At 37.6% G+C, this 72,089-nt stretch overlaps 2 protein-coding genes across 2 annotated transcripts in view; both read right to left on the bottom strand.

Moving 5' to 3' along the window:
• Nucleotides 1–18,912: 18,912 nt before the first annotated feature.
• Nucleotides 18,913–54,028, bottom strand: smad3a (SMAD family member 3a). The gene is made up of 9 exons (XM_079605271.1): nucleotides 53,585–54,028; nucleotides 31,727–31,920; nucleotides 31,215–31,349; nucleotides 29,199–29,273; nucleotides 28,794–28,844; nucleotides 26,779–26,991; nucleotides 26,527–26,664; nucleotides 26,233–26,377; nucleotides 18,913–21,432 (listed from the first exon to the last, which is right to left on the bottom strand). Exons 1-9 carry the CDS (start codon nucleotides 53,785–53,787, stop codon nucleotides 21,309–21,311), a joined length of 1,278 nt encoding a protein of 425 aa, XP_079461397.1. The 5' UTR covers nucleotides 53,788–54,028; the 3' UTR covers nucleotides 18,913–21,308.
• Nucleotides 54,029–69,538: 15,510 nt separating this feature from the next.
• The window catches only part of smad6a (SMAD family member 6a), an 8,883-nt gene continuing 6,332 nt past the window's right edge, over nucleotides 69,539–72,089 (bottom strand). Inside the window, exon 4 of the mRNA XM_079604763.1 lies at nucleotides 69,539–70,402. Within this exon, the coding sequence (XP_079460889.1) occupies nucleotides 69,861–70,402 (542 nt within the window). The 3' untranslated portion in view covers nucleotides 69,539–69,860. The remainder of the gene's footprint in view (nucleotides 70,403–72,089) is intronic.

The following is a 72,089-nucleotide window of genomic DNA, read 5'->3' as shown; positions in this document are numbered from 1 at the left end:
TCGCAGTTTCCCCTATTAAAACCAGTCATGCTGCAGGATGTTTTGCCACTCAGTCCGACTAAGGCAAGGCAAGGCAAGGCAAGTTTATTTATATAGCACATTTCATTCACAGTGGTAATTCAAAGTGCTTTACAAATAAATTTCAAAGAAATTAAAATAATTACATAGATAATAAAAGAAATAAGAATAATTAAAACAGTTTAGAAAATAAAATACAGTGCAAACAGTCGGACGAACAGTTGCACAGTGCTCATTCAGTAAATGCAAAGCTAAACAGTGGTAATTCAAAGTGCTTTACATAGAAGAAATTAAAATAATCAAAAGAAATAAGAATAATTAAAACCCTATCTGAGATGGAAGTGATTGAGCAGGTTTGCGGTGCCACTGGACCCAATCCAGGGACGTCCTCTGCTGGGGTGGTGTCTCACACCAGTATTGCCCAATGGGGCCCCCATAGAGCACGTTTCACTTTTGCTGTTTTAAACAAACAGCGAACCTCTATACTCTCCATAGTATAGATAATCTTCACTCGCCTCAATCAAGGGACGTCCTCTACTGGGGTGGTGTCTTACACCAGTATTGCCCAATGGGCCCCCACAGAGCACGTTTCACTTTTGCTGTTTTAAACAAACAGCGAACCTCTATACTCTCCATAGTATAGCTAATCTTCACTCGCCTCGTCGGAGTGAAGCTCTCCCGTTCCCCTTCAAAATCTCTTCCAATCAGACAGCCCTAAAAATTAATAAAATCTTCCTGAATCACAGTTTGGAAAATAAAATAATAAAATACAGTGCAAACAGTCGGACGTATTTTAAATCAACCGGTAGCTATTATAGATCTTTCTTTTAAGAGGATCTTCTTACGATTTACATGTATCAACTTTCTTTTCTCTTTCAATCCTCTTACGACTTACATGTATCAACTTTCTTTTCTCTTTCAATCTTCTAACCATCTATCAACTTTCTTTTCTCTTTCAAGGGTGTGTGTCCTTGCGTCAAAGTGACGTCAGTGCATACCCTCTATAAAAATGTAAGGCAAGGCTTAATTTTGTCCATCGGGAATTAAATGGATTGTTTTCCTTTTCTGTTGCTGTGATTGTCACAAACCGCAAAGCACAGACACAAAGGAATTGTCAACACTGGACTTTAGTGAAGAATCGTCAGGAGGACGCAAAAAGAAGTAAGAGATTCAATTGGTAACTTCTCATTTGCAGGACAGGAGATGGATACAGCATGACTGGCAGTAGATCCAAGAAGGCGAGAAAGGTGAAGATGATGATTGCCACAGGGAAAGGGTAAGCGAGTCAGGTAAGTCAGACACTTGTTCCAGGGACTGGGAACGAGTGGGAGGAGCTGAGGAATCTGGTGCTGGCATAGAGGATGAGTTTGTGATAGTGATCTCATGTGAGTGACAGATTGCGGGAGGGGAGAGGTTAATGTCCCACATAATATGATGATAATGATGTGCACAGACAAATCATTTAAAATATAAACACGGCAATGTTCCATAAATACATGATTTGTCCACTTTGATTACGTGATGAGTTTAATTCCTTAGGCCCAGGCAAGGTTTGGGGGACTTATGAGAACTGTAATATATTGTTGTTGGTAAATTACAAAATGACTCAATGTAAAGCATTTTAAAGGGATAGTTCACTTTAATTTTAAAGTTTAAAATTTTAAAAACCTTGTTTTCTCCTCTAAGCTTGCCATTTGAGTGACTGCCCCCTAACATCTGTGGCAATAACTGATAACAGTTCGACCTGTTTTTCATAAGCTCTACACACCTTCCAGCTCTCCACGGAGACGTGATTAGTTACTTCACCAGAATGCACCATCAGCAGTATTATTCTCTCATAGATTCAAGTCAACACAAATGAACAGCCATTTTTCAAGACAGAGGCCAATTGCACGTAATCCAGCGACAATCCTAGTATAAATATAATGTCAATATTCACAATCAAACACCACAGCACAAACTACAGCCTGTTAAACAACTACATTTCGGGTAATGCTGTTCTGTCCTATGGAATGCATCTATACCCGATGGAAAAGGCACATTACACAAGACCATACCCTTGTGAAAAAAAAGTGCACTTTAGTGTACTTTTATAAAGTGTACTTATTACACAAATAATATACTTTAAAAGTATACACTTAAGTGTGAATTAAATGCAATCTTTTGGGCGCACTTAATGCACATTAAGTATAATTAATTTCAAATTTATTACATATTAAGTTGAAATAAAATGCAATAAGTTGCCATTAAGAGTGATTTTTTGGAACAACTTAAGTGGGACTTTAATACAACTTTATATCTACTTTCATAATTGCTTCTAGTGTCTTTAAAATATACTTAAAGTGCACTACACAATATACTGACACGCAATTAATGTGAACTAAAATATACTTTAATGTCAGTTAAAAATACACTTAAGTGTGAATTAAATGTATTGTTTTGGGCGCACTCAATACACATTAAGTATAATTAATTTCAAATGTATCACATATTAAGTTGAAATAAAATGCAATAAGTTGCCATTAAGAGTGATTTTTTGGAACAACTTAAGTGGGACTTTAATACAACTTTATATCTACTTTCATTACAGCTTCTAGTGTCTTTAAAATATACTTTAAGTGCACTACACAATATACTGACACGCAATTAATGTGAACTAAAATATACTTTAATGTCAATTAAAAATACACTTAAGTGTGAATTAAATGTATTGTTTTGGGCGCACTCAATGCACATTAAGTGTAATTAATTTCAAATGTATCACATATTAAGTTGAAATAAAATGCAATAAGTTGCCATTAAGAGTGATTTTTTGGAACAACTTAAGTGGGACTTTAATACAACTTTATATCTACTTTCATTACAGCTTCTAGTGTCTTTAAAATATACTTTAAGTGCACTACACAATATACTGACACGCAATTAATGTGAACTAAAATATACTTTAATGTAATATCCATGTACATCGTTCGTTATATAATTAAATACATTTATAATTAAAACATTTTATAATAAAGTTGTAATTTAGTACATTTCAAATTTTAATAAAAAAAAAAATCTCTTAATAACCTAGTTACAATCAAAAGAAACACTATACATAAACACAAACAGTTACAACACTTTAACTCCTTTAGAAAGAGTCTGGAGGACAATGAAGCTTATATGCACAATCATTTTCTTCCTCAAATACAAAGGTACCTAAACATCACAGAAAACATTATGCATTTTTACATTTTCAGAAAACATTCTGTATGATATATAAAATTGTTTTTGTTTCCATGTAATTTACTGGTACTACTACTTTTGGGGTAATTTGGAATTTGGTCCCCATAAAAAAACATACACACACACACACACGCACGCACACACACCTAATATTAACAAAGATGAATAAATACAGTAAATAAATTGTTCATTGTTAGTTCATTTTGGCTAATGTATAAACTAATGTTAGCAAATGAGACTTAATATTAAAGTAAAAATATTAAAGCTCTTAAACCTTTACTAGCACCAACAGGACCAAATGGTTTCTTCTAAAATCTTACTCAATTACAGTGAATGTAAGTTTGTCTAAAAACAAAAAACAAAACAAAATCTGAAGAACTCCAACGGCATAAAAACAAGAAAACCAAAATCGTTTGTCACCAAATGTTTTGAAGTTGTTGGAAAGTGCTGTTTATGTCTATGTCCCAGAAGCTCTCCAGAGTATATGTGAATGGAAATGTTCCAGAGAAGCAGGAAAGTCAGAAAAAATACCTTGAAGAAAGAAAACAAAAACAGAAGGAAAACAATTGTTTATAAAAACAGATCCAGTCCATTATTATATTTGGCTCAATTGAATGAAAGTGATAGATATACAGTTGCGCTTTAAAGTTATACACCTTGCAGTATCTGCAAAATGTTAATAATTATAGTAATAAGAGGGATAACAAAAAATTGTGTTCTCTTTTTATTTAGTACTGCCCTGATGAAGCAGTTTATTCATTGACCCAATCAAATCTGTCAATACATTTTCGTCATAGTTGTCGTCATTTAAAACTGGTTTTTATTTAGTTATCGTCTCGTTTTCGTCTGTGAAAAAATGTCGGTGACGAAAATAATGATACAAATTATTCGTCATTAGTAACATTGCAAGATGGCTGTGGATGAACACCAGTTGTTTGAAACAGCTTTGGCCGCTACAATGAACGAGTTAGACTTTTATCTAAAAGAGGAACCGAAGACGGTGCTCGAAACGTTCCTTTGTAAGAAGGATGTTTTTACTGTTTTGCCGGCAAGAGTAATCTACCAGTTAGCTCCGCTGGTAGCTAGGCGTATGGGGCTTAGTTGTGATTGGTCGCACTAGTATTATCCAATTGCGTGCAGTGAGATTTTCAAATACATGCTTGGTGCCGCCCCTCGAATTGGGTGATTTATATTACTCAATGCCAGACCCTTAATCTTTTGGATTTGGGTCTGGATTTCCAGGCTAGCAGTTCCTGGATGTTAAAGTTGAATTTGCTGTCCAATTCGAACCACTGAATTTGCGAAGCGGAAACATTTTTTTGACCGAAAATCACCTGTTAAATATTATAGGTTGTATTTTTAAACAATTTGAATATTTTTGAAGTAAAATATTAAAGGTGAATATGGATTATTGGATTTTTAATAATGAAAATGGGTTTGAAATGTTTTTAATCAAAATATTCACAGCTTAAATTTCAACCCAATGCAAGCCCTAAAAATACAATGCATTAAAATGCAAGCATAGTTAATGCAATGCATTTTTTTTTTTCAAATAGTGCAATTCAACAGGCTTTTTTGTTTCAAAAACATTTGCCATTATTTTACTTCCATACCCAAGACCCATGCAAACGTTTCCTCATCTTGGCTTGTAAGTTTCAGCTTACTGCGCAAATCTTCATGAAGGATGTTCCTGTATTTACTGGTACCACGGTTGACACAGCAATTCTGCGGCCCTCTTCCTTTGGTTTGATACCTGTAAAATATATGATGATTATAGGGGCATCTGTAAATGCACAGGTGGGAATTTATTACTTACAAATGGAGAAGATTTAAAGTATTTAAAAGCTATAGGGATAGTAAGTGACGTGATAGCAATGTTTCAGCTTGATCAGGGTGTGCTGTCTGTGCAACAATTCATGACAAATTATGTAATGTTAACATCACCTCATCAATAAAGGCCTGTGATTCCACACCGCTTGCACTGTATCTCCAATCACAAATTAACTGATCCTGCAAAATGAACGTGTAACTCAAGATAAGCACAAAAAAATAACATATTCCAAAACAAATAGTAACTGAACAACTCACTCTTCAAATGCAAAAATAAAAAAATAATGCTACATTACAAGCATTATTTCTAGAGTGATATATTAAATATTTATGGTGGTTATAACATTGATTATATGTATTAAATGTATATAAATGTCTTCGAGTGTTACAATATTGGATCTGTATTTAGCAAATTTGTCATTTAGTAATGTTTAAATGATTTAAAAAGTCGGTTTAATTAAATTATATATTTTTTCAGCAGCCAAATTCGTCGAACACACCCACACGCGAACATATTATGATGTAAGAAATTATTAGAATGCAATCATAGATAAATTATTGAAAACCTGATTAATTTACCTCCCGAGTCTATTGCGTCTGTCTGCGATGAAAATAATGTAATGTGTTACACTCTTAATCGCAATAACAACTGCCATGTTACGCTGAAAATGTAAAAATAAAGAAAGCATCAAGATATACTTACTTGACTCATTATTGCAGTATAACGTCTCATCTGTAATCAAACGTGGCGTTCTCTTCCTGATTGCGCAGCTTCAGTTTCCTTTCCTCACGAATCGCGATTACAGAAACATAACAGTGCATTTTTCAAACTCTAGTGAAGTAGTGCGTCATCGTGACGTAGTATTTCTAGCGCATGCGCATTAAATAAAGTTAATATATTTCATGCATGGTTATATTTCAGCTTTTTAATTTCTGTTCAAACTCATTGTGTTGTAGACTCTGTAAGTTCACAAAACTTGATTCATTCACCTAACTAAAAGTCAATCATTTTTATAGTGTAGTGTAGTCTAATTTAAATTAAATGTATTTTAACTGAATTTAAATGCAATTTAATTTTGTTTAGATTTGTTTAACTTTGCTCACAACTAAATGTGTTTAATTTACTTAGATCAACATAATGATATTAAAAGTGTTCTCTACACAGATGTAAAGTACAATACATTAATATTACATTAAGAACTCCTCTCATAAATTACATTTTATTGTCAAATATTATGTAGAAAACTGACACTTTTAATTGAGTTCATAGAGCAGAAGCTGGTGATAAAAATGTCAACAATAAGTTGTACTGGAGTATACTGTATAAACAAATGTATTGCAGTTTAGAGGAAAAATACATTTCAAGTGCATTAATGCACACAATATATTATAGACTAAACACATTTAAAATACATCAACAAAATAATGTTGGACAACACACTTGAGTTGAAATTAAAAACAATTATTTTCCATATTTTCCATTAAAATTATTCTTTTATTTAGTATATTAGTCAATACATCAAAATAACTGTTTAAGTAAAACTTAATTAGACATTATTACAAAGTGCCTTTTTAAAACATGCACTTAAGTGTGTTTATAAATATTGTGATGAAAGTGTACTTACTTTAAGTTAAACTTAATTAGACATTATAACAAAGTGCATTTGTAAAAAGTGCACTTAAGTGTGTTTATAAATATTGTGATGAAAGTGTACTTACTTTAAGTTAAACTTAATTAGACATTATTACAAAGTGCATTTGTAAAAAATGCACTTAAGTGTGTTAAGAAATATTGTGATGAAAGTGTACTTACTTTAAGTTAAACTTAATTAGACATTATAACAAAGTGCATTTGTAAAAAGTGCACTTAAGTGTGTTTATAAATATTGTGATGAAAGTGTACTTACTTTAAGTTAAACTTAATTATACATTATTACAAAGTGCATTTGTAAAAAGTGCACTTAAGTGTGTTAAGAAATATTGTGATGAAAGTGTACTTACTTTAAGTTACACTCAATTAGACATTATTACAAAGTGCATTTGTAAAAAGTGCACTTAAGTGTGTTTATAAATATTGTGATGAAAGTGTACTTAATTTAAGTTAAACTTAATTAGACATTATTACAAAGTGCATTTGTAAAAAGTGCACTTAAGTGTGTTAAGAAATATTGTGATGAAAGTGTACTTACTTTAAGTTAAACTTAATTAGACATTATTACAAAGTGCATTTGTAAAAAGTGCACTTAAGTGTGTTAAGAAATATTGCGATTAAAGTGTACTTACTTTAAGTTAAACTTAATTAGACATTATTACAAAGTGCATTTGTAAAAAGTGCACTTAAGTGTGTTAAGAAATATTGTCATTAAAGTGCATTCCCTTTAAGTACACTTAAGTGGTATTTAATTTGAACTATATTATATTATCTGCAAGTGCACTTTTCAAAAAGTATACTTTTATGATATTAAGCACAAAAAAAGTACGCTTTCAATACAATTAAGCACACTTATTTTTCACAAGGGTATGCTGCCAAAGTTCCAACAGGGGCCGCATTACCATCTAATTCTGCATCGCAGGAAATGAAGGAATCATTGCTGGCATTGAGTCTGATTAACTCTGCACGACTCCATCAATACCCCAGTGAGCTGGTCTGCTTCTCTCTCCACAGGTGAGCGCTGTGTTCCCATTCCCAACAACAACACACAGACAGGCATAAGTGTCCATCTATCTCCAGAGGTGAGGAGGAATTGTACGATCTGCAAACGATCTTACAAGATGATCTCCTGCATGAATAATAAAAATAATTGCATTTAGAGGAGAGAGAGAGAGAGGAAGCTACTGCTGCTACTGAAATACAAATATGCCATTTTTGTTATGCCAATAAAGCAGATTGAGCAACAATCGAGAATGCTTGGATTTAAAGGAATAAATGTAATCAAATTATCAAATTAGCACTAATTAACATTAGGGTGCTGAGTCTAACTATTAAAGCTCACAAAAGACCACAAAAAAAAAAAAAACAGCTCAAGTCAACTTCTTAATTATTCTTGTGCATGCAGCATTTCCAAGACTCGTGCGCCCTAAGTGCAGATAAAGACACCATCTGCTGGTAATTAGAGCTAAATAATATCAGACATTATAGCTAATCATTTTGACTGCAAATTTGATTAAAACCTGTTTATAAATCTGGATGGTTTTTGTTTTTCTACACAAAGGGTCCGTGTGTTGTGAAACCATAGTCGGGGAAAAAGCAACACATTAAAACAGACTGATTATTCTTTTCCATAAACCTTGGGAAACATATAAACATAAAAGGAATAACACGCCCAGTCCTAATCTTTTATAGCTCATTTGCGTTAAATGAGAAGGAATTACTGTGTATCACTACGGCCTGCTGCAACAGCAAGGCATTGGCCTTAATGGCTTTTTATTAGCTTAATCTCCAAATTAAATGGTGTTTGAAGCTGAAGACGCTCTCTTTTCCACACTGTTATTACCCCCATCATCATGAACCCATTTTCCTGCCGAGACCAATTTGAATAAGACGAGAAGGCTGCCTCAAATCTGTGATGGCTGTGTGTGTGTTTGTGTGATGGACCTGCAGGCGAGAGAGAAAAAGAGAGAGATCCATAATGAGGGATGCTGGGGAATTGCCCTCCTGGAAGACCTGATGTGTTTCCAGTTGGATGCCAGCTGCCAGAAATCAAGACAAACACTGATCATTGACAGGAGGATTAACACAGCTACGCACAGACATACACACCTCAACACGCCGGCGCACCGAGATCTTATAACGGGCAATGCTTAAAGCAAAATCTGCATTAATTAAATCAGTTACAGGCTTTCAAACATCTTCAACTCATATATTCAATTAGTCAGCAACATGGTGTAGCTAGCAGGGAGACATTATGGGTGTAATTAACAACGTATTAATGTGTAAATGAGACAAAGCTCTCACTCCCCCTTTTATCGTAAGAAATTCACATATACTGTATAAGAGTAAATAAATACATATTTGACTACAAATATGTTTGCACCATATACTTGTATTATATTGGGTTTCCTCAACTATAGGCACTTTTTGCTCTGTGAACTTAAACTTTTTAGACTCTCTCTACAGTTTATTTAGTTTGTCTATTAACAGTGGCAATACCTGTACCAGGAGAATTCTGTAATTGTTGTCATTCTGCCAGAGTGTCATTCCCAACTTATCTCAAAATATTTATTTAGTTTGATAACATTCTGTGATGGAAATTACATTTTCAATATATATGTATAGCTCAACAGAACCTGCTTGACACACGAGAACAAACCTCATTGGGTCTTACGGAAGCTCAAACTTGCTGCGTAACACACAAAAATGAACCTCATTGTTTCCCTCGCATCAAGCAAGCTTCCATTTACCACAACTGATGTGTGAGTTGATGAATGTTTATATGTAAATTAAAGCCTAATTTAAATCTATTCATCGTATAAAGCGATGGTGTGTCTTCGGAAATGTTGGACTAAACCGCTCATGGATTAGTTTTACAATCTCTTTATGAATTTCCAAAGCGTCAAAGTGTCAGTAGAAAGGTCTCAGATTTCATCAAAAAGATCTTAATTTGTGTTTCAAAGATGAACGAAAGACTTACGGGTTTGGAACGACATGAGGGCGAGTAATTATCGACTAACCCTTTAAGTTGACAGATAACAGATAACCTAGCGTTGTGAGCCCGTTGAAACTGATCTAAACCAGGTTGGATGGTTTTGTCAGCTCTAAAAACTTTGAAAGATTGTTCAATGGCTTTATGCAACAGGCCTTAGAACTAAGAACCACAACGAAACATCCAACAAAGGACAACACCATGCGGCCTGCTTACAGAGTAGGTTTAGAGTTGACAAATCCATATAAAAATATAAATATTTGTATGTACGGCCTTCCATACTAATGTGTCATGTGCAGCGAACAGCCAATCACACAGAACAAAGATGGAGAGCGTTAGTTTAATTCACTTCTCGCGAGAGAGACAGCGCACTTTACTTCTTTGTTGGAGATAAAGAGATCGTTTCGAAAAAATTCATGAATTTAAATGCCTTTTCCAAGGGAGGGATTAACACTGCTGCTGCAGCGAGAGATTGGGAAGGCAGCTCAACTGAATTTAAATAGGTCCACAAAGAGTTCATAAGAACCCTCGTAAGCTTGGTCAGTTTAAAAGCTTTATAGTGGTCCAGTTTTGCAATCTCTAACCCTGAATAAAACCTGCTCCGGAGCATGTTAGTCATGAAGTGTAAATTACCGCGGTGAATGGCGATGACCACCACTAAAAACATCTCTGTTTACTCCTCATCAAAGTAGATTTTTTTTTCCCTTTTGCGTTCCGGTGAACATCAAGATGACTTTGAAAGAGATGGCTTTGAGACCTATTGAGCTACTGATGGACATGACTCGTGTGTACTTTGCCTGGGTCGTGACCATGCGGAAACAGCGATGGAAGGGTCTGATTCCACCTACTGTGAAGAGATAAACATTAGGACCCTTCACCTCTGTATTGCCATTGAAAGGGCCTTTAGAGAGAGAGGATTGGTCACAGAGTCCAGTCCCAGAACCGATGGCATCCCATAGCAAGGCAAACAAGTGCCAGCCGCCGGGGACAACAAACTGCTGCGCATTTTCACTTAGCGAAGGAAGAGTTGTTCTCCTCCTGCCGAGCCAACTGGACGAGTGGTTAAGCCAAGTTTCCCCCCATTGAAGAAGCGGTAGCGGCACTCCTTCTTAAACCTAAAAAAATTTGCTCAAACTTACCTAGGTAGCAACTGAAACCGGCTTCATGCAACAGGCCTCTGACATTAAACAGAAGAAACACTGGGGATTAATGCTACATTTTAGACAGCCCCGAATTTGGATTTTGTAATTTTTGGGGGGAACTTGTACTTGGAAATAACGTCTGGAACACCACTGAAAGTCGGACATTCATATCTATAAAAAATAACCTTATAAAATTCATACACTACACGGATGAGTATGGTGAATAAGTACATTGTGTATAGTGCGTCATTTGCAACTATTTGCAATATTTGGGATGCAACTAAACACACAAAGGGTTAAACAGGGACATGTGTACGCCATACTATGTATACATAGATTCCACTTTCGACCACTCCAGATACGTTAACATGCCCACCAAAAGCAAAATGCAAAGCTCAGTGTGTTGTCACAACTTCTGAAATTTAAATTCCTGAAAAAATGTGATAACCTTTCACAGGTGAGAATGTGTTAGTTTGTGTTTTTATATGTTTTTATATGTATTAATATATTATAAACTGTGGTAACTTTTTAATGTCGTGTTACTGTAGCTGACACCTTCGTCTTGTTGTATTGTGTTAGTTTAGAAAAATCATCTGATGAACTCTATTTCATATATGCATCTAACTATGGTTACAGACACTCAGTCAACTTGCTCTCAAATGTTCACAGACCGGCTTTGACCGTTTCAATATGGCGGACGGCTTATCTATAACCTCAAATAAAAGCAACTAAAGAAACTTTGTGCATTCTCATCGATGCCCCACAGTGATATTTAACCAGTTCTTAAGAAACTTCAAAACAGGCCCATTGAAATGGCTGCTACTGATGTATCTATGGGTGTAGGCAGGCAATGAGTAGTCATGGTAACAAACGAGGGTAACTGTGGAAGATAAAAAGGCACAAAGCAAACAGGAACTAAGTACATGAAGTGAACACAGAAACAATGGGAACAGAAAAAAACTTTCATAAAACATAAAAGTCCTTAAACACAAGACAGGGAAACACACATACATAATCATGACACTGGTCTGGGATGGGGTAAAAATATAAAATATACACATAAAAGGCATTTGACAAATAGAAAATAAATAAATAAAAAGTTTAAGCCAGTTTTAATGTTTTAATAATAATAAAACAAAATAAAAGTTTGAGACAGTTTTAATGTTTTAGAGAGAGAGAGAGAGAGAGAGAGAGAGAGAGAGAGAGAGAGAGAGAGAGAGAGAGAGAGAGAATAAGATGAAAGCAGAGTTGCAATTAAATCTGATTTATTTCTCATCAATGGCACTCCATCCAAAACCCAAGAAACTATTTTACTTCACGTTAAAACGTTTCTCTAAAATCCAGAGATCCACCTGTTATGAGATTTGAGTTATTACAAATATTTTGTTATTGCACAACATAACCGATCAAAATTTTAAAATTACAATTTGACCGATCAATAACATTAATCAAATTAAATGACACCGAATGGTGTGTTTTTCTTCTTTTTGCACTCTAGAACATAAAAACGTCTGTGATGCTGACAAGAGGACAACATGACATGACAGCACAACTAGAACAGCACAAGCTCCTCAGTGCTTCATTAGTACCCAGATGCTGCTCCTCTCCTCCCTGCAGCTAAACTGCTTTGACAGAGAGATACCACACAAATTTGGAATGAACAAATTGGCTTGAGACTTCGCTGTCAACATTTGGTAAGTTAATAACAGTGAAGAAATTATTTTGTTTCTCTCCACATCAACAACTGTTGCTTTGATTGAAATCCATCTGTCTACATTAAGTCTGCACATTACCATGACCCGAACAAAGACCCTCAAAACTGAAACCAGCCGTGAGATTAGACCCTACAGTATCTACCATTAATCTATCAATCCAATGTCAACAATCTTAAAGGGATTCTCCACCCAAAAATGAAACTTCTCTCATCATTTACTTACCCTCATGCCGTCCCAGATATGACTTTCTTTCTTCACAAAGAAAGATTATTGTAAAAAAAATCCATCTCTGTGAGTCTGTGAGTCTTTTTCTTGAGGCGTGAGGGTGAGTAAATTATGAGAAAAATGTTGGTGTGGAATATCAATTTAAGCTGAAAAAACAAAATAATACTTTTAAACATGTTTTAAAAATATTGAATCCAGCATTGGAGATTTGTTTCTGTATATTTTAGCTAAGGTAATAATATCCAGTACATAATAATGTCAGCTCAGCTGGTATATATATATATACTTATATATATATATATATATATATATATATATAAAAGAACTAAGGTCTGTTCAGTACTTCACATAGCTTAGTGTGCAGGCATTTGTGCAGTATACACAGTTTATATAATGATAGCAACTATATATTCAAATATAATGGCAATGATTGGCCAAAACAATCAAGAAACATTTAAGAGATCTATTGTTGTAAACATGTAATGAGAAATGCATGTTTTTTTCTAGTATATAAGGTATTGGATAACCTGACACATTCTTAAATAATAAAAAGCCATGAGAATCTAAAGAGTCAAAGACCACAGGTCACTGCGAGACCTTGTGAGAGCATTGATAGTGATATCATTTGGTCTTGAGACACGACGTGAAGAAGATCAAGACTTCAGTTCTACTACAATCAAATACTGCAGTAAATGACCAAGGTAAGTGTACACAGTGCACATGAATGGTCAGACTGAAAGGTTAGATTATTAACCTGCTGCCCTGCCTCACTCACATGGTTCTCACAGCCATCAACCAGTACAATAACCACTAGTGGTCTGAGCGCTCAATAGATTGCTGGAGTAGAATGTTATTAGTAATGGGTCGCTGTCTTGATTTCTGTCCCACTCAAATGGCTACTCTTCATTGGGCAGGGATTGAGCGGTCATTAATCAGGAGCTTGGCAGCTGCTGGACTAAAACTAAAACTGTTAGATTTGCAGTCTGTGCAACAGGGAGGGGATTGCTTTCACAAGCATAGTCAATAGGCCTTTTCCACAGTCCACGTGACGTCACATACTTGTCAATGGACCGTTGGTAGGTTTCATAAAACAATCAAACTTAGTTTAACTTTACAATAAACACATTTTAAACCACTTTATAGCTTGTATAACAGTATCTGAAGGGGTAAACATTAGGTAATTATAAGGGCAAGTGTTCATAAAGAAAGATGAGACATGCACACGTTCAGGTTATTGAAGTTCAAGCCCAGTTTTTAAGCTAGTTTTATCTATAACATTAGTGTTTTCTTTGCTTTCTTTCTGCAATCTCCAATTTATCTTTCAATACATTTTCAGACAAAGTGACACTACAGTCTTAAATGTTTTATAGTAATTATTTAAACTGCATACAAATCAGTTGACCAAAACTAGCATGATTTAACTCCACATTTAAGATATTTAAGCCAGTGGTTTCTGGGCTGGAAAGATTTCTTCACTCAATTCATTTAAAACTGATTTTAAACCTGATCGGACTGAATATGAACATGTAAGCAAAGCATAACGTGAGCTTCTGGGTAACTTTTCCTTGGACTGATGCAATTTAAGATACTAAATAATGCTGACTGTATTGTATTTATACAATTGTAAGGCAATGTGAATGGCTTAGGTAGGCATACTCCAATAAAATGTGTCCTTACATTAATTTAGAAAGCATAAAAGAATCTTTAATTTGTCATCCCTGAAATGGTTGGACAAGTCTAAATGAGCGGTTGGTGATCAAAACAATGGAGATGAAAATCATCAATAATTCCACCCAATATAACACTCCAATTGAAACTTCACATGAACATTGAGGTGTGAAAAGGGCCTGTGGTGTGCTGTGAAATGCATTAGGCTAAATTAGTTGTTTTGAAATGAACAGCTTAAAAAACTGTAACCACCAATTCGCAAAAATGCACCTTCTTTAAGTTAATGCGCTCAAAAGAGAACCCTGAATTTTTTTTCAAAGAATTTGGACAACATCAAAGCACTAATCGTGTGGATTTCGTGTGTTTATTGTCTGTGTGATCACAATCACATACTCAATTTAAAACGTTTCTACCTGAAAGAGCAGATCATTTAGCATCAGTCCTGTGAATTCCACTCAATTTTGGTGTGCGAAGCTCTTTTCTTTTAACAGTAAATATGCCTACATCTAACACACGTGATAGTCATACGATCCTGATAATTTTGCTTTACGCTGAGTCTCATTTTCTCTGGCGACCGAGCCGAGGTCTTAAGCAGAACAGGTGTTCATGGTTTTAAAGAGAAACAGAGAGTATGCTATATCTTTGTCGCCGACAGAAGGCTTGAAGGGAGAACTGCTGGCCAGTAACACAGATACGCATCGCCCGTTGGGCAGAGTTCCAGTGCGCGGCAGTTGGAGACGAGCGGCCCTGTCTTCTCTTCTGTCCAGAGACAGCTGTGACGCAGCAGTGCGTAGCGCCGCAATCAGGTGTGAGTGAGTCACCTGAGAGGAATGCTGATGGAGGGACAATCTGACGGAGAGAGAGATACAGACACACTACTGCAAATTGAGACCTTTAAGAAGATTCATTTGTTTAACAACAAAGGTAGTGGCTGTCACCAACGATCATGATGCTGTCAGCCTGATGAGAGAGAGGATGGTGTTCAGTTTATCAACTCTGTCAGTCTTTTATCAACATCTGTAACAACATCTTTCATAGTACAGCAGGCCTAACGCTAAAGCACTATTATACAATAATAAAGACTTCCAGTCTGTATTATGCCTATAGGCCTATGTTATGATTATAGGCCTAATAGGGTCCTTCCTCCTTTTAGTCTTTTTGTTTGGACTATTCATCTCATTTTAGTGCTATTAGATGTGTTAGATGCTATACGCAATTAGTTTACCCTGCACTTTTAACTGTTTTTTTTATTATTATTTTGCACTAATGTTTATATGTTTAATTTTAGGCCTACATTTGCTGTTAGTTCACTGTAAAAACAATTGCTGCGATTATTTATCACAACTTAAAATCCAACATTGTTTCAACTTTGAAAAGTAAGTGTTCATGCTTGACTTAAAATATTAAGTTCAGTTAACTTTAGTTTAGTTAAGATGGATATTTAAGTTAGCTCAACAAATGTTAAGTTGTTATAACTAATCGCAGCCACATTTTTTACAGTATTGTTTTGTCATCTGATTTTAGCTTTATCATCACCTTTATTCATTTTCAAACAAAAATATTGTTTTTAGGTATTGTTGAAAACAAATGCCTCATTTCCCCTATATTTAGGCTATATATGCAGGCCTAGGCCTATAGCCTACTTAGGCTACCTTATATAGAAAGTAGCAGAGGATTAATTAATATCCCATAAGACATAAAGTGAAAAATAATGTATTCGAGTGTTGTTAAACAAATAAAATGCATAAATAAACAAACTTCCTTATCTGTCTGTCTTTTTTGTTTGTTTTGTTTTTTACCTGAACGTCCTTTAAGTTTTCCGCCATTTTTATTGACGTCTAATGACGTCTGACCTCTATTCAGCTCCCGCGGCCTTAAGGAATAATAAAGTGTTCAGTTCTCAAAGGCAGTAAGTTAGCCTACGCATTTTCAGGAATCTCAGTTTACACCCACGAGTGCAAAAAAAAAAAAAAAGTAAAGCATTTACTTATAGAAGAATATTCTAAATGGAATTCAATAGAGTCTAGGAACCTATAGATGAAGCCCAGAAACTAATCTAGGGTTTTTTCCACAATAGACCAGGTGTGAAGTGTTTTGGTTGAATTAAAAAAATCAGAGGCATTTAAACGATGATTGACGGTGATTCAACAGCGCAAACAAACTTTCCCCGTGTGACTGCTTCAGTCAACATGTACACTTGTAATTGCGAAATGTGGTGATGCGTTTCTCTCGTTTGCCCACAGAGAGCGCTAGCGCGAAGGAAATAATCCACTGGACTACTATATGCATCTAACCTGAAATTTGGAAGGGGGAAAAAAAACTAAGGGAACAAACACCGCTGCCTCATGAACCCGAAACAAACCTTGACACAGTGCCCTACACATTCGAGAGGCTGTGAATCATTCATGAGTGTTATAGGTTTTGACCTTCAAACCTGTTAATTTTTCAGCAGCAGAGCTAGGTTGAGAGTTTAAGCAGCTAAACTCCTTGTCTGGTGTCTGTCTGATCCACTAGAAAGGTATAGTTTTTTTTTTTTTTTTTTTTTTACCCTTTATTTAATCAGGATAATCTCCATTTAATAAAAAAAACTCTTTCACAGGAGTGTCCTGGCCAAGAATGAGCAACAGTTACAATCATAAGATCAAAGTAACAAATCAAAAAAATAAAACACTTAAAGGGTAAGTTCGGTATTTTACACTTAAAGCCCTGTTTACAGATCGTATCTGATGAAATAGAACGGTTAAGATTAAAATTGGGACACAGGCTCCTGAACATTTAAAATGTTCCATATACACCAGAGTTTGTAATTTCAATTTAATTTGGAGTAGATTCCATTCAAATCGAGCTGCATACTGTACATAAAAGCCCTTTTTCAGAAATGGAACAGAAAGAGTATAACAATTTTGAGACCGGAGGGAATATTTCCCAACACTTTTCTGCCCAGAATAGTTTTATAAATAATTAGGTAACAGTGCATTTTCCTTCTAATGGACAGAGAGGGCCAGGCTATTCTGTTAAAGTGCAATGATGAGTTAAAGGTTTACAATCTGATATAAATGATAAACGACATCCAAAGAAGAGAGAAGATGAGAAGGAGCAAATTGATATCACCACATCACCGTAATCAAGTACAGGCAAAAAAAGAAGTAACCTCTACTTACATTAAATGAAAAACAAAACTTGTTTCTAAAATAAAACCCAAGCTTTATTTTTTTTCTTTAATTTGTAGTTTCTTTAATAATAGTTATGAGAGAGCCAAAATATATTTATACTCGTTTACTAACTCAATCACACCTTGTAAAGTCTGGAGAGGAACAAGATTGTCTACTACCTTTTTCGAGCTTGAAAATAACATAAGCTTGGTTTCACCAGCATTAAAAAGACGTTTTAGTGTATGAAGTGACTGAATGACATCAAAAGCCATTTGATGCGTAAGCAAGGCTTGCTGTTTAGGTGCCCCACAATACATGACAGTGGCATCTGCATAAAAGTGAAAATTTGCCTCCTGAATATCACAATCAAGACTATTTATGTAGATAGTAAATAAAAGAGGCCCCAACACAGATCCTTGGGGAAGACCTTTTATAATCTCCAATAGTCCTGAATGTTTACCTTCAGCCTGAACACATTGAGTTATTTCACTTAAATCATTTTTAAACCAGAAAATAACATGATTTGATAAACCAACACTCTAGTCTATGCAACAATATTTCATGATCCACTGTGTCGACAACAGCCTTTGATAAATCAATAAAAAGGGAAGCGCAATAATCACGTTTATCCACTGATCCCACAATATCATTTAAAACTTTCAGAACGGCTGTTGTGGCACTATGTTTTTTTTACGAAACCCTGATTGATTATTAGATAGAACTTTGTTTACATTCAAATAACAGGTCAACTGGTCACTAATAAAACTTTCTAAAATGTTTGATAGGACACAAAGCTTTGAGATTGGCCTATAATTATCTAATATAGTGGGATCTCCCCCCTTTTAAGGGAACAACAAAAGCTGAATTCCAAATTTGCAGGACAACACCAGTATCTAGTGAAAGATTAAAAAGATAAGTTAAAGGGGTTGAAATAATATCAGCTGCTAATTTCAAATACAGGTTCCACACAATCAGGGCCTGGGGATTTATTAGATGCGGCATAGCAACATTTGCCTCAAATGATTTATGTAATCGCGGTTCAGAAGAATGCTAGAGCCTCCCTGCCCTTAGGATGCTTTGAACAAAGAGAGTTTTCATATTTCAGCAAGGAGAGAATAAAAAGAAAGAAAGTGCATTAGGTAACAGGCCAGGGTCGCCTTACCTGTCTCCATGCCAATGCACATTTTACAGCATTGTCATGATAAAAAAATAAAAATGCAGAACTTAACTGGAATGTAGAGGAGAATGTTTGTAAAGAAATTTTTGGCCAAACAAATCAGATGAGACTTTTTTTCATTTACACATTTATTCAAAGTACAACAATAACAAACAATTATTTTTTTCTCCTGACAAACTTTAAAGATGGAGAGAAATAATAAAGATTATATACTTATACAGCGAAAAAATCTAACATGTCAAGCACAACAATCACCACTAAGTCACAATGTCACTGAATGTGAAAGTTTAACACAAGCACAATAAATGCACATTACTTAAAATATGTTCAACAATTTGTTGAGAAAATGAGATTTGATTTTCTTCCTATCAAAGAAAACAGTTAATGTTTGCTTAGATGGACAACAAATCATTTCCTGAATAATACAAGTACCTTCTTTTTTGTCTAGCCGGATGACATCAAGAGATTTGAAATACATTTCAAGGAATCCAAGTCATACAACACACTGACTTTATCAACGTAAAGTCTTCGCGCATTTAAATCACACAACAGTCCTTAAGAACATTTAAGATGTTACACATCTTTTCTCCTATCTGTGAAGTACATGATGCACCTAAATGCAGCGTTCCTCCGTGATTCCTTTATAACACATTGGGAGACCAGAGATTTCAAAAAGCCTGCAAAGAGCTCCTCATTGCAAGCGCATCACACTGACCTGATGCTAACGGAAAGTACTGAACATGATCTGGCTTTCACAAAGCCCATTGTGACATTTCCCTTCTTCAAGCCCTTCTCCATATCCTATGAGTTTCTGACGTATATAAAAATACAACCATACAAAAACCTGCCAGCAGTACATCCCCCCCCCTTTCCACGGTTACAAACACAGAGGTAAGAGCATTTACTTCCCGTCCCACTTCTGAAAAAATATTTGGTAGCAAAATAGAGTCTACAGTACAAATGGCATGATTTTCAGAAAATAGGCATGCATAATCACTTTATCAGACATATTTACAAGTTCAGCTGAGAACAGATCACAATCACTGGACAACCCACTTACTCAATATCAATATAGATGAATGCCTGTGAAGAAGTCTCCAATATAATATTTACAAACTCTGTTGTGAAAGTTGATGTGAAGGCACACTCACTCAGTTTCATTTCTAGAGGATGTGTGAGAACACAATGACTCACAGGTAAGTGTGCATACCCACAGATGTGTACAGACACAACCAACACTGTGAGATATGAAGCATGAACTACATAGTGCTCAAAATTATGTAATGCCCAGTTTTCAAAAACTACCACAACACGAAGAGGACATTTGTTTTCCGAAGCGGACAACTGAGAGACCTCACCAGACCATGAACAGCTCCTCACCCACTCACTAAAGAATAACAAATGAAAGCGTGGCACAACACATGGAGTTATGAGTGGTGAATCCTATAAAACTCAATAATAATTCACATTCATTCACTCCAGTCCAGTCACACAGAACAAAGTTGAACTCAACACCAGACCAGACACTACAAAACACTCACAGAGAACGGTGGGAACAGGTAAAACACACTCATATAACCTCCACACACACACACACACACACACAAACACACACATGCTTGGCATGGGTCCGTGATAAGAGATGAAAAACACTACGACTGGAAATCTGCTGTGGGAGTAGTATCAGGCTTTCAGAACCTGTACAATGACAAAATCCCCTAACTTTTCAACAAATGTAGATATTGTGAAGCATAGATAACACTCTCACAAGTGTTACATAAACTGTTATGAACACATATGAAGTTTGTTATATAGTATTCTGTTTAGTGAATTTTAAAAAGGGGAAAAGCTAATGTATGTTTTTATTTTATTTTTTAAAGTGCTGTCCAGCACATTTCACTGGATAGGACAAAATGGGATATGGAAAGTAACGTTTTGGGGAAACCTGACAAACTATATTAAATTGAGTTTTCATTGTCTGAACACACCTCAAAATCAGACATCCGGTTTCTTTCTCATGAGGAAGGTCAAAACCTCTTGATATGTACTACATAACATTATGACATGGGCCAAGTTTCAGTTTGATCAAACCAAAAAAAGATCAAAAATACAGTTGAACTGATATTTGAAAAACTTGAAACCTTCACTTTACAAAAAAAGCACTTTTTTTTTCATGTCTCTTAAAAAAAAAACAAGCCTCTGTTATGGTAAAAATGTACCTAACATAACAGAATCATAACGGACACAACAGAGGAGAAATCTTACATACACATGCAACAGTATATAACAAAATATGTCATAAATGGCAATATTTTATATCAATAATGGCAATAAAAATGGCTACCAATAACATAGAAACGAGTATATACACATACTGTAATACACTCCTCCAACATGAAAGTGCTACCGAGTCTGTGGAACCCAATTAGTTGGCAGGTATGAAGGTCTTCAGCCTTCGGCTCCTGAAAGAACTTTTTTCCCAGATCTGGTGGTTTGTATATGGAGCGTTTTTCCTATGACACACTCGAGCAGCGGATGGAGGGGGAGCCCATCTGAGTGAGCACTTTGTCCAGCCACTGCAGAGGACCGTTCAGGTGCAGTTCTATCCAGCAGGGGGTGCTAGTCACTGTCTGCCGCCTGACAGCGTTAAAGACAGAGAAATAAAGAGAGAGAGGTCAGAAACCAAAATTATTCACAAACTTAAATATATCAATTTAACTGCATCGGATCAGTGATTGCAACGAGCGATTTCAGTGAATATGCATATCATTGCACATTTTCATTTTTGTAACATGCCTTTGTTTTGATCACAACCATTTTTTTTTTTTGAAAAGGACGAAAATTTGAAACCTACCAAACCTCTTTTTGAAATATTTTGCTTATCTTTCTTTGTAATAAATGCCACTTGGTTTGATATTTTATCATATTCTAATACAATGAGCCAATGACATTGCAAGATTAAGTGTGGCTTGAAGGTACACTGCACGCAAAAATGAAAATTATGTCATCGTTTACTCATGTAGTTCAAAACCTGTATGCATTTTGTTCTTCTGTACAACACAAAAGAAAGATATTCTGAGAAATGTCTCATACAATAGAAGTCAATGGTCACCAAAACTGTTTGGTTACCAACATTCTTCAAAATATCTTATTTTGCTCTGCAGAAGAAAGTTATACAGCTTTGAAATTACATCAGGGTGGGTAAATCATGACAGAATTTTTTTTTTAATATATATATATATATATAAAAATGAATGTTTTTTTTCAAACTAATAATATACAGTTTTTTTCCAAGCATGTACAGACTGTTAATAAATCACCCACTAACATAATTTACTGTGAATGTGAAGTACTGTCAAGAGATAATTTAGAGAGTTTGTCAGCTTGTCTGGATATAAACTGCGTGTAAACCCAACACACTGCTCTGCTGTTCTTTGCTTTGGTCCCTCATAGGGACGTACTTACTGCCAAACACACTTCTTTTACATTCCACAATGCTTACACAACACTCGTCTCAGAAGTTTCCAACACTTGGACGCGCACACACACACACACACACACACACACACACACACGCACACACTTCATGACACCTCACACTGCTCACGTTCCATTCCTCACTGGGACTTCCTCTAATCCTTCCACTCACACACACACGTGTGCGAGTCTCTCCTGAATCTCTGTCCCTCTCCTACTACATGACTTACAGTAACTTCAGCACTCAGAGAATAATTCAGAAAATAATTATAGACAAGTGGATTTCATTTTAAAATGTAATAATTCTATAATAATCAATAATGAAAAAAGCCAGCAATACATTTTATTTTTGATTAGTCAAATCTTTACACTGCACAGAAAACGTATGTGAGTCAAAGTAGTGAAAAATATTTGTATGGGAAAAAATTTTTTTTTTAAATTGTACTGTTATACTCTATTATATATTTCTATTTGGAAAAATAAACCATGTGTCCTAACATCAAGTAAACATGTGCTATTAAACAGAGCTCAACAGAAAAATTTGAAATAAATCCTAATTGAATCTTAAAAATCCTTCACTACCGTTCAAAAGTTTTGGGTCGGTAAGATTATTTAACGTTTTTGAAAGAAGTCTCTTATGCTTACATGGTTGCATTTATTAACAGTTTTTAATAACTTTGGTTATAAAAACTCATCTGCTGCTTTCGCATTGTGTTTCGAATCATTTCATAATGTAACCATTACATTTTAGACATTTTCATTAGTGTCATGCAACAATGATGCGTCTACCCACTGTTTTTGTCTCCTAGCAGCTTCTTTTATTGATAGTTTGACTGTTTCTTGTTCTTCGACGAGTTTCTCAGTAAATCTTTCAGCCATCTATAAACAAACCCCTGACTTTTTTATAAGGGCAGTGCTGAAATACAGCATAAGCGGAGGTTGCAGCCTCCATTTTTCTACAAAGTCTACTAAGAGTTAAAAAGAGATGGAGTAGTGGAAAAAAAAAGTAGGAGAGCAGGAGTGAGGAAATGAAAGAGGAAAGCTCTTCCTAAATTCAGGAGTTTCGTCTTCCATGTAGATACTGCAAAATTATTAACACTTTTAATGTCAAGTTTTAGAAAAGATATTGGTAAATATAAGCAAAAATGAGGAAGTGAAATCTCCTGTAGTCATCGATCAAGTAATCTGGGTCATCTCATGTGACAGACTTAGAGAATATGAAGGTGAATTCAGACAATGGCACTGTGCTGTTCTACGTCATGATATTCGCTGACGTGATGGTAAATACATGGTCCAACCATAAAGTGCTCAAATGGCATTTTTAAACTGCAACAGGGAGAGTTTGTCCGCACTTAAAGAGGTGGATCTGAAGGTGGGGAGAAGTGAAGGGGCGTGAGAGAGAGAGAGAGAGAGAGAGAGAGAGAGAGAGAGAGAGAGAGAGAGAGAGAGAGAGAGAGAGAGAGAGAGAGAGAGAGAGAGAGTGGGTGTCTGCTGAAACCTGACACAGCTCAGATTGTTTCTCCACACGCCAAGCTGTCTGGAAACCACAGTCTCACTCTCTCTCTCACACACCAGTCTTACTCTTTCCCACTCTCTTCTCAAGCTTTCTCTACAGATGTCCATGGTCAAAACCCACAACTGCTTCTAATTAGGGTCTTGATTCCAAGGGCTCAAACAATGAAGTTACTCACAGGAGCAAGAGGGGAAGAGAATAAAGAGAAACCAGGAAACTCTGAGACATTTTGAAGCACACCATATGTGAGTTTGTTTGGTGTGGAATGATTTGCCAGCGCAGACCTAACAGTTTACATGACGGACACGCTAGGCTGGTGGACACCGGGTTGCCTTGCTACGTCAGAGCTCTTCACCAGAGCGAGCCAGACCGAGAAAAAACAGTTACCGCAGCCTGTCAGACCCTGTCATGACCCTGCAGGACTGTCCATACTAAAATAGCTGTAAAGCAACATTCCCTCCTATTGTCTTACGGAGCAGTAAAATGGTTTGGGCTTCCTTTACAAACTTCTGTCGTTACTAGTTATATCTGCTGATATAAGAGATTTCTTACTTTATCATTATTTTACATTTACGCATTTGGCAGACGCATTTATCCAAAGCGACTTACATTGCATTTCAAGGTACACTTTTTAAATTCTTATCAGTTCTTGCTTTCCCTGGGAATCGAACCCATGACCTTGGTGTTGCAAGCGCAAACGCTTGCCAAATTGCCATAAAATTCTGTCTGATAAGCTGATAATTATTTTCTGTTGATACCTTTTCTGAAATAACTGTTATGGATTATTTAAGGCAATGCCATTTTCAGCTGATACAGATACATCAAAAACTCTAATATAGAGGGACAATACATTGTCATCACTTCCCTGCCTGCTGCATGACTGGATTTAATAGGGGAAACTGTGAAAACGCGAATAAAACAAACAATTATCAATTTAAACTAAAGGTTGGACTTGATATAAGTGTTCCTTAAAACTTACCAGAGAGAGTATATACTTAAGGGATAATGTATAGCGGTTGTTATAGCGAATACAACACAGGGTTTTCAGTATTCAGTCTTGAATCAGCCTGAAGGGGTTGTATTGGCTATAACAACCGCCTCGCTATACATTATCCCGCTTATTACATGGCTACCTAGTACCTACCAAATAAATCAATAATTTGACACAAAATATAGATTTAAAAGGAGTTTATTGATTTAAAAACGACTGTATTGCTTCCGTTAAAGAACACCGTGTCCATGGCAACACTCTGTTTTTCATGGCAACGGTGTGTTATACTTAGCAGCGGTGTGTTATCAAGAAATAACAGACCGCATTCTACATTAGAATTCGACCAAGCCATGTAATAATAATAATATATATATACATACGTATATATATCTTGTCAGTCCCTAAAACTTGTATAGTTTTTGTCAGTGTTTATTTAAAAACATCCAATTATGCAGAATATAAGATGGCAAATATTTAATTGATGAGTTGTCAATACAATCTATATGGTATGATTTTACCCCAAAATTCAACATATTGACATAAAGTGATAACTGCAAATCCACGTTTCGCTGCCTGGAGTTCAGTTGTTTCTGTTGAATTGCAGTGATCCATTTGCTTTGCTTTTCTGTAGCGTTCGGCTCTTTCCCGTTTTAGATGTGTTTTGTTTATTTCGAGGCATTCACGCTGAAAACCAATGCTGGCACTCAGCTGTCACTCCGGCCGATGGTGACATCAAGTGTAAACCCTCTATTGACTAATGACATATCGTGCATGCCTATTAGATCTATATAGACCATTACTGAATATTTAATGGTGCATGCTCACTTCACCTATTTTTACAATTAGACACATTTGCCATCATCTAATATTTACTTATTTTATCACTCATTTCAAAGTTATTTTAATAACTCTGTTAAATGTTCTTTAGCATCTGAATATTTAAATGAATATGAATGGCTATGAATGGAATATATATTTTAAAAAAAAAAATTTAACTGTACATTTTTAATTTGTGATACCTAAATTCACAAGCAGCTAAACTAGATTTATTTTATATTATTTTTATTTAGACAAAATAGAAAAGAATATTAATATCAGGATTTTATCAGTTATCAGCCATAACATGAGAGTTATCGGTGGTATTGAAGAATTTTTATATTTAACATCTCTATTCAATTTAATTTAAATCAAGACAATGAATGTAAATGTAAAGGAAAATAAGCAGTAGTACGGTAGTCTTTAAGTCATTCAATATTCATAATCCCATTTCTACAAAATACTGATTACTACAATCAAATTCAAAGAATTTAACACAAAGCATGGGTGGCTTCTGTGGTTTGGGTAACACCACTTCACAAGTGATGCAAAAGACTTAGAGCAAGACATAACAAAGCCACATTCCAGGAGTGGCAAGCGCATGGAAAGATATAGAGTGAAGTGATTGCAGTAATCGTACCTGTACTCGGCTCCCCAGCCCTTCACGAAGCTCATGCGAATGGTGCACATGCGGGTGAGCTGGTACACGGCCTCAAAGCCCTGATTCACAGACTGGGCCAACAGAGCTGCAAACTCCTGGTTATTAAAGATCTTCAGATTACAGCCTGGATGGAAATAAAGCGGTTTGAAACAAGGTTTCAACTATCAAAAAGGGAGCTCCGTTTCATCCTTTTCAGCAACAGCAATTCAGTAACTTAACAGTTGAACTCTGTTGATGAGGGCTATTTGTTGAGGGTCTCTCGTTTTATCTTACCAGGTGGGATCTTGCAAACAGTGGCGGGGTGCCAGCCGTAACGTTGGTTACAGTTGGGACTCTGAACAAAGATGGCGCTGTCACTTAGACACTCTGCAAACACTTCACCACCAATGTAGTACAAACGCACACCTCGGCCTGCAAAAACAGAAGGTTGCCACATAAATAAAAAACACAATTATTTTATTATAAAACAATCACATAAAAATATTGTTGTCTTCTGATTAGCGATTGAAACAGATGTGTGCGTACCAATGTGCCTGCGCGTGAGCTCCACAGCAGCGTTGCGGTTCACATTGGACAGCAGGCCCAGGCAGAAGCGCTCAGAGTTGGACGGGTCTGTGAAGCCGTCTACCGTTAAAGAGGGCTGGGAGGCATGGAAAGTTTCACCGACTCTCTGGTTCAGCTCATAGTAGGAGATAGAGCACCAGAACGCTGGTTCACAGTATGTCACTGGCTGTAGATCTGAGAAAGAAAGAGAGAGAAAAAAAACAATAAAAGGAGAGAATCCGACAGGCACAGACATACACAGAAAAGAAATAGAAAGAAAAAAGACAGGGAAAAGAAAACAAACAAATGGGTGGGGATACAGAATATCCGAAGAGAAAGAGCACGGGGGCTGGGAACTGACGGCACTGTGATGTCAAGAGCAAATGTTACTTCCCAGAAATAAAGGCTGAATCGGGAAATACCATCATCACTTGGACACAAATCTATAGAAAATTACAGGCTCATGGCACTGGCCGTTCTCTCTGACACACACTCATACACCACTGCTGTGGAGAGGAGAAATCGCTGTGGGATCTGAGCGGCCTCTGCAAAAGCACAATCTGATACAAAAGGAATTGTGGGCCCTCCCTAGCTAAGATGGTAACTGACAGGATGTTTAGAGTGGGAGGCTTTCTTCCAAGTTGTTTTGGGGACATCCAAATAATCCATTTAGCAATCCATTTCCTCTCAAAGACTGAAAACACATTTCTACAAACATTTCGTTTGTGGAAATGTTCTAAATGTGTATTTTTAATTACAAACTGTTATTTAAACAATCAGTCAGTATTTGCACTGATTTAGATCTCACAAGCCCTTAAGCACATAACGCAGTAACAGTTCTTGGTTCATTTAGAGCTGGACATGAGGAAAATAATGACTTGAATGAGTGAGTAAGAACTGCTTGACTGACTCATTTAGCGAGTGAGTCAATCGACTGACTCAAACCGTGAGTTTGTGAGTTCAAGACTGTTTTGACCGATTCATTAGTTCACAAGTTGTTCTACACTGTATGTTTGTGTTTCTACATAAAACCAGCGAGATCACTGCATTTGAATGTTATGTCATTTATTTACTGTCTTTGTCTTTTTTTGGTGGCCAGTCTCTTACTCTCATCACATTTAAATCAGATTGCAAGCACAACTCAACTATACTAAACTCAACCTTTTGTCATTGCGTTCAGTCGCATCAGTGTCTGGATCATGGAGAAGAACTTTTAATGCAACTGGATGTCAGGAAGACCCTGAATCAAGACTAAGGGTGTCGCAATACGCAATATTGATGATAACTGTGATATTTAACAAGTGTGATTCATTAGCCAAAAAAGAGAAAACACAAAACAGTTAAAATTCAAAGTTAAAGATAATTTAAAGATGAATGAGGTTTGGAGACGCTAAGAAGGGAGGGTGGGATCTTATGCTTTCAAAGCTAGCTTGCTATTGCTAGCCTATTGGCCACTCTAAAGACTGATTTATACTTCTGTGTCGGACCTACGCTGGAGCCTCTACGCTATAGACTGGTTTTCATTTATACTTCTGCGTCATTGTCCGCATTGACGTGCAATTACACATGCAGAGGGAACATGTGAAACCCGAGGGAGGGGTTCTAGCAGACCAATCACAGCACTTGCGTCCGTGTAGAATTGACGCGTTGTTACATTTTTGGAGAGGTGCACGTCATGGTACGCCGAATGATACACACAGCCTCCGACGTAGCTACGGCGTGAGTTCAATGCAGAAGTATAAATTGTGCTTAACTTTAATATCAAATTCTTTTGGCCACGATAATCTATAGTGTTCATGCTATAACATGAAATCTGATATCAAGACAACCCTAATCAAAACTATTTGATTAAAAATGACTGCAAAAATGGCAAAGAAAAGTTAGTTATGTGAAAAGATTTAGCATCATATACTTTCAAATAACACTTGGTTTTGTATATTGGTTTTTGCCATGCAATTCAATCATTTTGTGTCCAAAATGGTCCAAAATCTAGTTACCTAAGTTGTTGTGAGCAGGAGACACAGGGTTCGGTGACAGGTTTGGAGACCCTGAAAAGAAAAGGACAGATTAATAATTAATGGTATAATAATGTACAGTAAACAAGAAAAACACATTTTGAATAAAGAACAATTGCATTTCCAATAATTCAAGAGTGCAAAGTCAATTATCATGTGTTTGTCTTGAGACATTTTTTCAGGTTTTCATCTCTAAATATTGGTGTGTAGACCTACTTTCTTACACCACTGATTAAGTGTCAGAAAGAAACTTGGAAAAGTGATATGCAACTGAAATGCCACCAAAAAAACTAACTTGGAACTACTTCATAGCTGTGCAGTTATAGAAAATTAAATGTGTCAACCAATCAAAGAATGCAACAAATGTGCTGGTATAACTGGCGTCACCTGTGTCCATGCTGCGGTTCATCTGATGATCACTGGTCTCTCCATCCTCACTGATGTAGCCTGGAGGGGGCGTCTCTGTAACACACACAAACACAGCATGAAGCATGAACACAAAATTGTACACACCCGTAACACAGTGAGCCAGCTGATGGATGAAGGATTAGGCACATCAGCAAACACATCCGGCAAAATCTAGCAGGTGCAGCAGAGACAATGTCTCACAAGGGTTTTATTTTCCCCCTTCACATTAAGACACCCGATTTAGAAAGCTGGGGTCAGCTCAGTTTCAGCAGCAGGATATGAAACAACATACACCGCCCTTACAGTAAAAGACTGCCTCTCTAAAGCAAATACCATTCAGATGAAACTAATCCCAGCCAAAGCCACTCCATACAGACTTCATGGGATAATCTTCCCCTTATGTCCCTTTTGATCAATTTAATGCATTATTGCTGAATATTTTTTAATCATTTGTTTTCTTTTTTAAATCATATTGACCCCTAACTTTTGAATGGTAGTGTATATACAGGAGGTCAGAAACGCATGTGACCACATTATATGTACAGTGTAAATGCTGATGTGTCCATGTCAACAATGGCCGCCTACTACTCACCTGACAATCAACAACTCTGCTAAAACAAGGGATTTAAACTATGAAGTTTCAGAGCAGCTTAAATCAAAATAACCGTCCGATCATAAAATTTGAAAGAGCACATAGACAAAAATGCAAAACTTCTTTACTATGACTGATCTGAGGCACATCTGAAGTTCAGTTATAATTAAATACAGGCATAAATATCTAAAATAACTACCGGTAAGAATTCTGCTTGAAAATATCATGTTTGTATTTAGATTAAAATTCAGAATTATTCCGATTGAACATGTTTTTGGTTTTATTCATGCATTTACTGTTTATTATTTGTGCTTCATCAACACACTGTAACACGATGTAGTGATTGGACATCCTACATCTAAAATTTAAGTGATAAAGTAATCCACCCACTGCCCACTAGTTCCTGAACGATACTTTGTTCGATACCAATTTTATGAAATAATTTTAGCAAGATTAAATGACATATTATCTAAAAGAAAAATGATCAGAATATAAGCCTTGCGCTCGAGCGCATGCATAAAGCTTGCCGCACAAATCACTGGAAAAATTAGCAAGGAGACATTTTAATTGTTTATTAATAAACTAGTTTTTTCGGAGACAGTGTTGGCTGCAAAGGGGAAGTTATCATAAGCAGAGACAATATGTTTTCGGTTCGAATTAGTTTGTTTAAAAGACATTTCAAGCTTTTTATATGCCTATTTCTCATGTCTGTGAGGCAAGAAGCCTATACGCAGAGTCTCGGTTAACTTGTGACGTGCTCCAGTTCTTCTTGCAGTGGAAGACGGAGCAACTTTCTGCTCTTAAGTTTATTCCGTGCACTGTCGAGTACTTCATCAGATTTGTCGTGTTCCCGGTCTTGGCAGAAATGATCTTGTCACAAATATTGCATTGTGCGCTGTTGGCATCGAGACTGGTGAAATGTAGTTTTGATATTTTTCACATCTTTTACATCTACGGGATTTGGGACACTATAGCCTCACGTGTGAGCAACATCTCTGGGAGTAACCGGCGTAAGCTAGTGTTTTCCTTCATGCCTCGCCATAGCCAATCATGCCGCATGTTTATTGGCTCACTGACAAGATTAAGCCCTTAGGTATCGAAATTTGGTACCAAAAAACAAGAGCTTTTTTGATACTCGATGGTATCGAGGCAATCCGGTTGGTGCCTAAAAAGTATCAAACTCGATACCCAGCCCTACTGGGACTACAGCTAGACTAAATTTACTCTAGTACACCTGGAAAACATTTGAGATTGTGCCGCTTTGCGGCAGCTGATGGAGATATATTCATGTAAAAGCCACTTGACATATTTTGGTTTGGCTTTTCTGCTTTTATAACACTATGAAACTCATTTCCAAGAGTCTTCTCCATTACTTCCTGTACTAGAGTGTATTTGTCTTTTACCTGGTATGTAGTTGCTCTGGGGTTCGATGCCAGCAGGAAAAATTGTGTTTTCTGGGATGGAGTGACTGTAGTCATCTAGAGGAGGAAACTCACTGGGGATTTCTGTGTGACGAGGCACCAACACTGGAGGAAGAACTTCAGAGAGAGAGAGAGAAAGTGAACAAGAATGAAAAAGAATAGAAAAAAACATGATACCTGAATAACCAAACAAAAAACATGTTTTGATACACAACTTGCACAATATATACTTGTGCATATACTACATATATTACTAATTATTAAGTATTATTTACTAATACTAATGTCAGGTAGAGCTGTACAATTAATCGTTAAAAGATCACAATCTTTATTCAACGGCTTAATTCATATTGAAATTTTTCCATGAAAAACAATCAACCAATAATTACCGGTAGCAGACCCCCTGCAGTTCTATGACCCACCTCTTGATGTCTAAACAAATTATACTGGCTGATATTGTGAATGATTCTTGCCTAAATATCAGTGTGCATTACCTGGTGTCTCGACCCGCTGGTAGTGGTAGGGATTGACGCAGACCTCGTCCTTTTTCGTGTGAAAGGCAAACTCGCAGAGTTCAACGGCTCTGAGCTCATGATGAGACTGCAGGTCAGGCCAGCGCCACAGACGACAGTAGATCACATGAGGAAGTCCTTTCCTATGGGATACTTGCAACCGACCATCTAGTGATCTGAGAGAAAAAGAAAAAAAAGAAAAGGCTAAAATGATGCTCACTGTAGCAGAAACAATCCCAGCAGCTCATTCTCTAAAATCCAAAGCAGAAATACAGCTGAAATGCTATTATGGCTTAAGTCAGAAACATTGTGTAAAATCCTAAATTACCACAATATAAACACTCACTGCTCTAAGGCTTGCAGGGACAACGCCAAGGTATTATGTGAGACCGCAGATGATGTAAAAGTGGCCCAATTTCCTGTTATAATGTGGTGCTTTCGGTTACACATCACACGTGATGTGAATGAGGTGAAAAAAGAGGAAGAGGAAGTCCAAAAAAAAGTGTTTCAGAACAATGTGTGTGTGTGTTTAGGAGGATGATTGTGCTCTAGTTTAACAACAGCTTCATCTCTTAAAGCCATATGAAAGCAACAGTAGACTTCTCACACACATGTAGTGCAGGCCAAATAATGCAAATCCCAAAAGCTCTTTAAAGCATGTCTGTCAGACCCCCCTCCTCCCACTTTTACACCCACCAAGCCTGGCCCAGACAATGGCACGGGCCTGCCTGGCCAGCCCGAGGCTTCTGTGGCTCTCCCAGCACCTAAATATGCTTTAAATTTTTCATAGCAGAGCTTTTGCTCCACAGGCAGATTGCGTGAGGAAAAAAATAATGATGTAAAATCCAGACACCCCATGGAGAGAATGAAAAGAGAATCTATTACGCAATAAAATCTAAAGAATAAACAAGAATATTTAGGCATAAAAATCCACTTTATGGTTGCAACACAGGCTCACACGGGCAGAGTACAGCAACAGAGTTGTAAACACAGAGTCACTTCCTTCAGTTCACAGTTCACACATGCACGCCCAACCAGTAAAAGACACATTAAGGCTAATGGAGACAAGAGAGAGGGAAGGAAGAGGAGAGATGAACTCGGACAGAACAACAACAAAAATATGTATTCCAGTACACATCGTATTTTTACCTGCTTCCCTTTTTAACTGCAGGCTAATACAACTCAGACTTTTCTTTGGATGGCCCCATGTGGAAAAGGAAAAAGGCATAATCATTTCAGAATAATGCGGGGAAGGCCTTGAGCAATGTTGAAAAACCACACAGTGAACTTTTCATGTCTGAGGCGAGTTATTCACTGGTTCGGTCTCAGACAAAGAGGACTATTGCAGACACAATCGAGCACACCATCGTATCAAAACACATTTTCACACTAACCCCATTCTATACGCCTACAGTTCTTATCTTTACAGTCAAGGGCTGCGACCAAAACATTTTTATGATGCTTATCAGTGTAGCGGCCTCCTATAACGGCACACTCGCGGTCGAGATCAGATTCAATACGCCAACGTAATGCATGCACTGCTACGGTGTGCTGAAACGGGGCCGTACAGTGTGGCCCAAACCTCTTAGAGCACTCTATTATACATGACTGCTACATTGTGTGCTTGAAATATGCAACAGCAGCCAAAGTGCTGAGAGAGAGAGGAGGGCTGTGCACTAGGTCAGCAACTCTTTGAGGAATCCAGGGCACAGATACCATTCATGACACTCTATTCATCCTTTATACATAGCCTACTACATAAAAGCAGAGCCATGAAAAGAAAGGAGGAAAGAGGTGTGAACTTCCCTTACCCGAGCCCTTTAAAATGGCTCATATAATACATTTCACATCATTTTCTTTTTGTTCCTATACTGCACTTATAGTTTTGCCCAAATCAGGTCATTACAGTTTTTTTCATGACCATTCCCTCTCTCAACTTTTGAATTAAACTGGTCTTTTTTTACTTGTGTCTTGAAGACTTCTATGACTGTGTTCACTCAGTCAGTGTTAGACACTGGTCACAGGTCTGACTCTCCTTTTCACACAACAGCTTGTATAGAATATTTGAGCAGCTACTGTATGATTCAATAACCAAGGTCAAGCCCCTTTTTTATTCTTGTGATAGTTGTGAAAAACACTTGTGGTGTTTAGGAATAATATTATATGATCTATCATACTTCCTCCTTATGACCGCAATGTGACTGTGTGTGCCATGGTGAGGTTACCAAATAGGTGTCATTGTGACAATGGCCATGTGTTATTGCATTCAGTTTTCTAAGGTCGGGAATGTAACTATTTTGAAAAACATTTCACAGTTCTGAATCTTACGGTCAGTATTCATAGAACATTGAAACCTTTAGGGTTGGTAAGATTTTCTTGAAATCTTATGCTCATATGCTCATCAGGGCTGCATTTGTTTGATCAGAAATACAGTAATATTGTTAAATATTATTACAATTAAAAATAACTGGTTTTGATTGATTTATTCCTGTTATGACAAATCTGAATTTTCAGCATCATTACTCCAGTCTTCAGTGTCCCATGACCCCACAGAAAAATCATTCTAATATGCTGAGTTGGTGCTCAAGAAACATTTCAATGTTGAAAACAGTTGTGCTGCTTAATATTTGTGGAAAGCATGATCGGATTCTTTAATGAATAAAAAGTTTATAAGAACTGCATTTATTTAAAGGGGTGGTAAAATGCCATTTTCACAAGATGTAAAATAAATCTCTGATGTCCCCAGAGAGTGTGTGTGTGTGTGTGTGTGTGTGTGTGTGTGTGTGTGTGTGTGTGTGTGTGTGTGTGTGTGTGTGTGTGTGTGTGTGTGTGTGCGTGCGTGCATGTGTGTGTGTGTGTGTGTGTGTGTGTAGTTTTAGCACAAAATACCCCACAGATATTTTTATATAGCATGTTAAAGTTGTCACTTTTTGAGGTTTTGCAAAAACGCACCGTTTTGTGCCTGGCCCTTTAAATGCAAATGAGCTGCTGCTGCAGAGGGCGGGGTTTCAAGAGCTCATGTGTGTTAGCAGCTGCGATTACCTCACGCAGACACACACTAAAATGACAGAAACTGTTCTGCCTTTAATGTTAAAACGGAGTCAGACAAAGATGGAGAGACTCAAGAAGAAGTGACAACATGTAGAATGCAACAGGACGTCTCTGAATGGTTAGTTGATGAATTTATGTTGCTGATGTGGAGTTAACACTATCTTCAATTAGGATAATCGGTCATGGTAATCTATAAATCGCTCGTATAGGAACGGTTGTGAGATGCACACAGAGTGACTTTCTATTGCATGTGAAAAGATGGATGCTAAAGTTTGAGCTGACTCACAAATACTCTTATACAACTCTTCCTCTTCTCAACATGGACTGCGTGTTCCCGGGGGTTTATGTACATTTTAGGGTTTCTGATGTCACTAAACCCAGAGGAATGTCGTGTAGTCCCTACCAGCCGTTTGTTGTAGTCCTTTTCTTTAAAAGCAAATATCTTCCTTTGCTTTAAACTTTGAGTGTTGTAACTTTGCAGATGTTGTTTACGCTAAACAGCAACATTACACACTAACTAAAGTTAGAAAAGTGAAATCATACTTTACCACCCATTTAAGTCTCATCAAACTCACTTTTGATCAATTTAATGCATCTTGCTGAATAAACTTACTCATATCTTTCATCAACAACAACAACAAAACATATTGACCTCAAACTTTTGAATGGTAGTGTGACCTTTAAAAGCATTTTTTCATACACAAAAGTCTAATTGAGATAAAAAGAAATACAACAGGTAACAACAATTAAGATCATTTCAGAAATGGCAAAGTTTGCGATGAGATCATTCCGTGGGGTCTGGCATTCATTAACTGCATCAGTCTGAAAACATTGTATCCACCATCAGTCCTTTACATTTCCATTACATTCCAGTGGTCAGCGGAGAGAGAGCCTGTGTTTGCTGCCGTGTGGGCAGACATCATGTGAAAAGGAAGCACTGAATGACTATTGATTGAGCTGCAGAGGGCAAATTAGGTCAGCAGTAAGGCACATCCAACCAACATAAACGTAGACACAGACACACACACACACACACACACACACACACACACACACAGCCTGGAGGGCGGGTCTAGCCTGCTCTCCCCCCCACCCGCATGCCGGCTGTCACTTGAGTAGAGAGCGGGGTGAGATTTGAACAGGGAGGGGGTGAGGAAGAGAAAGAGAGTTGAGGGGGTGAGCTGGAGGGATGGAGGCGTCTGACACAGGCTGAACCACGCTGGGCAGATTTAATCTAGAGGGCAAAAACACAGACGCCGTGGGCTGTAGTGGACAATTTCTGTACCAGCCTAGGCATCCTTGACTTGACCATGACACTGACCCTTCCACAGAGAGCATTATCATACTCAACTCAATGCTTACAAGGTATCAGGATCAGGACGATTTCTTTGGATGTTTACATGCAACTCGACATGAACTTGTACAAAGTTTTGCTTAAACACAAATTAAGATAGAGCAACAAAATTATGCAAAGGCAAACTACAGCTGATGTAGTTTATTTGACATGATGCATTTGTTTGACAGACAACAAGACAAACATCTTTCCTGAGTAATTTTCAACTTTTTTGTTTCACTTCAAGCTGTTTAGCCTTTAATGTGTATGTTTTTAGAGCTGAACTTACATGTCTCTATTTGAAATCAGAGAGTCTGACAAAACACAAACTCTGTGAACTCTGATGCATGCAAATTTGATGCAGAGGGAGAGAAGGACAAAAGCAACTTCGACGTCAGACCAGACCGTCTGCGGGACCATTTCACCCTGTGGAACATACCCCGACCCAGCCCCCACAGCCCCCCTTAAAAAACACTTTTAAGACCATTGCTATTCCCCCATCCCCCCAGCCTAAACCCAGACAGCATGCAGCAGTACAACAGACCTAACACTACATGACACAGTGCAGTGATGAAGGACACATACCTGATCGTACAGTTACCACTGATGATAAAAGCTAAACCTACTTAATCGTTTTTTTATGTCTGAACATACATTTACTCGACTTTTAATTGACTGATCATAATATTTGTATTAGAATAACAGCTGGAAGCTGATCAAATATAAAATTTGACTGTAAAAAATACGGCATAAATATCTGGAAACTCAACTCATATGGAAACTGTTAGTCTCATATTTTTTTCTAATTCAAGGCTTATATACCTGCTTATCCTTTATTTCATATTGTGAGTGTGGGGAAAATATCATGTTAAACTTGTATTCTTTTTTTTAAGTTTTGGTTTTCCTCCCTCTGCTAAAGTCATTAAGGCCTTCCTTAAGTAAACAGAGCCCTGCAGGGGTCTCATGTGCAGGTGGTTGGATGTGGTTACGGGGGCCCGTTCTCAGCAGGAGAGCATGACTATAGCAGAAACACTACAACCATCATACAAATGCAGCAGGGGCCAAAAGTAACACTCAGTTAGCCACTTTTTTTGCAGTAGCGAAATACTGCATGGTTCAAATCGCAATGTAAAATGAGCTAACCAAATGACACAGATACAGATGGCTTACTGAAAAAATTATCAATGAGTCACTGCCATGCATTGTATATTTTATAAGTATTATTTCAATAGACTGGCCAGTATATGATGATGCAAGTGACATGTACCTGTCATGCGAAAAACAGAAGAGAAAAAAAAGTATTTGGACATTTATCTTTTTTTTTTTTATCATTTCAAATCTTGTTTTATACCTTGTTCGTGTTGTGTGATGAACACCACAATGTCGAAGGCCTTCAACCTACACATCACTGAACCTCAGGTTCCATTGCAAAGCATTCTGTAGAATTCTGAGTAGTTTTCCACCTCCACCTTCTTAAAAAAAGATGCAATATTCTAAAGTCCTTCGGATGAGACGATAAACCAAGGTCCTGACTCTCTGTGGTCATTAAAAATCCCAGGATGTCCTTCGCAAAAAGAGTAGGGGTTTAACCCCGGCATCCTGGCCAAATTTGCCTATTGGCCTCTGTCCATCATGGCCTCCTAATCATCCCTATGATTGGCTTCATCACTCTGTCTCCTCTCCACCAGTAAGCTGGTGTGTGGTGGGCGTTCAGGCATAATATGGCTGCCGTCGCATCATCCAGGTGGATGCTGCACATAGGTGGTGGTTGAGGAGATTCCCTCTTCCATGTAAAGCGCTTTGAGTACCTAGAAAAGCGCTATATAAATGTAACAAATTATTATTAATTAAAGTCGTCATGAAATGAAAACTCCTTCTATGCATTTTCTAAAAGCATGTTACTGATCTTATTGTGAACAATTGATCCATGCACCCGTATCATTTTTGTTTTCATTTTCTGAGATTTAACGTAACAACCAATGGGGATTGAATTCCTGGAATTGTTTACGTGATCTTCCGAAAGTTTCGTTCACCCACAGAGGAAAACACTGGATCTCCTCATGATCTCCTGTTTTAATGTTACAACAAATTCACAACTTGTTTGACAGATCTGACAGATCTGAACTTGCATTCAGATCTGTCTCCACCCAATCAAAGCAATGAAAAGAACCAAGTCTCCGACCAAAAATCTTTTCTTTTTCGATAATCCATTTCACTCATTTGTATGTCACAACATGGAAGAAAATAACTGTCGATATGAGGATATGAGGAAAAGCTGCGATGTACGATAACATTGTTTAATATTGCGATGACGATATGACTTGCGATAAATGTGATTGTTAACTATACTGTTCCCATGTCTTAGTGCTTTAATAGGTTCTTTGCGTGATAGGTCAAACGTTTATTACCTGCCTGGTTCAGAATACACGATTTTGGCACAATCCGTTTGACGTATGGGTGTCGTGGAGATTCGTAATAACGACAACGTGCGTCGGGACGCAAGATTTGATCGTTTCATCTCGTATAGTGGGCGACAACCTACGTCGCGTCTGCAATGCTTCACGACAGAAAGACTATAGCATGTTTAATTCTTTAACGGTCCTCCACGACGGGTTGAATATGTGAGTGAGGCGAGACGTGAGTGAGTGCAACAGTGAGTGTGTGTGTGTGTGCGCCAGTGAGCGTGTGTGTGTGTGTGTGTGTGCGTGCGTGAGTGAGCGAGTGAGTGAGCGAGGGACAGTGAGTGTGTGTGTTTGTGTGTCTGTGCGTGCAAGTGAATGTTTGCGAGTTGTGTGTGTGTGACGGCACGCGATGACTGGTCGGAAAGCAACGTGTAGTCTGACATGTTTCTTGTCCACGACAAGATTTTAGGAGTCAAAAACGTGTAAGTTAGTGCTAATCTGAACCAGGCATTATTCATCGTGTCAGGCTGTCTGTTGCGATGTGTTCATCGCGGGAGTTCATATCGCGATGACGATGAAAATTCGATGTATCGTTCAGCCCTAACTGTCTCTATACTTTGGTTTAATTGGGACATTAATATTCAAGGGGACAGTGTCATTTTCTTCTTCCAGGTTTGAAATCAATACTGAGTAAATGTCACTTGATTAAAAGTAAGCAAGAAAGTATTGTACCTGTCAATTTAGCAGTGTCTGAGTACATATTGTTATTCTTTACCATTATTATTTGACAGGTACATTTTCTGCAAATATTTGTTTGCATGGCTTTTACTTACGATCCTGTCAGAACTAGGATCTGAACAAGACTAATAATATAACCAACACCAAACAGTTGCTGTGCCCAGCCCCTTCTTCACATCCTCCCATCACACCTTTTCAAAATTGTAATGAGAGCAGACCCATGCTAAAAACACATAGCGAAAGCAGGTCAGATCATGAGTTATGTCATTGAAAACAGGGAAGATGACTTTCAAAAAAGATCCAACAAAACATTGTTCACATTGTCATGAGCAGCAATGCATTTCAGGCACTTGGGCACAGTAATCCGAGATGCAGAATTAAACTAGCTTTGTCAAGCCCAAAGTACACTTTGTTTTTCAGTTTTACACATACGCTAGGTTATGCATACAGTATGCAATGTAAATAGTATGCACATACTGAATGCACACAGCCAGATTACAGCATATACTCATACTTGCAAAGTGACGCCACAAAAGACAACAGAACCCATAATAATCAGTGATCCGGTCTACACTGATGCAGCGCGGTGCGATGCGACATGACAAATCCATGACAGTAAACTGATGCCCCGTTCTATTTCTGATGTCTGACACGAAGGACAAATGGATCTGCAACAGTCGACAGTGGACATGGTGTGAGAAATAGAGCAGACAAGGATACAATTTTATAGTATTTTGGTGCATGCGTCGACACCTGTGTTCAAGCATATTAAATGTTGTAAACATTGAAAGGCTATATCATGCATTATGGCTGAGCGATATGGCCCAAAATAATTCTCAATATATTTATTCCATATATCATAATGATATTCACCACAATAATATTATTATTATTATCATTTTTATTAGTATATTAATGCCAAGGTATCAAAAATATAATAGCAACATATTTTAAAATACATACAATGAAATGATAAAGAAAGCAAAGCATCACATACACGCTAGGTTAGCATTAGCGCTATACAGAATATGTATAAAAAATGTCGCGGGAATGGGGGTGTTTCATTAATAATATTATTATTAGTGTTTTTGTTGTTATTATTAACAATTGATTGCAACAAGTAATTGCTCAGACTTGCAGAAGAAAATATTTGACACATGGCACTGACAATTCAACCAAATACAAAGTATGCTTTTTACCTGACATATTTGAAAGACAGATGCAATGATTAATGCATCCATGGCCAGGATATAATTATAAAATATGACATGATTTTAGAAGTGACTTATAACATCGACTATGCAATACACTTTAATTTATTTAGTGCTAATAAAATTATTAAGCCTATTTGGAGAGAGAGATGTTTATAATGTAACAATATGTCAGTCATCGTGTGATAATGAAAATATGACTAGGCCTAGACTACTTGTTCTGAGCAGGTGTTGTCAGTGAACAGGCTGTACAACTGTTGGCTAAGTTACAGTAACTCATGAAAAACTGATGGTAATTATCTGGGAAACATTCTCTAACAGCAGTCAAGTTGTCATTGTTTGTGTCAAACAAGTTGTGAATTTGTTGTAACATTAAAACAGGAGATCATGAGGAGATCCAGTGTTTTTCTCTGTGGGTGAACGAAACTTTCGGAAGATCACGTAAACAATTCCAGGATATGCTTTTTTCCCCATTGGTTGTTACGTTAAATCTTACCCAGATACAATAGTGCTATTTTCTGATTGGCTATTGTGTAGCCCCTTTCTTTTTTTTGATTGGCTGTTAAGTGGCAGACTCAACTCTCCAGGTGAGACGCGGCGACCAGCTTGTTTCCTGCCGGTTCCATAGTGACAGCGGCGCGGCCAGGTAAATTTTGGGCGCTGCGGCATATTAAATATATTATAAATAGTTTTTCCGCGTGAGAAATACAATGTGTGGCGGGAGTGCGTGACAAAAGACTGAAATGAGTGACTGTCATGCTCAATGCATGACATTTGAGAGCCCTGGAGCTACCTTTTAATTTAGGGCATGAAATCCTTTTTTTTTATTCTGTGTTTTATGATTTAATACAAATTGATATAAACAAAAAAATTATCAAATGAAAATATGAAACAAAAAAAAAACGAAAATATAACAATTAATTGACAACAAACCCATTTTCATTTTTTTGTCAAACAAGATGCTGCACAACAGAACTGTATAGGCTACATTTAAAACGTGGATGAAAAAACATCTTGGTTGTATGATATTCCTGATGTTATTATTATTACTTTGAGAAGTACATTTTAGTATACAGTAGTGATATATTTCTGTCATCATTTCTTGATGTTAAACCAAACTTTTATTCTGACGGTTTGTCGTAAAGATCTTTCAGTTTTAGTTTCAAGTGTGTATTTAACGGTAGTTTTTCTCAAATGAAACAGTGAAAAGCTTGTGAAGTGACTCTGGAGCAGTGTGTGAGTTTGTGTAATAGATGTATAATAAATACACAGATCCGCCTGTTTAACGTTTGCCGTAATGGTCCAGTGGTTGAACTTTCGCCAAGCGTCTCAGAGGTTCTGGGTTCTAATCCGCACTCTCATAGTTTTTTTTTTCTCATCAAAACCGAATATGTTCATCATCAGTGGTTGTATATCAAGGAGGGACACGTTTGTGTGCATTATGTTTTGTAATTTCACTGGAACGAATAGAGAGTCTCCGCAACGGATTGAAGCGCGCGTCCGAGTGAAGACTGTGTGGCGTGTGTGCGAGCCACAAGAGACACTGTATCCACGGCACGCCACTGATCGCAGTGGCAACGAGCACTTTGATCACTTGAATTAAAAAAACAACTAATTTCAGTGCTAGATCGTCTCTTATTTAACAAACGAACTAAATGAATGCTCTGCTAGTTAACTGGAGATGTTTTATCTATTTGTATTGATACATTACATTGGTACATGTTTTAAAAACTGGTGGGGACCATATCAACCCTGGCAAAAAGTGGTGGGGACATGTCCCACCTGTCTCACCCGCAAAATACACCTATGGCAACATGCATTGACTGACTGTTGTCGTGTTTATTTCTGCTGTGTGATAGGCTGTTAGATTAATCCATATCGAGTAAGAATGTCTAGAGCTTATCATCGTTATCGACATAAATTTGAATTAAATTTGAATCTCGATATGATATTCTTTATCGCCCAGCCCTATGCATTCAGCTGTATGCGTTTGTGTCAAACCCGAAGTATTATTTTTAGGCTTTAGCAGTCGTATACAGGAGGACACTTTTACCCCTGAACATAACATAACATAACAAAGACAAAGGTTTTTCTGTGTACCTGCAATACTACCAAGCCACCTCAGATAAAACAGTCTTAAAATTAAAGACTACAGCGATTAACTTGGATCAGTGTCAGTGTACATTCATGACAGACTTTAAAGCAAGTCTCTCAAAAACTCTCAGACAAACTTCAAAACATCCTGCGCAAAGTCTACACTGCCACTCTTCTAACGAACACACAAACACACACGGAGAGTTCACGACTGAAGGACGGTTATTTTCTCAGGGTGGTCAGAAGCAGTCAGAGGGTCAGCGGTAGGGTTGGTGATGACAGAGTAGCACAAAGCAGTCTTGTTGTCTGCTGTACAGAGTGTCTATTATTCCAGCAGATATGGAGGCGGCACAGAGCTTTTCTAAACCTTCAACCCCGGCAGGAGCCACAAACCCAGAAGCGGCCCACGCCCTCCCCTGGGCAGACAGAGCATTCCTGAAGCCTGACTAACCCCGCCTCGAACAACACACACACAGGAGAAGACGCACACGAGTCACTAACGCTCAAATACCTGCTCTCAAAGCACAGACTTCCTTAGACACAACAACAGTGTGTGTGTGTGTGTGTGTGTGTGTGTGTGTGTGTGTGTGTGTGTGTGTGTGTGTGTGTGTGTGTGTGTGTGTGTGTACACATTCAGTTCACAATGAATGCACACACTTCCAGAACACAGAGACACACAAATACATACTGTACACAAACTCACAGACAACAAAGTGTGTCGCTAATCTCCACCACGACCACAGTCAGACTTGGCACACTTGGCTTTCTCCGTCACTTGGGTGTTACAACCCTTATAACACCCTCAGGAAATCCACAAACACCTACAGACACACTATCAGTCAAACAGGAGACAAATATGAACACAAATTTCATGCAAACAGACGGATATATTTTACACAGAAAAGGTAACAGCATGCAGTAGTTCTTCTAAACCGCTCAAGTTAGAGGTGCTGCATTAAACATCTGGTCTGGAAACTGAAAGATTCTTGGGAGACTCAGGAACAGGGGTGGCAAGGGGGTCACGATAGATGATTAGTCTTGTGAGGTTATATAGTAGGGATGTGATTAAGCGACGTGTGACAACACAATACCGGAATGAACTGAAAACGCTCGCTCTGTGCCAGTGGACACACACTGTTATAAATGCCTGTGCAGTCGAATTTGCGCCAATTCGGGGCCAGCATTGTTCATAAGTGAAAATTTTTTATTTGTGCATTTTTAGAGCAATTCCCTCTTCCTGTTTGAAAAGCAAAGTTGGAGTAACGTCACGGATTCTGACGTCAATGCGTAATACCAGCAAGATCTGGAGTGGTGATTGGCTGCCGGGGCTCCAGTAGGGGCTGGACGAACGAGCTGACGTCAGCCGGTTCTGAATGCTTTCGTGAGAAAGAGCTCGTTCAATCCAATCACTGCGCCGTACTATCCATGAGAAGGAGATTGCATTACAGCGGAGAATTCAAATGTCACGAAAGAACGGTTCAGCGCTGTTCATTCACCTCTGTTCTGCTCTGTTGTTGTTGTCCTTCAGCCACGTGTCGTAATTTTATATTTGCTCAGTCAGTAACACAAAACTGCAGTTTGCATTTCCCCCGCGATGCGTTTAGAGCTGGAGTTGGACTGGAAAAACATGGGAAATATGATTAACAACAAGCGGAGCGAGCATGACGCGATGAGTTTAACAATACTAGCAACGCGGATCATAGATCAGATCGTATACGGATTGCAGCAAGCCTGTTTCAAGTTTTTATGGACATATTTCATATACTCTAGTGCTCTAAACATGAACTAGCACCATGTATGCACACATATTTGATCATGTCTTCTTCAAATTAAATATATTGTGCAAATAAGGACACTGACACAGCCATACATCTGATCATGAATACAATAAATTATTATTATGATACATACACAGAAGACAATTATTTAGACCAAGAATTCAAAGAAGAATGAACAAAAAGTTACTATGCCCTTATTCTTTTTGTGTTAAACTGACATGTGTAGTTTGGAACAGGAACATTGTAGCGCACCTTCCATCCAATAACTCACAATAAGCTCTGTGCATTGTTACTTTTGATATGAAACAAAGTCTCAGATTTCAAATTCTGTGAGTCCATTTAAAAAAATTAACTGTTTTGCCGCTGTTTAATGTGACAGACAGCTGAGCAGTGAACTGATCATCCCCTCCGCTTTAATACCAGACCAGTTACAGTGCGGAATAAACATCTGAAGGTACCAAAATTCGTATCATGTCTTAATATGTAATCGCTCAATCAGTGTTTCAACAGTGGAAAGACCTCAATAAAACAGCTTGTAAACAATAGGCTATGTCATGTAACATCACATTTACCTCAGAAAAAACATATTCAGTGACCATAACTCATTAGTCGGCTAGAAAAATCATTTCTAAAGGAGCATTTTGCTAAATATATGCACCACATTACATATTCATTATCATTTTTAAAGTTTTTATGACAGCCCTTATTTAAATGTTTGTATATTTTATTAAACTAATCAGAGTATAAATATAACTAATTGTAAAGTTAGTATTATAACTTTGTTATTATAAATCGTCCTTGAGTGTATTAAGTGTTTGTATACAAATCAGTTAATTTTAACCCTCAATATTATAGTAATATAGTACCAACTGACTCCCATGTATAGTTTACAAAATTAGTTGAGAGATTATTTTCCCTTGAGAACATTTGCCATGTGCTGTAACCTGATATATCCAAAATAATCGATATTGAATCGAATCGGTATCGAATCGCAAACTTGTCAAATCAAATCAAATCGTAAAATTTGTGTCAATACCCAGCCCTACCAAACAGCCACTTTTACATTACATCTTGTTAGTTAGCTCGCCTCACTCTTCTTTTCACTCTTGTGATAGACTAAATGAAATCGCACTCTTGCTGCTGATTTGTGCTGCGACTCTCGTTCGGCTCACGCTGAATTGAGCAGACACACTTAGTTTTTAATTGTAGTGTCTGTTCTCTAACTGAACTAAACTATTTTTATTACTATAAAAAAAAAAATACAGCGACGGTGGGGGACGGTGACTGTGGGCAAGTGATAAGCGGTGTTGCGGCTGAACACCTTGTAACACCGACTATAGGCTACACTTTCATTAAAAATTTTGGGGTCTGAAATTTTTTTTTATGCTTCTGAAGGAAATCACTTATGCTACAGAAAAAAAACCATTAATATTGTAAAAATAAATAAATAATAATAACTGTTTTCTATTTGAATATATTTTAAAATGTAGTTTATTCCTGTGATGGCAAAGCTGAATTTTATCTGACGGACTGACGCCATTTCTGTGTCATTTCACTTGCGCAGTGAAATAGCGCAGCCAGTGAAAAAGCGTTTCAATCAGAATGAATTCATTCATACAAATGAATCCGACGGTAGTGTTTACATGACCGCTAAATAAAGTGATTGGGTCCCAATCACTTTATTTAGTGGTCATGTAAACATATTGGGTTGATGTGCGTATTAAAAATGACACAAAGCAAGCTTTTAATAAAAATAGATTTTTTGACATGCTCACACTGCACGAATATACAGAGTTTCCTGCTGTTTGCACATACTCTCATTGCTTCTTTTACTTGTTGTAAAGAGCAAACTAAGGGCCAGATTTGCGAACAGCTTGGGCCGGCGAAAATTATTTTATGGCGTTAAAAAACTACTCATCATTTACTGAAGACACACAGTGAAAAATGATCGCTGAAAAGCCGTGGAAAACGGCTATTTTTACGGCTGACCTTATTGCAAAACACATGCAGGGTGATTTACTATGGTTTGCGCTCGTCAATTTACTGGTGTCTGGTCATTATGGAGATGATCCGGCTGCATCTGTGTTCTTTCATTTGCGAGCTGTCAGTAGGTCGCGCAGAACTTTCCACTCCCATCGGAGCTGTTTTGGAATTGCGTAAATCTGGCACTTAATATTTTTCTGTTTCGGGTCCTGATTAGGAGACGACGAGCACATAAACTGTAGTGCCGTGCTGCCTATATCTATATTTATCTTATATTTCCCGTGCCCAAGTGTCTATGGATGAGAGTTTGAAGTGAGGACTAATGGGACTTCTGCTCCACTTCACAGACGATGAGTGGTAGGAGAATTTTAGAATAACACGAAAGTAATTTATAACACTTTATTTAATAACAACAACTGCAGGTCGTTCACGTCATTACTAGGGATGTACAAGACTAGTGAACTACAGGTGAAACTCAAAAAATAAGAATATCGTGCAAAAGTTCATTTATTTCAGTAATTCAACTTAAAAGGTGAAACTAATATTAATCAAATTTTTCGAGTTTCACCTGTAGTAGGTAGGTACAGCTGCTACTAATCAACACTGAAAACAATAGTCAATTAAAAATAAAAAATAAAAAAATAAAAAATACAAAAGATTTTATAATTCAAATTACTGTCGTTTTAATGTTGCGGTGAAGAGCATGGCGCGAGTGTGTCACGTGACATTATCCTTAAGAAATAATTCTAATATGCAGATTTGATTAAACATTTCTTATTATTATCAATGTTGAAAACAGTTGTGCTGCCTAATAATTCTGTGATAAAAAAAAATCTGGATTAATTAATTAATTGAAAGCATCTAAACAGCAATCTAGAAATCTATGGTATCATTATTAAAGGAGAACTCCGGTCAATTTTAACATTGAGCTCAATTTTTAGTAAATTTGGAGTGCTGTCAATACAGAGAACAACGACAAAAATCGGTGTTGCCTACACCGTATTATCCTATTTTTAAAATTTGCACTCTATTGACTTGAATGGGGCAAGTTTTAAACCTGCTTTTATCCTCTTAACATCTTTGATGTGTCATTACAAGTGCCCAGCCATGTGAGTGATTCCTTCAGAGTGAACACGAGTGAATCTGACTGCAGGAGATGTGAAAGATATGAATAAAAATGATGTTAATTCAGCCAGCGCAAATACCTGTATTTAGTTCCTGTTTTCGGTGGAAGTCCAAAGTAGTCGATTGTCGAGTTCACGCGCGTGATCATAGTAACTAAACCTATGCGCGTGAACTCGACAATCGACTACTTTGGACTTCCACCGAAAACAGGAGCTAAATACAGGTATGTGCGCTGGCTGAAATAACATCATTTTTATTCATATCTTTCACATCTAATGCAGTCAGATTCACTCGTGTTCACTCTGAAGGAATCACTTAACATGGCTGGGCACTTGTAATGACACATCAAGGATGATAAGACTAAGAACTGGTTAAGTTTAAAACTTGCCCCATTCAAGTCAATAGGGTGTAAATTTTAAAAATAGGATAACACAGTGTAGGCAACACCGATTTTTGTCGTTGTTCTCTGTATTGACAGCACTCCAAATTTACTAAAAATTGAGCTCCATGTTAAAATTGACCGGAGTTCTCCTTTAATGTATTTTACTGTTATATTTGATCAATTTAATGCATTCTTGCTAAATAAAAGTAATTTTACAAACTAAGCCCAAACTGTTAAACAGTAAAGTGTAATTTTTCATATTTTTAGCAGCGGTGTTATAATTAGAGCGCTGACGGTAGGGATGGGTTACAATGGTTGACTAGTTGGTTGTTAGACAACTAGGCTAGTTGACCATCAATTAGGGAGTTGACTAGATTATATAGATTCTTCTTTATATATTTTTTTTTTTTTGCAGTGGTGCATTAACGCATTGTGCTTTTGTTATTTCCATGGTAAAAAAACTTTCATACGTTTGCATTTTATGTCCATTTATATTTATGAAGACGCCTTCAAAGTCCCACTGAAGTGCCTTGAAACGCACAGCTTTATTCAATGTGTTGACGTAATTTCCACTGAAACAGGAAGACAGGGCGGGATATATTGAGCAGCTCCTCCCTTTTTTTAAATAGCCAATAGCGTTTCGTTTATTACAGCTCGGCCAGAGCCGTTGAGCTTGGTAAAGCCACATTTGACAGCTTATGACAGCCACAGTCTAATATTCCTCTTTTAGATTTAATATGAAACTGTTACTAAAGCAAAACGTAAACATAATCATACTGAGGGTGTGTAGTTTGAAAAGTTAATGTAATATTGTTGTAATATACAGTATGTTGGTGCATGTCACCGATGTTATCTCTATCGTCAGTGCGGTTTCTAATGCAGAGTCTGTTTAACTGTTTCTCCTCCTGATCTCCTCCATCGCTTTAAACTATAGCATTCTGTTTAGAATTTGAATGGGCCCGATACGTTTTCTGGTATGTGTCGACTCGTGCATATAATCCACTCTGTGCTATCGTGTCTCTGGACCAGAGCAGACTGCACGCTGTGGCGGTTTGTGAGACTAATGCAAAACCAGACTTCATTCGCCCCAATGGAAAGCATATTTACACATGTCTGAATCGTTCCCTATCCTTTGGTGTACTACCATACACCATATAAAATAGGAAATGTGTGAATTTTACCTGCAACTTCAGCGTCTATTTATATACACTTCAAATTTTAGAGAGCATGTGATTGGACAGAAGATCTGATGAGAAGCTAAAGTGCAGAATGATGTCATCAAAATCGTTGATCTATATTAGCAGATCTATATGTGAATTTTGCCATTGTTTTAGAGAACACTAGCTTATAGCCTAGATAACCTTAAGGCTAAAATATTCACACTAAAAGTAAAAAAAACTTAAATTTTCATTTCATGGCGACTTGAAGGTGCATTTAAGGTATACATTTTATCAGTTCATGCATGCCCTGGGAGACAAAACCATGACCATGGCATTGCTAGCACCATGTTTTACTGTTTGAGCTGCATGAATGCTATTTGAGCACTGCCACTACAGCCATACACATTCAGACAGACATCTTTGGCCGTTGCATTTTGTGTCTCAGAGAACCACCACGAGCGTTGCGTTTTTAAGACAGTGAGGGTAAAAATAGTCCATTTTAAAAAGTGTGTCCGGTCTTCTGTTACATTCAGTTGCACTCTGCACCCTATGAAACATTCGATCAGGATCAAGTGAACCCAAAACCAGCCTAATGGACTTCAGGTTTTCCTTGAAGCACATTAGACTACTATTTGTTCAGTCAACCCCCGAAAAAATTTGTTTTACATCCCCCTATGAATCATCACGATTACACCTAACCGCAAGACCTGACAGTCACAGTAATAAGTGCACAGTAAGGTGCTTTAGACAAAACTGTTAAAGGACTAAGACAAGTCTGTGGCCAGCGGTGCTTGTCACATAGTGTCTTTACTGTTCGTTTCAGCCATCACTTCAAAGGCTTGTGAAATTTTGTCGTGCTGTCTTTCACTCTCTTTCTATCAGCTGCCACACAATTACTCTGAATCACCAGACAGATTCACTTCCCTCAGACGAGCGGTGCTTTGAAGGCATTACCCTGGCTGAAACAAAACAACCCTCGGCACATCAATTACAAGCCAATGACATCCAATCTCCACGTTTTATCAAAAGCGCCTTTGAATCACTGTATACTGTATAGAGTTTCAGGATGTCAGACTTCAAGTCAGACATCTCTTTAAGGCACAGACACTTTCAGTTTTAAATGCCAACAATAAACTCTATCGGCGTGGCAGGGCACATACAATTTCGCCGCTGATATGCGACTTGTTTGAGAATTCGGTTGAATGCGCCCACACAATGGACCACAGATCTAATTCACAGTTCAGATGCCTTTGAAGTCATTGTGCGAAAAGTGCAAAAGCAAACAAAGACTGCGGGGTTGAGATATAGCAGGAATCTCAGACCACAGACAAGCTGTGGAACAGACATCCTCTCAGGAAGTCTATGTGGAGACTCCGATAGGGCTTCGACAGGTGGATGGCAGGCGAAGGAAGTGTGACTATGGTATAATTATGTTTTTCGTATCCTGTCTTGGACAATTTCAATCTGTCTTCCATCTCCTCTTTCTGCTGCTTCTTTTGAACTCGATGTCCAATTCCACTCAATTCTATCTCTTTATCGGTCTCTCTCTGGATCTCCAGCAGGCCGGGACAGGTTTCCAGCATGAGCTGCGTGTGAGGGCAAGACAGGATTGTGTGGCCTGGGGCGAGTGGAGTATGTCTGAGGCATCTGGATCCTCCAGCAGGGTGAGGCAGAGTGTTGTATCTCAGATGTGAAGGCTACCGTCTACAGATCTAGCCAAGAATAGAGCCTTGGACTGGATACTGTGCTGATTCAGGTTACACTACTCTAACAACAAGGAACAAAACTGACTGAAGTCTAAGCTAAAACTCGTTTTATGCACTTAACTGACAGTCAATCTGAGTTACACAAGAACCGGTACTCACATCCCAATAGTTGCAGTCCTCACTTGTTATGGTTTTGTCACCACCAAGCTCTACCAGAGAAGCACCAGTGGGTCACACCACAAAGCCACAGGCTCAAACTCACTCTCCCTCCGGGGTGACTCAGCCTGATCTGTGGCTGGGAGCCCTGCTTTCACTGAGTGATCTGTTGTTTGGAAACAGCAACTAATACAACAGCAGGCTTAGACCGAAGTTGCTCGGCCCTGTAACACCACAAAATTATCCAAACTTCAAATTTGGAACGAAAATCTCTAAGGGACTATAGATGTAAATGTTGTGACTTTAAGGTTACATACTCCTTCAAAGTGTCTTCTTTAATTCAATTCCGTAGGCCAACCCAATTTAGCAAATATATTCAATTTAGTCAAGCAACCCAAATGTGTCAAGACAATGACTTTGCATATAGCTCATGAATAAACTCTCTTATGAGTTTGCCGGGTACAGGCAGCAAACAGCTATAAGGCTGAGGATTACAGAGAGGTGAGATATTGTAGTCTTTACAGTATTTTAGTGTCTGTAAATTGATTTAACTATAGGTTAGGCTACTCTTAGTAACCTTGTCAAATTAAAATCCAAACTAATTTACTACATTTTCTCTGGTAATACGATCAGAATACAATTACAAATAATCATTATCTGTCAATTTGACTGACTATGTTGTAAATTTCCATCATGCAGATGAAAAATATTTAGAGGATCGCTTAATGTGACATTGGCACATCACAAGAACTTTTCTGTCAAGAGTTTGTTTAGTCTTACCTACTCTCTCAATGTGAAAAAGACAACAGACACTGCGGTACGGTATTTAATAAGCAATTAATTACTTTCTCACACTCATCATATGCATCTTTCTCTTGGTTAAGTTTTTGGTTCAACCTTTTTGATTGTTTGATTTATCTTATTCCCTTATTCGTCACTTCTTTTTCCTATTAGCAAACCTTTACTCGAGGAATTCTTTAAAGTAGGGAAGCGCAATAGATACTTTCTTTTTACTTCATCAGTATGGATACATTGGATACAGTACAGGGCATGAAAACCACTGGCCAATATAATATTGTTGATATAGACTAATGTTGATATACAATGTTTTGTGTTTTTAAAACATGTCTCTTATGCTCAGCATCAGCAATAATCATTTATTTGATCAAAAACACAATAAAACATGTGATTTATTCCTTGGCAAAGCTGAATTTTCAGCATCAGTCTTCAGTTTCACATGATCCTTCAGAAATCATTCTAATGTGCTGATTTGATACTCAAGAAACATTTCTTAGTTGAAAACAGTTGAGCTGCATAACATTTTTGTGGAAACCTCAATAAAATATTTATTGAATATTTTAATACTCATCTACTTTGATGAATAGAAAGTTCAAAAGAACCACATTTATTTTGAAATAGAACTATTTTGTAACATTATAAATGTCACTATTGATCAATTTAATGCATCCTTGCTGAATAAAAGTATTAATCTTAACGGTCGTGTTTACATAATTTAATATAAACAACAGCAAATTAGCCTAGATGGACACAACATTGTTTAAATGACATAAATGATTACCGGTACTTTATACAATATTTACTTTCACATGGACAAGGCTGTCAGCAGATTTGGCAAAAAGCAGGGGAAGACAACACTATTGTAAATTGGCCAAGCAAGCATAGTAACACCTCAGATACCATCATGATTGATTGGTCTGACCTGTAGCCTATATATTATATTAGTCTATCAAAAAATTCAAGTGAACTTCTAGCCGACCATATACAATACTTGAAAACAAATATATCTGTTTAATGAACTTACCGTATGGATATTACATAAACAACAAATAACATTTATGTAACGTTACTATCCAAACCAAGTTCATCCATAAGAAAATGTCTTACAGCAACAACAAAAAAGCATAATTTACAAAAATATTTGGTGACCTCTCTAAACAGGTCTTGTTCTATTGATTTGTATACACCAACAGAACAAGATAACAGAACCAATGCAAATGCCATGTTTCTCTGTATTGAAGTGCAGAGACTGAAGATCTGCTGAGTGTAGGGGCTTGTAGGCAACCCTCAAGTTCTGTGAGCAGTTGGCCAGCATCGGACTGTGACATAACAAGATTAACCAGTCGTTGCAAAACTAAGAAAAAACAACTTCAGACCACAACGTCCATCCTATATCCACCGATACACACACACTTATGAAGAATAAAAGAGCTGAACGTCCTGCGCCAAATATATCCGCCATCCAAAATATAAGCACGGGATTCGACACACGCCGTTTAGCCAGACGCAGCAGTTACAGCCAGCGCTCCCCAGATTAAGGTCGGGTTATATAACCTCATCAGAGAGTAAATGACAACCCCAGGCATGGCAAATGAGGCTTTATGAAAACCAAGAAGAGTATGAAGTCATAATAAATCAACAGGAGTATCGGAATTTGATAATATAAACAGATACGAGCTGTTGCACTCATAGTATGAGATGCTGTTGTTTATGATCTATGTAGGAAACACACAGTTGATTCCTAAACAGAAGGGGTTCTGCTGCTTTCTTTAAACTTTACTGTGCTGTTTGAATGTGTTATAGCTTCAGTTTGAGACTATCTGAACTGAGACTATCAAAAATCACGACAGTAAAACAGCCCCACTTCACCACAACCCGATGTTTCCCCTCAGTTAAGTTGAGGATGTGTTTAACAGCACTCACCGTGGTATGGTGATACACTTGGTGTTGACATTCTGAGTTGTGATGGCTTTCTCCAGCTCGTCCAGCTGTCCCGTCTTCTTCAGCTTCTTCACCAGACTCTTGACGGCCTTTTCGCACCATTTCTCCTCCTGTCCGTTCTGCTCTCCCTTCTTCCAGCCCAGCAACCTCTTCACGATCGGCGGAGTAAACGGTAAAATTGACATGTTGAATTGAGTTCAACGTTCCTCTATTGCGCGGTCTCTCACGCAACTCGGGAGAGAAATTCTCGATACTTTTTAATCTTCAGTGTAATCCGAAGTCGGTAAATCAAAATAAACTGCTTATAGCTTGATAATAATATGGAGAAAAGTGAGAGGGACTTGAGGCGTGACTGAGACACGGTCTCAAGTTCAGCGCTCAGCTCAGCTCCGTCTGTCCGTCTCTCGAGATCATCAGGCATAGCGCGCCACACACACCACTAACTGCGAGGCCATTCATATCACTCCGCGCAGGAAAATAGTCCCCTCCATCCCGTCTGTACAGGTTGGACCTTGGAAGAGAAATAAAACAGATATATTTAATGAAATAATGCATTACCTCGTCTGTTTGTAATATAGCCTACGTTTTTGTGCACCGTTAAAAAAATTAGGTTTACTCAAGTTTAAAGTCATCCGCTGTGCTGTGTAGTGCGGCTCTCTGTAATGTATTCATTGCGTCTGCATTTAAAAGTGCACTCAGTGATTTTTCCTCATTAAAAAGTTTTACCCCTAAAGCAATGAGTAGTACGTTTGTACTTACATAACATTATGTAGAATCACATGAGTTCAGTCATATCAGTATCTTAATAAAACGTTGCTTAATAAATTCTCTCAATATTTTTTTCTGGTATAGTCCATGAGGACATCACATGGCCAAAATACTCCCTTACAAACATAAGGACAATATGCCATAGACTTAGGCGCAATGTCATACATTTGAAACAGTCCTACTGAACAGTTTTATTGCTCCCTTCCTCTTGTGCTATTGTAAACGCTCATAAAACCCACCCAATAACCACTATAAGACAGTGACACACAGGAAACAATTCATACAAGACCTTACTTATCATTCACAGTAAAAGCACAGTTTAACTCTCAAGAGAGAAAAGAGTGACATTCCCTTTTCCTTTAGGCCTACCTCTCCCACCCCCACTATTTCTCTCACCATAGGACTGTCTGTGAGTGGGTTGTCCCACCAAACTGAGTAGGCCTATACAGGGTTTAATTCATCTGATACTGGGCATTGGCTGCTTTTTTTAGTGAGGGAGTGAATATTGCTGAGTATGCAGATGCCTTGCCTCAGCATGACAACAAAATGCATTCATACACACCCCTAATGTACCCCTAGTAAACTCATACACACTAACATTGTACAAGACTCATTATGGGCACATAAACAAGTTTTAACAAACAGCTAGAAGTAGAAAATTGAGGAGATTTTACTGCACTTTATTGTGTAAACGGTTAGCTGATAAATAGAGGAGATACAAATTTACATGATCCACTTTTTAGTTTGTCTGTGGACTTGTGATGATATTTTATCATAATTATTTATGTTGTCTTGATTTTGATTTTTACACCAACTTTTTAACCTGAATGGTTTTTGTTTTTGTTTGTGTTTGTTTTCATGTCATCATCACTGGCCATCGTCTTGGAACACACACACACACATGAACATATGCCAGTGGGAGTTTAGGTCATAAGAGTCGAAAAGAAGCGTGTGCAACCAAGGGCCAGCTGTTACATTCAAAATGCAAACACAAGGGACTGCACTAGTCAGATTTGATTTATCCTTATCAGATTGAGACCTAGTTTTTTTGTCCACAAGACATTACACAAGAAAGAAGCAATAAGTAAGAAGTGTGCAGTTTTATGGCATTTTCTCAGATGTAATGATAAAACATCAAGGCAATTTTCATGAATGTTTTAAAACAGCTTCAAACCAAAGAGTTTTACATTGGAGGTCATTAAACCCTGGCCACACACATTTAGTTAAATTTGTGTGTGGCAACCCTTGGTACACTTTTAAAACAGTTTGCTAGCTGTGCTAAAAATACCCAGCCTGGACCTCAGCTCAGCATGGCACTGCTTCTTCCTTTTATGTATTTTAAAGAACATCTGATGTATATTTTTTTCATAGCATTTGCTTTCTTCTTGTCCTCCCACGGTTATGGTCAATATATGCTCAATAATGTATAAACAGATTCTGTGCACAGCATGACATACCTCAGGAATAACAGAAGATAAAAAACTGCAGTGTAGTTTCTGCATCTTTCATATAAATTCACTCTGATGAACAGAGATTTGCTCTAATTGGTTGAAATGTCCTTTTCAGGTTTTCAAAAATTCATATTTCCTCAGAGGAAACTTTAACATGTTTGTGTATGAGTTTACGTAGTACTTTAGGGATGCATTGTCAAGCTGCCTAAATATGACAAAAATCTAAACACTGCCATTCAAAAATGTTATTCCGCAAAGGACTCATTAAATTGATTAAAAGTGACAATAAAGTCAAAAATAAATGTTGTTGTTTTGAATCCAGAAGAATCCACAATTTCCACAAAAATATTAAGCAGCACTTTTTTCAACATTGATAATAATATATGTTTTTGAGCATCAAATTAGCATATTAGAATGGTTTCAGAAGGATCATGAAAATAATTACAGCCAAAAATGACATTTAAAAAATATTACAAAATTTTACATTTTAATAATATTTCACAATATTACTGTCTTTACTTTTATCAAATAACTGCAGCTTTGGTGAGCAGAGACTACTTTCAAAAAAAGGAAAAATTCTTACTGACCCTAAACTTTTGAATGGTATATGGTAGTTTACAAAGGTCTGTATGGTATATCCTCAGTTAGATAGCTAAACGTGTGTGTGTGCGTGCGTGCGTGTGTGTAACAAGTAAAGTGTGTGTGTGTCATCTGTGTGACAGCGTGTGGCAGGATGGAGGCTGCGAGTGTTAAAATGTGCAGCTTGACTGCAGTGGCCAGCACAAGCTCAGCACCTGTTTATTCCCTCAGGGGATTCAGCTCCCGGACAGCTGGTTTAGGAGTATAGGAAGGGATGAAGTCCAGGGCCTAGGGGGCTTGTAGTTTAGGATGTGTGGGGGCAGGGGGCAGATGGGATCTAGAAGAGCGAAGTGGGGGGATTTGGGGATATATGTGTCTGTGTGTGTGCGTAAATGTGTTTGTCTGAAGAATTGCCTCACACAAAAGGCAAGGCAGCGTGAATGAGTAATGGCCTTATCCAATCTGATGGCTGATGAGGGTATTGTGCATACTTTGACTCAAGAGACCCTGGGGAGCTACAAGGTGGTAAAGAGGGTCTGAGGGGGCTGAACTATGTCCCAGTGGAGGACATGTGTTAGAGTGATAAGATGAAGCTTATGTCTAATCAACAGTGTTTAACACAATACTGGAACCAATGATAAAGGACAGGTGGGAGAATGATTTCAGCTTCATCTGTACACTCAGCAGAACTGAAAACAGCAGTAGCGCATCTCAGTAGGACGACAGCATCATTCTCAGACTATCTGATGAAGTTTAGTATGCAGTATTATATTACTGTATACACGTGAATATTGCTGTATTTTAACGTGTTTTGCTGTGTTGTATTTACTCAGTGTTCTCACGAGATAATTTTATAAGTCTACTGTGCTGAAGGAGGCATCTGGAAAGAAATGTTACTGAATCATTTTGGTAAACAGTTCTGACGTGATGACTTTGCGCCAGTATGTTGTGAGTGGCAGGTACGGAGAGATAAACAAACGTTTCCGCCAAGAGCTCTGAGAAGCAGTGTTTGTGTGTGGCAGGATCTGTATGTTTACATGCATCCATCCGTGTTTAGATTTGTGTGCTTTTATTCCAATGCATGTGTCTGTATATGCATGTTTGTTTGAAGGGTAAGCATGCACACATTCATGTTTATGATAGCATCCCTGCTGAAAAATCCATAAACCATCGTGAATTCCATGTTGGTCCAGGCTGGTTCAATTTACTGTAATGCGTTGTGGCTAAATCAAGTATTACTGTAATTTCCTTCAACAACAAAAAAACGTACTGTTAAATAACAGTCTATTCATTATTTTTATTTATTATAAAAAGGCAAAAAGGTTTGTTAAGTTTAGCATGTGGGGTGTGGGTTATTTATATAAAAATCTGTATACTGTAAAGACCATAGAATATGGTTTGTCCCCATTTGCATTGCTTTTAGTTGAGTGTGTGTGTGTGTGTGTGTGTGTGTGTGTGTGTGTGAGTGTGTGTGTGTGTGTGTGTGTGTGTGTGTGTGTGTGTGTGTGTGTGTGTGTGTGTGTGTGTGTGTGTGTGTGTGTGTGTGTGTGTGTGTGTGTGTGTGTGTGTGTGTGTGTGTGTGTGTGTGTGTGTGTGTGTGTGTGTGTGTGTGTGTGCGTGCGTGCGCGTTTACGAGTGTACCTTGATTAAGGCAAGTTTTATGGCAGACTTAAATAGAGTGTTATGTTGAGAACCGTCACACCACGACAGCATAAAGATTCCAGGCAGCAGATATACACGTTTTTGCCCTTCAAAATCCATCAATCTGTCCACAGACTTCAAAACAGAACAACAGGCATGTGCAAACACACACATACACCTCCTCAGGCAGAAGTCACTTTTCAGTTACTGCCATAAACGCCCCATCCTCCGTTGTCATATAGACACATATTTTGAAGTCCCAGTGCACTGCACAAGAATGAAGGTCACTTATTAATTTAAAGTGTATTGAGTGCTAAAGGTGGGGAAGGTCAAACTCAGACTCGTCATGTTGTTTTCAGCTCTAAGAATTTAAAGTGATGTATTCATTATTGCTCCAAAGCACAAATACAGCTATCTAAAGTCATACATACCCAAACTATATATAATTATGTTACCTGATTGTCTGCGCAAGAAAACTAAGAGCCTATCAACACCTCTTGCATATTAAAATAAAGCCTTTCCATCCTATTTCATGTAGGTAAACAATGAGGAAATGCTGTTCTGAAGCATTCTTTGTGAGTAAAATTCATCACTGGAATAAAAAAGATAAACAAGAAAACCCAAAACACATGATAAGCTGAATTATTTTACATGCTGTAGTCACTCATCATGTCGCTGATAAGCTCCGAGGGCTGTGATAAATCTGGTCACCACCACTCAGTCAACACCAGCCCACACTCCAGCGTTACATAATATGACGCTCTGGATTTTTATTATTGAAGGAGTGCGCTGCGTTGCAAAACCAACAGTGACTCACTGTGTGTATGTTTCTGTTTTATGTGAGTAACAGGGACTAAAAGAGTGCAGACCCAGCATGGAGGGCATATATTTTGTGGCTGATATGGGCCCAAAGTACTACACACCCATGTGAGGATTACCATGATTCACGTGCTGATGCGTGCCCAAGGCTGGAGATCTGACTCTATTGTGCTGAGTGTGATGCATAGTGCATACTGGTCTTAGCACCCATGAGTCAGAGCGAATAGCCAACTGTGTGCTGGAAATACTGAGGGCAGATGATATGGATCAGCAAGCGATGACTAAAATATCCAGCGTCATCTTGGCCTGTCATTTGGGATAGGTGAAGATAATCTAATTTGTTGATCTTGGGGGATGCTACCACACTAAAAGTCTTTATTTTTTAGCTTGTCCCCCAATTGTTTTTTCAACAACTCAGCTGGTCCTACAAAATGTATACTTAATTGGACAGATGGTATAGAGCCAGCTGTTCTTTTAGGATTCACACAAGCACTTCAGCGCCACCTGGTGGCGAAGATGTTCTATTGAAGTTACTTCACAGAATGTATTTTTGGTTCAAATTGGAAAATCCAGCTTAAAGTTGTTAACTTGTGAAACATGGTACCTGCTTTCTTGCTGGTTGACAACAAACTGATATATACACAGATATATATACAGTGCTTAGCATAAGTGAACACATCCATGCTAAAGTTGACTAAAAAGAGGAATAAAAAAATTATCTTTTTGGAAATTGATCTCAATGCCTTAATTAAAATTAATCTTAATGCCAATCTCTAGGTATGGTGAAGGGTGTGTGATGATGTGGGGCTATTTTAATTCCAAAGGCCAAAGGAACTTTATCAGGATCATAGTATCATGGATCCATGAAATAACTGGCCTTTAAAAATAAAACTCTGCCTGCCTATATGGGAATTTAACATAGGGGTGTCCTGACTTATGCACCCTTTATTTTAAGGAAGAACATTTATTTATTTACGATACATTATTCATCGACAAAGAATAATTAGTGTCCTTAAAGGTTGGAGTTTTCCTCATTTTTTAAATTAAGCCATTAAGATCAATTTCCAAAAGATTATTTTTTTATTCCTCTTTTTAGTCAACTTTAGCATGGGTGTAATATATATATATCAGGCCTATCAGTAACATGCAGAGGTGTTCTGAATTGAGGATGAAATAAACAAATTGTATCTTCATGTCCCAGTTACACTTAACATTGTCACATTTTCCTGGCTAAATAAGGAAAAAAAGAAAACAAATACAATTAGGTTTTGTATTTTTACATTAACAATGTGATTAATGTTCTATTTAATAAAACCAAGTAGCCTATACATCCCACCAAATTACTGTTTTAAGCATTTTTACATTTATTCCAAAATAATAACTAAAGGCAGTAACAATTTAAACAATATTTTATTTGTGAACTGATGTTCAGCTGTTGTTGTTGTTGTTTTTTAATAGTCAACATCATTTTCACGCCATGTTGTAATAATTACCGTAGGCTCGAGATGACAACACGTGACGTTCTATTCGGAGCAAACTGTTATCAGCATAGACAGACAGTATATAAAGGTTATCAGAGGGAGAACCATATGGGAGAACTGCCAGTGCCACCACTCTTGCTACACTTCCGGCTTCTGAACTGGTTGCAGTTCCACTCTGGTTCCATATGAGGGCGCTCACAGGATGAGTGCAGAATGAATGGAGGTCTATGGAGCTATACCCCTCAAAATCCACTTTTCTCAGGATATAATTTTTTGTCTAGTAATTTGAATGTTGTATTCGAAAGGAGATGCAAATAAATTACACATTGCCGGGTGTTGGATTTTTTAGAATCACTTATTTGCTTTAAAAAGTATTTTAAAATGTCAATGACGTCATACACATACAACCAGAGATACTGCTTTACGGCAATAAAAAAAACTGCTTTACGGCAATCTTTCAGTCACTTTGGTGCTTTCGCGCTCTGCACTTTCTTTTCTCTCGAGGCATCGACAACACAGCTGACAGGTAAATACACGTGCTAGAAGAGTTTTTGTTAGAAGATATTCTGCAGTCCCGCTTCGGATGCCATCAAGCGGTATCTCTGGTCGTAACCAGTCCTTCACTGACCAATCAGCGTTCATTAGCAGAATGCTAGCATGTTATGGGCAACAACAACGCAACCTGTAAGAAATCGAAAGGATATAAGTACTCGTTCATTCAACTTTCGACCTATAACCCATGTTGAACTTGCAAAACCTACTATCAAATCTGAGATTTCTCAACGGCAATCGGGTGAAAGAGACAAATTTAGTCGTCTAGCTGCTCCATAGACTAATTTTGCTCCATTCCTAGCTCCATTCATTTTGCACTCGGGCGATAGCCTCATTACTTTTCAATGTAAACGTGCTAGACGGACGTCTTTAACTGTTGCGTTCACGTCTTGTGTCTTTTGTAGCGTTGTCTCGCATCGCATGACACAGTTAAAGTTAAAATAAGTTTTTTAAAAACACGTCTCTAACTTGCGCTTTTTTTTTCGTTCTGTTGACCTGCATCTCAGATCTCACATTTTTTTTAACAGCAAAACGCATTCTGTGTGAACCAGCTCTTAATTGTGTGAAATATTTGTAGCACATTAAACCTAAAAATTTGTAGGCTACATGTTAATTTTGACAGCCCTAATATATTATATATATATATATATATATATATATATATATATATATATATATATATATATATATATATATATATATATATATATGAGACATTCCCTTTGCTGTCTACTTTTGTCATCTAATAGTTCAGAGTGATGAACCAGCACATTAAACTGTCAGCAGTGTTGTGGGCTGGGCTGTCGGAGTGAGTTTAGTGTGAGTGGATGCAGTGCTCGACTCAGGTCTGCTGTTGTTGGGTGGGTCTGAGAAGCAGGGGCTCCGAAGGGGCTTGAAGCAGCTTTACAAGCGCCCTTTAATCCATACTTAAATACTGTTGTGTGCACTGCAAATATTCTTAAGAGGAAATAACAGACTTTAAAAATATAACTTGAGCAAACATGGGGTCTGAACAGTCTAGTCTCTTTAGCTGTTGCCTCACACATGGAGAGGGATAAACACAACCCATTATACAACCCAGAGCTTGATCATGGGATACTCTTTAATTAAACACCAGCCTTTATTTAGAGTGGCAAAAGCCAGCATGCAATTAGCTCCTAAAACTTTCCACTTATTAGAATAATAATGGAGACTACATTCACTGCAATTTGCTAATGAATATGTAGAGAAAGAAATGCACTCCATAACTCACAATCACATTTTGTGCGTTTTATACAGTGAACAAAAGATTGAATTTTCCTTCTGTTGTCTGTAGCCTATTATTGTGAAGAACAGACATCAAAACTGTGACAAAGCAAACACAAAACTGACCACATTAAGCTGGTTTAATCAGCTGGTTGCAGTTTTGTTGGTGGTCCAAGATGGTCTACTAGGTTGGATCAGCTAAGGACCAGTTCAGACCAGCTAGAAACCAGCACCTTGTCTAAAACACAGATACCATTTTTAAGCTGGATTTTCCAACAAGCAAGGCAGACAAGAAAATTGCTGACAGACCATTTGATTAGACTATTATGAAAAGTTTAACATTATCTCTCACATGTCTTAGGCAAAAGACTTCAGACATGTGGGTTGAAAAAAATAATCATGGTTAGGCAGCATTCAGAAAATCATGGAATCGTTTCCAGTGTCTGCTAGTATAATTTAGGAGATTAAACAATACAGAACAGTTATAAATCACTAACGGATCACACAGCTATTTGGGCTGAGCTCCAACTCCTCATGAATGGAAGCAGAAACGGCAAAGGAAAACATCTGAGGTTGCTTGGCTCCAGTGAGCATTCACATCTAATGTGTCTTCCAGGAAAATATTGACTAGCTGCATGGCCAGTAGCCAAAACATGATGCCAGAGGATTGTCCTGCTTCTTTTCTTCCAAAAGGTTGTTACTGACATGTAGTTAGTTCAGATGCCGCAAGGTGGCAGCAAGTGCAGACAATTGACGACAGAATGAATTTTTACAGCCACCCCCACCGCCTATCCCCTTTCCACAAGCGGTGGGCTATATTATTGAAATAAAATAATAATAATTTAGGCTGAATCTATGTTTTATGTAATGCAGTATTAAAAATATAATCAAAGACCTTATATTATTGTAATATTGAGGTGTAAAACCCTCAATCATCTGTTGACACTTATTTAGGTAGTTAGGATACTCTATCCTTGAGAGACTTTATGACAGGCCTGAAATACTGCTTCAATAACACCTCAGGATGAGACAGAGGAAGAGGGGGCCATTTTAAGAAGGAATGTCCCCCGCTCTGGTTTCACTGAGCGAGAGAAAGAGAGATGATGATGATGATTACTTAGCAATGTATGTGATTCTCATGAATCTCATCCCCTAAGTAGTAAAACCGGAAGACATTAATTCACAGGGAACAAAATAATTTTGACATTTTGTTTTATTAATGTTTATTAATTGTTTGTAGGCTATTTATTATTTAGTAAAAAATGGGGGTGGTGGTGGTAGCATGTGTCGGTCTGATACTCAATCATATCATAATAAATTGGAATTATGAGCATGGATAGCTTGCGTGTCTGCTTTAAAAAAAATTCTGTCATCATATTCTTGAATATCATCTTCGTATATATGCTGTATTTATAGGCCTATCCAATATATGTTCTCTAGATTACTTTAAGCTTGAGGAGAAACCCATATATAGATTAAGATAAAGAATGCACACATGTGGTTTCTCATGTATGTGTGTGTATACGTGCGTCTACTCTATATGTGTGAGAATGTTTGCTAGCAACAAGCATGTTTAGCTGAGGCTAGGGAAAGTAAAACTGATGAGAAAATGTCTGATGTGTGTACGGATGCCCAGTCTAGTGTGGAGCCAGTCCGTCTGCCGGCCGACTGCCCTCCTGGAGACTCGAGAACATCCGATCCTCCTGTGGAGAGAGAGAGAGGGGGAGAGAGAGAGGGAGAGGGAGAGTGTGTGACAGAGAGCGCAAAGGTGAGAAAATAGAGAGAGAAAAAGAGTGAGGGGAGTGGGAGAGAAGGTTGGCTAGGGTGGAGAACATCCTAACACTTTTTTTACAATGTCAAATTTGTCACATTATGTAAAAATGACATTAATATTCGGCTCCCTTCAGACATTCTGTTGACTAAAAGTAACATTGCACCTACACGTCTACTATTAGTGGACTGTTAGGGGTAGGGTTGGTTAGTAGAAGGGGTTAGGGTTAGTAAACAGTGTTGGGTAACTACAAGTAAATGCAAGTTACAAAATCAGATTACTTTTTTCAAGTAAAAAGTAAAGTAATGCATTACTTTTAAATTTACAACAAAAATAAAGTTAAAAATAGTTACTTTTTCAAAAAAGTACCGGTATGTAACACAAGTTACTTTGTTTTCCCATTTATTGACTGACAGCTCTCCTGTCCCCATGTTGAGAGAAATCCAGAGGTGCAGAGGCGTTGTGTGTGTTGTAAATATGATTATTCTTGTAGTTCTAGACTAAATGTGAGCGTGTGCATTTATTCATCTCACTTGCACAAAAACAGATTCAGTATTCCTTAAAATCAATAAAAACAGTAAAAAGCAAACTCTGAATATGATGCAAACCTGCAATCAGGGTGGGAAATTAGCACCCGCCACCCGCCGAGGGCGGGTACTTTTTCAAAGTGGCGGGTCACTTTGCCGTGTATACCAGCCACAGTGGCGGGTGGATTATAATAATGCTGCGTTCGCACCAAAAGAGTTCGCAAAAATTCGCATCCACCGAGGGACCAGGACAGGACCACCAGACGCGCATAAACGCGTCTTTACATTGACATAACATTGAATGTATTAAGTAGTAACCAATAAACACATGCTGCGAGTGATTTCATTGTACGGATTGGACAGCCTTTGTCAAAGAATGCGGTTGCTAAGTAACAATAATACACTTTTGTCGAGTAACTCTTTTGATTGGTTTTCAGCGCTGTGTGTCACGGCGCTGAAGAGACCGTTATACTGTATAACTTATACACATAGCTAAGCTGAGAATAAAAATAAAATAAAAAGTGTATATATATATATATATATATATATATAGCTGAGCTGAGCTGGTGCAGAAGAAAGGGAAATTATTTTTAACCATGCGCGCGCGCGCTCTCTACACTGCTGAAGCACGGATGATCTGAAAACACAGACAAGCTGGAGTTCAGCGATCTTTATATGAGATTTTCTACTTAAATTAAAGTGTCATTCAGTCGGTCTGTGTTCTGTCACGAGCCGCTTGCGCTGTTTGTGCGACTAAATCTGCGATCAAAATGCAGGCTGATATCCAGCAGTGTTTTTAATGTTGATCATATATGAGCAAGAATGCAATGTTCCCCTGAAATCCACACGATTTCAAATGTGACATTGATTTTATACAACAGTAAAAAAAAAGGGGTAACATTTAAGTGATATACTGCATTTAAAACAGTAGTCAGGCTTATTGCTCTATTTTGCAACGAAATCTGTGGCTTTGAACGAATCGTGAGATTCAATGAATGAATGACTCGATGACCGCCACCTACTGGCTATTTTAATATAATATTTTTATTAATATTTAAAATGTTTTTTAACATTGCATATTTATTGAACATTGTTTTATTTAAAGCATTATTTATTTTTAAAAGGTATTATAAAGGTTAAAAATTAAATGAAAAAATGTATTAAAGGGGGCGAATATTGTCCCTTAATGGAAAAGGTGTGACTGCAGTCTAAGTGGAAGAGAGGAACTTAGGAAAAGGGATATGTAGAATTGCACAAGTGCTACTGCTAAAGAGTGCAATGTAAATAATGTATCATCATAAGCTTAATTGAATGGCCTAGAGAGAATAATTATGACATTTTCTGTCTAAAGACTACATATAAAATAGCTACCTAAAGTAACTGCAGTTTACTAAAAGTAATGAGTAAAAGTTTGCATTCATAAGCATTTTCGTCTGAAGATGAAGACTAAGACTGAATCAAAAATGGTTGCCAAAATGAACACTGGCCTACACACACCAAGCGCACTACAACACTGTTGCGTATGTATTAAATATGACTGATCATTTAAATAAAATGTTTTATTTAATTCAAGTAGCCTACATAGTAGCCTACATAATTATTTTCCAGGGTTTAAAATGTATACAGGTTTGACATTTTCCCCTCATACTTATGTTGGAATGGGTACGAAGTTGGCATTGAATTTCATTTGAAATGGTATTAAAAAGGTCTTAAAAAGCCTTGAATTTAAGCTGGAGGATCCTGGGGGTACCCTGAAATAAATAAAAAACGTATTGAAGCAATTTCTTTCTTGCAATTTGAATTCCGGAAAAAGTGGCTGGTAAAAAATATAAGTGGCTGGTAAAATTGGGCATCCACCAGCCACTGTGGCTGGTGGACAAAAAAGTTAATTTCCCACCCTGCCTGCAATAATTAAATATGTTAAATGACACCATATATAAGGGCCTGGATTATACCAGGAAAATATTGTATTTCCAATAAGACAAAGGAAATACATTTCAAAATTGTACATAAAATACCTGGCTGTCAATTCTACATTGGGACATTCTACATTTGGACATTGACATCTTTTGTTCTTTTTGTAAACAAGCAGAGGAGACATTTGCAAATTAGTTTTTTGGTTGCCCTATTTTCCAAACAATTTTGGTTTAAAAAAACGCCATTTCGGTTTAAAAAAAGACGTGAATATGCATTACAGAAACTGATATATAGTCAGACACTTTCTAACCCAACAATCCAAAAAAGAATATAAATAAGTTTAACACTAAATTTTCATATATAACTATTAAAAAGTTCAGTTAGTTAATCAAATGAGAAAGTGTTAGTGATGAACGAAAAACTACAAAAATAGTTCTAAAAGATAATAGTCACCCACTGAGACACACGCCACTATGAGCCCATCAGGAATAAAATGAAGAATGGATTGTCTTCTTTAAATATCACTGTGTGTCTGATAAACACTGGAGCTGAACAGCAGAACTGTGTCTGGCTCCATGGGGACCATATTGATTTCTCTGCTGCAGAGCTATTGACAGGAAATGCTGGACGGTCTACAGTGGCTCAGTCTTTCGTAAAGTACACAGTTTATACTGGGGAAAAAAAATACCATGCAAGCCTATGAAAATATAATAATTCAAAATTATATGATAAAGCTAAGGCAAATATTTTTCCTCTGCAAGTAAAACCACCTCCATAATCAGACACTCATCCAACGGTTTGGGGTAACCTAATTCAAACTGCGTTTGAGATTTAAAAGAGAGGGGGACATAGATGAGAGGATTTTCGAAAGAGGTGAAAGGGTAGGGGAATGGTTTTGGCTGTGTTTTTGGATCTGGGTCCAGCAGTGTTGTGTCTGAAGGATGTTTAAGGAGCGGGCCGTCCCGAGCCAGGCTTCCAGTCTCACTATAATTACTGCAGTGGCTGACAGACATAGTGCTTAAAGAAACAAAACAGAGACAGGATTAGGAATAAACACCAGTACGCCTACACGCAAAGAAACTCTACACACATCACACACACATTACATACATACATGGACTTTAAATAATCTAAGAGTTATATGGACTGCTGAATGATTTAAATGAAGGGAAAAGGGTGAAAGAAAATAAAGGCTAAATATTATATTTAGATAATTACCTGATGACAGAATGATTTATGGCGCTGTCTACTCAAATTTCTATTCTTATATATCCATTTAGTTTCTGAGACAGAATGGGAATAAAGAAAAAGAAAGGGGGACATGTGGGAAATAAATTCAAATCAGCTGATATGTAATTAAATGTCTTATGTGACGTCATCATGGCGCCTCTCTGCATCTGCTTGTCTTCCTAAGGGCCTCAGCTCTATTGTGCTATTGAGATTCAAGTAGGTCGATCCTTTCAAGCCTTAAAGGCTAATTCCATGAATTCAACTAGCATTCACTTTACAGTGCTGATTTAACAAGAATGTATCGTTTTAGTAAGTTACCCCCCCCCCCCAAAAAAAACTCTCCTTACATAAAAATGTACAGTGATTGTACAAATTAAATCCACAGTCATTCAAATTAGCTGCTGTTGCATTGTAACATCTAGTAACTGAAGTATATGAAACATTTGTGTTGTAATTTATCTTCTTCAGCGATCTGCCTTGATATTCGAATTTATCTTCAGCTCAGAGCATAATATCGCCAAACCAAGATACACAATTTAATTACATTAGGCATCTAAAAAAAGGCAACTGTTAGAATTTACAGCATGTTGTGCTCAAACTTGGTGTATAGAACATTTAGGAAAATCAACCCTGTTTATACAAAGGGCAAATATTTGAGTTGATTCTTTGCAAGTTGCACAAATAAATCCCAAACTGGTAAGATCTGGTGCAGTTGAAACCGAATTAGAGCAGCATTGGCTGAGCCAAAATCACCACATTCACTCAGAAATCCAGTTCACTGTGAGGTCAGCCCACCATGGAGTTAAAAACACCACGGCTAGAAACCAGAGCCATTCCGACAGAGATCCTGCTTCCAGAATATGACAAATGAGATCAATTAAATATAAACTAAAAACATTCATGCATGTAAGAGAACAGACCATATTATTTGAGTTGATTGTGCTGTTTTATGCAGAAACACGTTAACCATTGAACCATGAGAAATGTGTGAGAAAGCAACAAGGATTTAAAAAAAGTTGAATCTATCAAAATCCTCCATGAAAAGCAGCAGAAACTCTTGAGAAGGCGAACAAGCTGAATGCAAATGCCTTCATGCAGGGGCCGTTTCCAGAATGATTTTTTCCGTTTCCCTTCACAGATATAAATTTTCAAAGGTGCTAGTTTTTCTCTTCTGTCTCCACAGTCATAATATGGTGTTCACAGAGCTGAAGAATGCGTCTGGAGCTGGGCGGCTGGGGCTTCATGGCGCAGGGATAATGTCTATGTTGCTTTCTGGGAGTCCTGTTTTAAAAGGGATGAGGTGGGGCCAGGCAGACTGCTGAGTAAGCTAGCCGCTACGCGGTCGCCCTCTAGAACAAACAACGGCACTAAAAGAAAGCTTCCCTGGACCCTGATGTATTGCAACACTGGAAAAGCTGTGACACTTATGTGATTTGCATGTGAGCATAGTAAAGTTCACTTTGTACTTTCCAAAAATGGAATGAAATTGCTTCTTTCTCCAGAAACTATCAGCGATTTTTGAGCTTGTATGAAGAACACTACATACCCTGTTCTACTGAACAAAATAAGTACTTGAGCTAATTGGATATTTTCAAATGATCTCTAGATAGCAACCTTGACACATATTTTTGATATGCATTTATAGAGTTTTAATCATGAAAATTCAACCAAACAAAAGACCCAGTGATGAATTCATGAATGTAAGCTCAGCATTGATTATAAGGGTGAAATTAAATTAGAGGTTTAGCTTTTCCTCAAAAAGCAGCCTGCAAAAACAGACAAAACACCTACACTGATATTAATCCTAGTAATAAAATTAAATAAAAGTGCTACAAGTTTTTTTTTTTTGCCATCTATTGTTTTTTTAAAGAAATATTCTTTCAAGTTTTCATTAAATCTGCAGCTACGTATTGCATCAACTGTGTGTACTGCACTGACTGTATCATGCTGAAAATCTGCATATAATTTATAGTATACTACAGGACTCAATGTAAATTCCAAAAAATGGCACATTTCAACACACAGAAATCCAAAGTGCATTTCTTTTGTTTTTATTTTCTCTGTCCATCCATAAAGACATTGCACCATACATAAATAATTGTTGTAAAAATGACTCCGTATTTACAAGTATTCCATATAATACGTTTATATAAAACTTTATATTAAATTTAGATAGATTACATTTGGGATTGTGGCTGTGGGTGTCTGAGCATTTGCAGTGAGTGTGTGCAGTATGTGGTAAGAATGTATATGTCTGCATTTGTTTGTGTGTATACATTATCTGTGGTTGTTGAGTAAAATCTCCAACCAACATGGACATGATGTAATGAACTGTCTGGAGTAGCATGGACCCCAGCCCTTGGCAAAACTGATCCTCACACTGTTTGGGTCGTACGGCCCTTCCAGGTGCACCAAATCGCTGGGGGGTTGAATTTGGCACGACTTCTCATAGTCAAAAACCTTTATGGAGTAGCCTGGCATGACTCTCCTCACAGTCAAACTCAAGTAGGGGTGATGCTCCAGAGTTGGGGAATTCACAAAAATAGGGTGCTGACTGCGGTTGTAGGCCCAAACTCCATCAGGCTCTTTGCTGAGGAGGATGCCGTGTCCGATCTTGCCACGGGTGCGCTGGACGGAAGTGGAACGTGGAGAGAGGGGGAGCAGGCCCAAGCACAAGCCTGTACCCTGAGGTAGGTCATAGAAGATGCTAAGAGAGGCGTCGTGAACTGGGTACAGACGGCCCACGCGTGTACGAAGCTCCCAGTATGCCACGTTACACCAGTGATTCTGTGCCAAGGAGGATGGAGACATACTGGCATCTGAGGAGTGAGAAAACAAATGTATGAAACAAAAAATACACTAATCAAAGTACATAAAGCAGAATATAAAACAGAATACCAAAACATTTTTACAGTCTTTTATAAAAAGTGCCGTCTGCAGTATTTTTTACAATTAGTTGATCAAATTCACTGTAAAGTTCAATCAAATATAAAAATAAAAATAAATTGTTTATGCTGATTAGAGAAAAAATTATTCAATTGATTATTATTATTGTTGTTATTATATTATATATCTTCCTACAATACTGGATATACTAACGATTATAGCAATATATATAGCTATATTGTCTATTTTTATACTTTTATAACATTAACATGTTTTGTCCTTATTAAGCAAACAAACAAATAATGATAATAATAATAATTCATATTTTTACTTGTAGTTTTGAAAGCCACTAGTGTGCCAGCAGAGTGTTCCTAAGCATTACCACACTTATTTCTACTGTAATGTGCTGTCATGACAAGCAATGTCAATGTTTTGACCACTCTCATATCAGCTCCCTTATTCTTTTTGATGTTACACAGAGCATATTCATTCACTAAATCTCCAATCCTATCAGGAGAGGATTCAAAACTGAAGAAGCAACGACCCCCACTAACAGGCCCAAATCTGTCATCTCTGACTCTAACACCCCCCGCTTCTGCCTCAGCATTCCTCTCTCTCCAGTCAGCGGGGCCGACTGGGGCCCCTCTCCCCCTCCGAGGACCAGCATTCAGCTCTCTGACCACTCAGTGAAGGCTCGCGACCCCCTGACCCCCCAGCCGCCAGCCTATCCAGTCTGATTAAGTCAAACACAGACTGATGGCATTATTTTGCTTCACAGGCTCTATTGAGGGAGAAGATCTAAAGCCCTGGGCCTGTGCCCCCATTCTGCTCAGTCTCAACCCTCTCTGGCCCAAAGAGACATCAGAGGACACACTATTAATGAAGTAAGTTTTGTACGGAAATGCACTGTCATTATCTTGGATTCTCTGGCCACTGACTTAGTAGGCTATGTGCTTCCAAATACATAAAAAACAGATATGCATGGAAATGACAAAGAGAAATCATAATCTCCATAGAGATTTTCATAAAATAACATTTCTTTCTTTTCTGGGTTTAAAATAGATACAAAGTGAAAACCAGGCAAAAGACCTATCAGAAGTCACTGGAAAAGAATATGAACAATTGTGCCTCAATGTTGAAGTTTAATTTTCTTAAATGTTATGGATTTTAATAAATAAAAATAAGGAATAAACACATTTGCTGCCTACTTTAATTCTATAAGCAGTGCTATTGTGTATCCCAGTGAGGTTTCAGGATCTCCTTTAAGTTTAAGTAAGTTACTCATATGCACTGTTTTGCATGCACAGTTGTTAGTGCCTGCAAAAGCATTCTTGTGTGCCTAGCCTAAACCAACACCACAAAATGAGAGGGGGGGAGGAGAGGATGGAGTCTTGTCTGTCCTGCTATGCCAAATATTAGATCTCCCTCCACATATTAGACCCTTCCACCGAGCCAGTAAGTGGTGGGGGAGCTTAGAGGGGTGATAATGAAAATGCCACGACAAGAACCGCCAGAGAACTCTAGAACACTTCCAGTATTTTCACAGCTCTAGCACAATAGCAGCGGTCCAAATCGTTTGGCTCCGAAAGCAAGCCAACATCTTTCTTTCTGTGCATCTAA

Source organism: Phoxinus phoxinus, assembly GCF_949152265.1.
Source record: "Phoxinus phoxinus genome assembly, chromosome: 2".
NCBI lineage: Eukaryota > Metazoa > Chordata > Actinopteri > Cypriniformes > Leuciscidae > Phoxinus > Phoxinus phoxinus.
The sequence above is the reverse complement of the archived record's forward strand: the minus strand, read 5'-3'. Positions and strand labels throughout refer to the sequence as shown.

Bases quoted from the DNA above. Each gene is read 5' to 3' on its own strand.
- smad3a (XM_079605271.1), bottom strand. From the start codon at position 53,787: ATGTCAATTTTACCGTTTACTCCGCCGATCGTGAAGAGGTTGCTGGGC. The intron at 26,665-26,778 runs GTACGCACACAT...CTGTTTTTGCAG, and splicing joins GCTCACGCGCAGGCACATTG to GCCGAGGTGTGCGTTTGTAC. The intron at 26,378-26,526 runs GTAAGATAAAAC...ATTTCCATCCAG, and splicing joins TGTTTGCAAGATCCCACCTG to GCTGTAATCTGAAGATCTTT.